This window comes from Pinus tabuliformis, chromosome X (genome assembly GCF_031772625.1).
Source record: "Pinus tabuliformis cultivar Carrire ecotype Pingquan chromosome X, CPIR1, whole genome shotgun sequence".
Classification (NCBI taxonomy): Eukaryota; Viridiplantae; Streptophyta; class Pinopsida; order Pinales; family Pinaceae; genus Pinus; species Pinus tabuliformis.
The window spans coordinates 1,107,039,839-1,107,111,927 of record NC_142308.1 but is presented as its reverse complement, the minus strand read 5'-3'; the positions used below and the strand labels follow the sequence as shown (position 1 = coordinate 1,107,111,927).

The 72,089-nt window shown below is 39.4% G+C and overlaps 1 long non-coding RNA gene across 1 annotated transcript; it reads right to left on the bottom strand.

The window, feature by feature from the left end:
- Nucleotides 1-49,876: 49,876 nt before the first annotated feature.
- LOC149143689 (uncharacterized) lies at nt 49,877-50,664 on the bottom strand. Its single transcript, XR_016264625.1, has 2 exons — nt 50,393-50,664; nt 49,877-50,249 (listed from the first exon to the last, which is right to left on the bottom strand). It is a non-coding gene; the product is annotated as an uncharacterized LOC149143689 (long non-coding RNA).
- Nucleotides 50,665-72,089: the final 21,425 nt, after the last annotated feature.

The following is a 72,089-nucleotide window of genomic DNA, read 5'->3' as shown; positions in this document are numbered from 1 at the left end:
CCCAATGCGAGAAAATTGGTGCAGCTATTCAGAGAGTTTTATTATTATGCAATTTTCATAATACAACCTGGGTGCCAAAAATGGCTCACCCAATAGAGAATGCCCTCGGTAGTAGTACCTCTCAGTCGGAGACAGATATTCCGGCTAAATCACCAGATGAACAATCCCATAGCAACAACGCAGCTTGCTCTGTGTCACTCTGATAGGGACTGTGTCACCCTATCCAGCTCTCCAGCTCCAATCTGTCCCATGAAAATCTCCCAGCGCTGCCTCTAGGGTCTGCGTCAGCCTCTCTGGCCCAGCGTCAGCCTATTTGGCCTAGCGTCAGCTTTTGGAGCCTCTGTGTCTCACACGCTAGCCCTCTCTAGCTCTGTGTAGCTCCTAGCTGCCTCTGCGTGGCCTCTGGCTGGCTTTGCGTCAACCTCTCCCGGCTTTTGCGTTGATCCTCCCGGTACTAACTCTGCCTCTCTGCTATGTATTCACTGCCCCTCAGCTACAACTCAGATCACTTCACTCAATTTCCTCAGCAAACCCTGCCCCAGAAAATCGAGTTCTTGATCTCTCTTGGTGTGTTCTCCAACTGACCCTCAAGCCTCCTTTTATACTTTTCCTATTGGTCCATCAACGACCGACATTAAATCTCTAATCAACAGCTAAGATTAGATTTGTCTTGATCCATGACTATTGGACCCTTCTAAACCAGTTTTATATTAATACCCATTAATATTTTATTTTTCCTAAATTTAGACTTAGGAACTCCATTAAAAATATTAATTATTTTAATATCTCCCAAACCGATTAGAATCTGCCCAAACCATTTATGGGTCTTGGAGATCTCATGTGCTTTAGCCTCTCCACCAATTTTAGTGGCTAGAGCACATCCGATGCTACCCCAAATCAACAATTAGCCCCGACTCCCTAGATAATAGCATTCCCCACACATCAGGAATATCAATGACAACAACATCCATGAGAAGGGATATGTCGGGGTTCCTAGCCAAAGAAACCTTAAGGTCCTTTATGAGACCTTCCACCTCCACAGGCTTGGAGTTAAAACCACATACCTTTTTATATGGCTGAGTGATGTTGAGACCCAATTGCTTCATAACTTTTAAGGGCATGATATTTGCAGAAGCCCCTGAGTCTAACATACAATTGTGTAAGAGGAGGTCATTGATAGCCAAAGTGAGCATAAATGGTTCACACCTAGGGTTCGGTCAGGAATATGAATGTTTTGTAATTCTTCAGGTAATTCTTCTTCCTGGATTCCTAAGGACTTCTTCATTTGTTGTTGTTGCTCAGGAAGTTATGCAATCTCTTTCAAAGGAACGGGTATAGTTATTCTTCCTACGACAGCCCCTATGTCAATGTCAAGTTTAGCCTCCTTTCCCTTCTCTTTCTTCTTGATGTTTTCTTTCCTTGGAGGACTCTTTTTTGAATTGGCTTTGGGTGGGGGATCCTTCTTGGGAGGAATTTCAGGGAGAGACTCCTTGGAAGGGGCTTGCTTGGACAATAAGTCTTCTTTAGATGGTTCCTTAGAGGTTGTTGGGTCTTTTTTATTTTCCTTTTGTGAATATTGGACCCCTTTGAACCTTCCCTTGCTATTAGATTTAAGGATAGATTCTTCCTTTTCTTCTTTAAGGGTGACCTCTCTAATGGGAGGGTGTGTGTATGAGCCTCCTAGCAAAATGTTGAAGATGTCAGATTCGACAACGTTAGCTTGCTCATCAATTTCTTCACCCTCACTCTCTCCCTCTTCACTTCCCTCATCCTCAAAAGATGAGTCTGGCTCAACAGCATTTGTTGGAGCCAAAGTGTTTGGGATTTGAGACGAGCTCGGCCTCTCTTCTTCACTTTGCTTTTTGGGAAAGGGTTTTCTTTTTGGAATATAACTAGATTTTTGGGCCCTTTCCAAGGCAGCAATTTTATTCATGATAACCCTGTCACGTGCATTGGCTCCTTCAGTGAATTTCTCCATTTTCTTGAGGATGGCAAGGAGGGTTTCTTCATGTTGATCTTTGTATTTTTCCTTCTTGACCTCGTCTTTAGCTATAAGGTGGTCAGTGACATCTACATTTGAGATTTCGTAGGTTTTCCTCAACTTCCATTGCTATCTCTTTGGCTTCAGCCAATGTAGAAGGTTTCTTGTCCCTTAACACATAGGTTAAGTGGCCACCCACAGCTTTTACAATTTTATCAAGGATATTAGCTTTAGATGGTTTCAAATGATCAGCTATATCCTTGACTACCTTCAGATGGTTTCAAATGATCAGGTATATCCTTGACTACCCTATCAAATTTTTGAATGAATTCCCGTGCATCTTCCCTTCCCTTGGTTATTTGAAAGAATTTTTCAATGTTAAAGGCTCCTTAGGCATTGCATGTCCATCTCTTCGCGAATAGGTATTCAAAGTCATCAGACTCTTCTATCCATGTTGGGGGAAGGCTAAGGTACCGTTCTCTTGCTTGTCCCTCAGGAGATAGAGCAAAAAGCATCATGAGCCTATCTTTATCAAAGATCATCCTAGGGGACATTTGCCAATAGAATTCCTCAATAAAGCCATGGGCAATCCAAGTAGCATCCCCCTTGAACTTGGGTAACCATCGGCTATATTTTCAGGCAATGGTTTGAGATCATCACTCAATTTCAAAGGGGCAAAGACACTAACCAAGTGTCTTTCACTTTTGGTCATTTTGGGTTGGTCTTGTTTTGGGTCAGTGTTAGAACTAGATGGCATCTTTGGGGATGAATCACTAACTTTCTCAAATTCAGGGAGAAGGGCGGTTCCAACAGGTGATGGAGTTCGTTCTCCCCTTTTTGCAGCAACCCTAGTTAAAGGAGGAATGTTGTCGCCTTCAAGTAAACTAGGGGTTTGGACAATGAGTGGAGTCGCCAGAGGAATGCTTATAGATGTCGTTAATGAATCAATTCCTCAATGATTCACTAGGGAGGTAGACCTTCTTCCTTCCGGCAATGGCACCAAAATGTTACCGCTCAAACTAGTAGGGGGCCTAAAAGGGACTCCTAAAGGGACAACTGCTAGGTCAAGGGCAACAATGGAGACTTAGCCCGCTGTCACCTTTACGAACTTTCACCAATGGGAGGAGACTTAGTATATGGAAAGTCACTTATGAAGGATGAGGCAACAAATGGATGTGAAGTGACCTTAATGATCCTTTTCCTAGAAGGAGGTTAATAATGGAGCTTGCTTGCTCGACAAGCAAGGTACAAAGCGTTCTAAGATAAGGAGGTGAGGATTTAAGGGCTAGGTTAGAGTAATACGCCTTCTAAAGGATTTTCCCAATCCCTAAAATCCTTATTGAACTTGATTTCCCAAGCAGTTCTTGAAGAATTAACTTTTCAAAGGTGTGGGATCACATGGGACCAAGTGGACCCAGCCTAGGTTAAGGGAAGGGAGTCTAGAAACCAATGATGATCTTAACCCAGACAAGGAAGGGGAAAGGATCAAAACAACAATTTCCACTTAAAGGTGTTAAATTGATCCTATGAGGTACTAGCCAATGTTGCATTAATCGTTATCGGGATAATATCGGCGCGAGGAAAAAATCGGAATTATAGGGAAATTATCGGAAATTATCGGGAAATAATCGTTTGGTACAAAAAAATTCATTTTTTTCAATTTTTTTAATATCTAAACCATCTACAACATAAAATAAATATATTGACACATAAATATGATAAAAGAACTAATATATAAGATGTTTAATATCATTTCTAGTGCTAAAATCACGCATAACATTGAAACATGTCTTGAATAGTAAGTCTTGACTCTTGAGTCCCAACTTAGCCTCAAAATATCAACAAAAAATATGATAATGTATCTCATCATGTCATAATGTCATATACAATAAAATGAAGAAAATAACTAAAGTCTAATCCTATTGATTTCCTCTGCCCCTCTTGCGGGAAAATGCCACAGCTTTCCCTTTCCCTTTAGATGTAGCTGTTGGTGCCCGTGCTGGTGGAGATGGTAGTGGAGTCTGATGTGCTCTAGAAGATGAAGAACTAGAAATAGGAGCTATAGGAGGTAGACCACGTCCTCTACTGGTGGCAGTGGTAGTCTGGGCAGGTGGTGTCGCCTCCTCCTCCTGCTCCACTACATCCTACAATAACCAATCATCAGCAGACTCCATAAGAGGCCTCTCGACCTCAACCCTCCATGCAGCAGTGGTGTCAATCCCATCCAATGAGATGGCATCCACATCAGGTGTCCTCTCAGTTGCCTCACCCACAATCGAAGATTGTAGTAGATGTAGACCATGTCATTAAGTCGTTGGGACTCCAACTTGTACAAAGATCATGAAATAATAATTAATAATTATAAAAAAAATATTGTTTAATGAATTCAAAAATTTATTTGGAAATTTGCAATATTTTAAATATTAAAGTGTTAACCTGTTGCGCTTCTTGTTGTGTATTTTTTCAAATACATTCCAGTTGCACTCACATCCTGAGGAGCTACATGTTTGGCTGAGGATGCGAATGGCAAGCTTTTGCAGAAGGGGTACCCTGCCACCATACATTTTCCACCATGCATCTACAACAAAATTACAAATAAAATTTTAAATAAACATAAGAAAAAAATGGAATTTGAAGAGACAATGAAATTTGAAACAAAGTTACAAACTAAAAAATACCTGGCATTTTAATCGTCCTATCAGTGACGGCCTTCTCAAAGCCAAATATGCCACCTGCCATCCTATATGTCTCAATTTGTTTAGAGATCTCTATACGTTGTTCTGGAGATCACACCATCTTCTGGACACAGGATAAGAATCCATCCATGATCTCAGCATCAAAATCAAACCCACATGCGTAAGAAAATGCAGGGTTCAGGAAAAGCCCAACAGCATGAATGGGACGATGGAGTGTGTTGTTCCATCGCTCATCAATCACTCCCCATAGGAGGAGTTGTCTCTGAAACCCATCATCTCCCTTACCATCATAGTAGGCCCGAATGGCTTCTTTGGCCCTGTCCATGGCCTCATACAAATAGCCCATTGCGGGCTTCTCACCATCAACCAACCGAAGAACCTTTACCAAAGGTTCAGTAACAGCGCACACCTCCTGCACTCCCGCCCAGAAGTCTTCCTGGTATGAAACTAGTCTGCATACGGCCTCTCCTTCTGGTTTGCGGCTCATTGGCAAAGCACGCCACTCCTCTGAAAGAAACATTCTCTTCACATCCCACATAGAATTCAAGAGGGATTGAAGAGATATGAAACTGGTGGCAAACCGTGTAATGGCGGGGCGCACCAACTCTTTGTTGTTGGTGAATTTTCTCATCAAGCTAAGCACAGATGTATGATTATATATAAATTTTGTAATGCTTTTTGATGAGTCTACAATATCTTTGACAAAGGGAATTTTCCCTATGTCCTCTAACATCAAATCAATACAATGGGCAGCACAAGGTGTCCAAAATAAAGTAGGATGCCTGTCCATAAGCATCCTACCAGCAGCAACATAATTTGCAGCGTTGTCCGTTATGACTTGGACAACATGTTGTTCACCCACCTCCAAAATAAACACATCCAGCAAATCACATAAAGTTCTTGCATCTTTGATTTGTGCAGGCATCAACAAATTTGATAAACATAGTCCCCTTGGGACAACTGACCAAGAAGTTTATAAGGGTTTTCCCCTTTTGGTGAGTCCAACCATCTGACATAACAGTGCATCCTGTTTGTGCCCATGATGCCCTAAATTCCTCCAATCTTTGGGTGCAGTCACGCTTTTCATTTTGAAGAATTCGGCCTCTGAAATCATGATAAGAAGGGATTTTGTACCCTGGGCCAACACTGGCAATAGCGTCAACAGTAGGTTAGAAAAATGAATTATTCCTTACAACGCTAAAAGGAATATCACTCCAGAGGAGAAATTTTGCCAGCAACTTGTCAGCTTGTTCTTTCTCAGTTCTTTTTAGCATTGAACCGATAGATGGCTGTGAACCAAGTGTGGTTCGAGGAACAAAAAATGATGTGGCAGCTACCGGATTGGTTGTTGCTGCAGTAGAACCAGTGCGACTTGGCCCACTTCCTTCAGCTGACCTTTTTAGTTGCCTTTTGAGTTCTTCTTTGGCCTCTCTAGTCTGTTCTAATTCTTCCAATGCTCTCATGGCTCTTTGGATAAGTTCAGGATTTGTATTTGTACAAGGCCCCACATCTTTTCCAGGGATTTTTGCAAGGTGAAACTTCAACCTGTACACCCCCCTAGACATAGGGTGGCCACACAACTTGCAACTCAAGTTTAGTCTATCATTCGGAGAATCAGGTACACCATATTCCCAGAAAGGATCCAATTTCCTTGGCATGTTTGTTTTTGAACTTTGAAGTTGCAAACTTGAAGTCTTGACTCTTGAATGGTGTTTTGGTGCAGTTGTGAACCTACGAGAAAATAAGGATTACAATTTAGCATTTACAAAATTACAAGTTACAAATTTACAATTTAGTATTTTAATTTTTAATTTTTAACATTGTACATTGAAAATCCAAGTTACCCAACCTAAAACAACCATTCCAAAGTTCAAAGTTTCAAACACAAGTTACCCAACCATTCCAAACCCAAGTTACCCAACCAAATGGCAAAAACAATGAAAAATACATAAACAATATTTAAAAACAATGAAAACAAAAAAAAAAATTGGTTCCCATAGTCATACCAAGTTACCCAACCAAAAACAATGAAGAAATACAAAAAAATCTTTAAAAACAATGAAAACAAAAGAAAAATGGTGCCCATACCAAGTTACCCAACCAAAAACAATGAAAAACATACAAAAACAATGTTTTTAAACAATGAAAACAAAAAAAAATTAATCCACATACCGTTTCTATGGAGAAATCAGTGGTCTCCTCTTGATTTTCTCCTCTAAGCACTTAGATTCAGCTAAAAACCCTCTCCAGCTTGGTCTCCAGCTCTTCTCTGCCCTCCACGCGCAACTGTCCAAATGAATTCATAACAAAAACACGTTATAAAACCTCGCTGCCGCGAAGCCCCGCGATTTTTTCCATTTTTATCGCGATAAAATCGAAATTATCGCGATAATTTCAATAAAAATCGGCAAAAAAAACCGGCGATAATTTCGTATAGTTATCGCGATATTATCGAAACAACGAAAAAATCGCGATTATTTCATTTTATTGCGATATTATCGCGATTTTCACAACACTGGTACTAGCCTAGGGAACACCAGGGCAAAGTTTGATATTAGAGCTAGGGCTTGGGATATCTCTCAATCCCACCGTCGGAATTTCTTCAAATTTGGAGGAGACCTTGAGGACACACCAACGCAGTAGAGGCTAGAACATCAAACGTTTTCTATGGCTACTTTGTTGGGAAAGTGATGCCCAAGGTGACCCAACTTGGCTAGACCTAGAAAAGAAGGGGAAAGGTGAAGAAAAATGTTCCTTTGAGTGACCACCTTTTGGTAAATCAGTGCCTAATCCCTTGGGGAGAATGGATTCTAGGAGAATGATGAGAAATAACTTCATTTCTCGGTCAAGGAAGCCTCAAGGACTACTTCACTTGCCCTTTAAGACAAGAAGTGACCTCAAAGCTTTATACTTCGTTTTGCAAAAAGAAATGACTTATCAAGATAAATTCAATGGTCAAATTATCCCTAGGACATTTCATTAAACATACATGGCCCATACATTGAGAGATGATATAGAAACAATAATTTCGCAATTTCGCAATTATGCAATGAAGCAATTAGCCCTAGCATAGCAAAAATCCCATTCCAATGCATATGACAAAGTAAAACAAGAATAGCATTAAATGTGTGTACTTACATGTAAGAAAACATATCGGACCATCAACAATTTGACATTAAAGAAGATCCAAGATATGAAAATCCAATCCAAACATCAAAACTCATCCATGCTCCAATTCATCCTCCACGAAAGAAATGCGAAATTATCAAGAGAGAAGAATGATCCAATCCAAAGTGATGATACAAATGAATTCATGTCTCTCCTATTTATACAATCATTAGGAGTTCGAATTACCTAATTTGAGCCTACATTAGCCCATCAACTAAAATAATGTGCAAATAACTATCTATTGGTGACAAGCCCACCAAACTAGCTCATAAATAAAATAATAAGCCTCCCAAGAGGTTGAATGATCAATAATGCATGTCGTTGGGCTCTCTAAGAGGCCTGATGAAGTCCATAAGTGCCAAAATGATGAGTTGGACTTCCAAAAGTAATGGACAAAGGGTTGGCCCCTTGTTCTCCACATAATAAACCTGTGGTGCTCCCAATGGCTGTGAGGGCACACAAGTGACCTCATGGGTCTCCAAGTAAGTCAAAGATGCTTGTAGACCATCTGTAAGGGCTCAAATAATGGTGTCAGTGATGCCACATCAACATACAAGTCCTAGATCATCTGCCAAGTGCATGGTACAACTATGGGGTAGGCTAGGAAAAGGTGAACCAGGTGCATCTTCCTCGTCCAATAAGTGAATCTCAAGCAATCTTTGAACATCTTTAGGGATCCATGGAGTGTTGTCTACTGTTGTGGAGGCCCATGGCTCTCCAAACACGCCCTACATGTGCCAATGTAGCTCTGAAAGGTTAGGACCCGTAAGGGAGACCAAACCCAAGATGGAGACCACCTGCAATCTTGCATAAGATCCAATGCGTCCCCTAGCCTTCCAGTACAGTAAGTCATCAAGGAAATCGAGTAAAAGAGCTTACAAACCATGGACCAAAAGCGAGGACTTCATAATGGCCTGCCCTTCTATAATGGGCTTTGGCAAGTGCTAATGTCTCCAAGTTCGAAATCGGGTTAACCAAGTATCCCATTAAGTGGTTTCTATTTCTAAAGGGGATAATATGTCCAAGGTACATCCTTTAAAAGGTGGTGGCATGTGATAAAGAGATGAATGGAGTAGGGAATGAAAAGGGGCAACCCTAGGCCACATGCTGGGGTACAAGGGTAGCTAGTAAAAGGGAAGCCCACACTTGGGTATATAATGTATAGGAGGGAGCAATCGTGGTACATGAAGTGCCCCGACCTTGATTTTTCCGCCCTTTTTTATATGTATTTTGCATTTTATGATTTTTCTTTAATTAACTGCTCGAGGCTCAAGGGGTAAGAGCACGATGTGTGAGATATAGCAATGGATAGCCCCTTTTAAGGTAGGGCGTTTCATCGCCCACCAGGGGTTGGGACAAGCATAAGTTCCTATATGATGAAGGAGGCTCATAGAGCTTGTAGGAACCAGGGTGATGGCCATGATGATGTGGTAGAGCTCATGTATCGACTTTTTCCCATGTGCTAAATGTGTTTGTCCCGACCATCTTTTGCATTTTGTGGTACATCTCCCTGTTGAATGAGGCAAAATATGCTTTCATTGTTTTTTTCAGCTGCATCAACCTCCAAGGCATCATCCTAGGATAGACCCAAGGTGAGGACAAGGGGAAGGGGAGAGTTAGCCCTATGTGGACCCAGTGGAGGAATGTGGACCCAGGTGGGAGAAATGATGAATAGGGTTATAATGAGTGGAAAGGGGTCAATATTTGTGGATGAGGGAGTGGGACCACGCAACCAAAATTAGGGTTTCCCATGAAATACCATCCCTGAAGCCAAATGGTCACTAAAAGAGATCCCATGGGACTAAAATCCAAGGTTAATATCCAAAAGGGGTCTAGGGGACAAGAGCACAGACCTAGTCCATTCTTTCCGCAGAATCCCCCCATTAATCCATGCCCAGAAGTGTCCATGATAAGCAAACTACAATAGTGAATTACCAAATGACAAGGCATACCTTTAGGTTCGGGAGGCCCACCTTCAAACATACGATCATGACAAATGGGTGAGGGACCACATGGCTGGCTCAGGTGGCGGAGAAGTGGCACAATGAGCTAGGTGGTCGCTGCAAGGGGTTGTTGGTTGCCGGCTAAGAACCATCTTAGAGAAAAACAATCTCGTAGGGATATCACCCACAAAATGGTTTCTGAATCTCGAGCATACAAGTCCTAGGTCATCTACCAAGTGCATGGTACAACTGTGGGGCAAGCTGAGCAAAGGTGAACCAGGTGCATCTTCCTCGTCTAATAGGTGAATCTCGAGCAATCTCTGAACATCTTTGGGGATCCATTAAGTGTTGTCTATTGCAGTGAAGGCCCATGGTTCTCAACACACCCTAGATGTGCCAATGTAGCTCTCTAGAGAATTAGGACCATGTATAGGGAGACCAAACCCAATATGGGGACTATATGCAATCCTGCATAAGATCCAATGTGTCCCTTAGCCTTCCAGTCCAACAAGTCATTAGAGAATTCAAATAAATGAGCTTACCAACCATGGACCACAGGTGGGGACTTCATAAAGGCCTACCCTTCCGTAATGGGCTTCGAGATCTGCCAATGACTCCCAAACTCCTAATGGGTTTAACCAAATTTCCTATTAGGTGGTTTCTACTTCTAAAGGGGATAATATGTTCAAAGTACATCCTTTAAAAGGGTTTGGTATGTGATAGAGAGGTGATGAATTAGGGGATGAGAAGGGGAAGCCATGGACCACATGTTGGGGTGCAAGGTAGCTAATAAAAGGGAAGCCCACACTTGGATTTATAATGTATAGGAGGGAGAAATCGTGGTACATGAGGTGACCCAGCTTTGATTTTTCCACCTTTCTTTATATGCTTTTTTCCTTTTAATGATTTTTCTTTGATTAATTGCTCAGGGCTCAAGGGATAAGAGCATGATGTATGAGATGTAGCAGTGGAAACCCCCTTTTAAGGTCAGGTGGTTGATTTCCCACCAAGGGTTGGGACAATCATGGGTTCCTATTTGTTTGAGGCTCATAGAACCTGTAGGAACCAGGGTGATGGCCATGATGATGGGGTAGAGCTCATGTATTGCCTTTTGTCCAAGTGCTAAATGTGTTTGTCCCAACCATATTTTGCATTTTGTGGAACATTTTCCTGTTAAAAGTGGCCAAATATGCTTTTACTTTTCTTTTTAGTTGCATCAACCTTTAGGGCATCCTTCTAGGCCTGTCCCAAGGTGTGGGCAAGGGGAAGGGGAGAGCTAGCCCTATGTGGATCCAGTGAAGGAATGTGGACCCAGGTGGGAGAAATGATGAATGGAGAAGTAATGAGTGGAAAGGGGGTAATATATGCGGATAAGGGAGCAGGACCACGCAACCAAAATTAGGGTTTCCCGTGAAATACCATCCCTAAAGCCAAATGGTCAATAAAAGAGATCCCACGGGACTGGAATCCAAGGTTAATATCGCAAAGGGGTCTAGGAGACAAGAGCACAAACCTAGCCCCTTTTTTCCGCTGAATTCCCTCATTAATCCATGCCCATAAGTGTCCTTGATAAGAAAACTATAATACTCAATTACCAAATGACAAGGCATACCTTTAGGTTCGGGAGACCCACCTTCAAACATACGATCATGGCAGATGGGTGAGGGACAACATGGATGGCACAGGTAGTGGAGAAATGGCACAATGAGCTAGTTGGTGGCTGCAAGGGGTTGTTCACTGCCAGCGGAGGACCATCTTGGAGAAAAAATTATCCTAGGGATATCACCCACAAAATAGTGGGTAACATCTAGCTCCAACTGGGACATGATCTCTCAAAGAAGTGAACGAAGCTACAAGAACGGGAGGTCACGAAAACTCTAGCAATCTCTTGGTCACAGTAGACCTGTTACTTGCACATATAATAGATGAAGAACATGGGGAAGCATGTTTTTGCAACGTCTCATGATCGCCCATGCTTAATGTTAGGCCATAAAATCAGCAGAAAATAAAATATGCAAAGATGCATCTATCTACCATGAAAAATATCATATGACGTTAGTTCTAATGCAAAAATCAACATGCAATACATCCTATCCTAACATGCATGTAGTAAGGCTAATACTAAGTGTAATCATAAAGCCAGTGCAACCAAGATATCATCACATCAATGTACATATGTCTTCCAATATGATTACTCATGAAACAAGACCCAAAGCGTTGTGGACATAATCATATGGAGGATGAAGCGGGTGGGAGGTGGGAAAACATGATCTCCATTTAATGCAAAAGGAAGCCCTGAGATAAGGAGAATAGGTTGATCTAGAAGTGGAGGGCTTTCCTTCCAAGTACACAATGATGGAATGAAATATCACTCTTAAGAATATCCTATCACAATCATTGCCCATAATATTATGCTTTGTAGATGCCACAAGGTTGTGATGAGAAGGGAACGAAGGGTGAGGTACAAGAGGAGTGCAACAAATAGGTCTCCCATGGTGGTGGTCACATTGGGGAGGAGAGGTCACGGAGTGATTATGGTTCTGAGGATGAGTCAAAGGGGATAAAGTATATTCAATGAAGGGCTTTTCCTTGACACCATGTTCAGAAAGGCGAAAAGCGGCAAGGTCACTCAAGGTCATACCAAAAGGGACGAGGGGATCTCTTAAGGAAGACTCAAGATGGTTAACAAGAGGGAAAGGCAAAGGGAGGGTGAAGTGTCATACTCAACGGGTTTTCCTTCTGCATAATCTAAAGGCTCAAGCAATTTGAATATATAATCATAAGGTGGGTAGGTATGAGCCTCATTGTTTTCCTCATTAGAAGCATCAAAGATTGGGTTTTCATTAAAAGGAGAATCAATCACTTCCAACTATCCTTCTTAATGCAAGGGAAAATAATAATTCTCCTTCCCGAGGGTATCAATGGATATGTCATTGCAAGTAATGCCTAGGATAAAGGGAAAACCAATCTCAACTTCATCTTCATTGTCAGTATCATAAATGGGAGCACAATCAAATTGAGGCCCAACAATTTCCCATTTCTCCTTTTCAATGCGGAAATAATCTCCTATGTCATCTTCCAATGAGCTCGTGAGATCACCTTCCTCAAGGTTCTGAAAAGGAGAGTCATCAGGAGTGGTACCCTTGAGAAAGGTAAGGTTAGTCTCGGCCTTACTTTCCATAGCCTCATTCTCCTCAACACATGTGCTCTCAAAATCATCTTGTCTATCTTTTGGGCCCAACTGCTCATCACTGAGATCCTAAAGGTCATCTTTATCTTGGTTGGTTGACAAGCGGGACCTCTCTTCTTCTCTCTTCTCTTGAAGAACAATGGCTAAGGTATTTGTTACATAATTTTGGTAATATGCTTCTAGGAGGAGAGCAATAGTGGGGTTCTCCTTATATTCACATTTCATCTTATGAAGCTTCACCTCTTCATCATATAAACAGGAGAATACTTCATTAGGATTACATTCCCTTACTAACCCTCTGCATTACCTACTATATTCATCCATTCTTTCTTGCGTGACTTGGAGACTCACAGGATCCAACTCTTCGTCATCCTCAAAGGAGGTATTCCCTTTCTCATTGTTATTGATCAGGTTATCCAGAATATTCACAGCACAGGTTATGTGAGCAATGTCAAGGAGATGTCTAGGATCTTTTTCATAAGCACACCTTACTATGTCGAGTTGTGCTTCTTGCAACCTATAAAACCTGAGCATGAATTCCATATCCCTACCTTCCAATATATTTTGATAAGATTCTGCATATTCCACCGCTTTCTTTTGTAGTTCTTGAATCTCTTGGTTATTGAGTTTTGTAAATATAGGACCAAGAGAAATCTCCATTTTCTATAATTTTGCATATTAGGATTATAATGGAGTCGTCGAGTGGAATTAAAGTGCCTTGATAAATGCCGCCTTCACCCTCCAAGCATTAACTTTGAAGTTCAATGAAGAACTAGGGCTTTGTTCTTCCAATGGAGTCGCCAATAATGATATGTCAATATGTCGTATAGGGAACAAAACACACGTTTCGTGTCCCTGGCAATGGCGCCAAAATGTTACCGCTCAAACTAGCAGGGGACCTAAAAGGGATTCCTAAGGGTCAGATGCTAGACAAAGGGAAACAAATGGAGACTTATCCCACTGTTACCTCAGCTAAGGCTCCCTACTATTTACGAACTTTCACCAATGGGAGGAGACCCGGTATATATGGAGTCACAAGTGAAGGATAAATCAACCAATGGATATAATTCGACCCAAACAATTCCTTTCCAAAAGAGAGTCAAGAATGGAGTTTGCTTGCTTTCTAAGCAAGGTAAAATGTCTTCTATGAGAACGATGTGGGGATTTAAGGGTTAGGTTCAGGGAATATGATAAATAGTACATGTCATAGGGCCTTCAAAGTGGCCTAATGAGGTCCATCGGTGATCTGAAACTGGAATGTACTTGAATAAAAGGTGCAAAGTATCCATTTCCAATAATTTTAAATGTGCAAACAGCTCCAAGGTTAACTCTAAAAATGTGAGAACTTCTTATTTCGAATACAGAGATAGACTATAGGGGCATTTACCGGATATGTCACCTCTAAAGAGAGGATGAGTTCCAGAGGCTACCTGGCCCTCTACAGGCTTTGCCTAAAGAAATAATAGAAGTAAACACTCAAATGTCATTAAAATACTCATGCTTGAAGCTTGATGTCTTGCGGAATAAAACAAAAAAGTTTGAGCAGCTGTTTAGGTGTTTATGTGTGAAGGCAAGTTATTTAAATTTGTTGTTTAACACATTATATCAGAGTTGTTTAGCATGATATCTTCAGCAAATAATGACACAAAGATGATGAAGCAGTTCACCCCTCCTGGGCTACATCTGCTAGACCAATAATGATCAGACACCAAATACCAACTGATTAATTGCTTACATCAAGCACAGCATCCCCAAAAATGGCTCTCCTCCACGGTTTGCCCAGGGCTGCCCACGACTTCACATCAACTTCTCGAGTTGTAGAAGTACTCAAAATGATCTGAAACCACTTCCATTGGTTCCAAAATGACTGAAATAGTCAAGATAGAGTTTTGTTTCATCAGAAACGGCCTCCGGCTGCTCCGGTTTCGCCTACACACACTGTTGGCACCCCTTAGCACTAGGGTCAAGGAAAACTTCTCTGCTGAGTTTTCGACCTCTAAAAGTCTTTAATACTTGTTGAAACCTTTGTAAATGGATTTAGAATGATGTTTTCAGTCAAGAATGACCACTGGTTCGCTGCAAATGTCCTCTAGCTCCCCTGGCTAGGCCCTGCACTGCTGCTGGCCAAATCGGCAAAAATGGCCTCTAGAACTTAAATGAAGCTTTTCGGCTTTCTAATGTTCTTAACAAGCTCTGCAAACCATCTAAACAGATTCAAAAGGTATGAAATAGCTAAGAATGCTTGTTCATTTACCTTAAACAGAGAAACACAGTCCAATACACAACCTTCTCCTTCAAGGCCCTGATGGCTCCTTCATCTTCTTCGTAGCTTAAACCTCTGAAGATGACCTCTGTTAGACTTCAGACCTACTCCATTGAGTCCAGAAGGTCGAAGAGACCCAAAATCAAAAAAAAAATCGCATCAAAAGGCCTCTCCTAGCCAAAGTTATGGCACATTTACTCCAACTGCCAGTTTGCCCTAAATTAACTCCAGCTAAGTTTATTTAAGGGCCAGTTAAGCCCACCAAAGTTGGTGGGACCACTAAAATTGGTGCCACCGCCAAACCGACCGCCAATCACGCCTTAACTGCCGGATTTAACTGCAGTTACGTGGTCACATGGGCAGTTGGTCTGCCTTGGATTGCGCGCCTGAGTCCCTGACTGTTAACCTGGCGGTCTTCCCCGACCGTTGGCGGTTCCCTGTCTATAAAATTGACTTTTTGCCGCAATCATTCAAGTTTCGCCGGTCTAGCCTAATGGTAAGGCTCTGCTATTGTTGCGGGTAGGTTGTGGGTTCGACCCACCAAACTGCCAAATTTTTATATGCCGATTCGTTATCCACCTTGGGGCCACATGGCGGCCTCTGGGTTTGCCACATGGCATCCTCTTATTGGATGCCCAATATGGAATATTCCAAGAATATTTGGGAATATTTTGAAGAATATTCTCTAGAATATTCTATTTCAAATTTTTTTAAAATTCAAAATTAAAGGTTATTGGGCGATTTTCAAATTGGCATAACTTCTGCATATGGAGACCATTTTTCGAACCGTTCGCGACACCGAAATCAGGAGGACGAAACCTATCCGGTCATTCAAGTTCGAACCAGTTCTGAGCATTTTCATTTTGGAGCATTTTTCGACACTTGATCTTGAGTTCCTAATCAATAGGTGCCATAACGAAGAATAGGACCCTCACTTGGGAAGTCCACACTTCGGTTTATAATGTATAGGAGGGAGCAATTGTGGTAGATGCGGTGACCCAGCTTTGATTTTTCCACCCTTCTTTATATCTTTTTTTCCTTTTTATGATTTTTCTTTGATTAACTACACAAGGCTCAAGGGGTAAGAGCATGATGTATGAGATGTAGAAATGGAAACCCCCTTTTAACATAGGGCGGTTCATTGCCCACCAGGGGTCAGGACAATCATGGGTTCCTATTTGATGGAGACTCATAAAACCTATAGGAACCAGGGTGATGGCCATGATGATGGGGTAGAGCTCATGTATTGGATTTTGCCCACATGCTAAATGTGTTTGTCTCGGCCATCTTTTGCATTTTGTGGTACATTTTCTTGTTAAATGTGGCCAAATATGCTTTTACTTTTCTTTTTCGTTGCATCAACCTCCGGGCATCCTTCTAGACTTGACCCAAGGTGTGGGCAAGGGGAAGGGGAGAGTTATCCCTATGTGGATCTAGTGAAGGAATGTGTACCCGAGTGGGAGAAAGGATGAATGTGGAAGTAATGAGTGGAAAGGGGGTAATATATGCGGATAAGGGATCGGGACCACGCAACCAAAATCAGGGTTTCACATGAGAGACCATATCTAAAGTCAAATAGTCAGTGAAAGAGATCCCACAGGACTGGAATCCAAGGTTAATATCCCAATGGGTTCTAGGGGACAAGAGCACAAACCTAGTCCATTCTTTTCGTTGAATCCCCCCATTAATCCATGCCCATAAGTGTCCTTGATAAGAAAACTACAATACTCAATTACCAAATGACAAGGCATACCTTTAGGTACCGGAGGCCCACCTTCAACATACGATCATGGTAGATGGGTGAGGGACCACATGGCTAACTGAGGTGGGGAAGAAATGGCATATCAAGCTAGTTGCTGGCTGCAAAGGGCTATTCGCTGTCGGCTAAGAACCATCTTCGGGAAAAAATTCTCCTAGGGATATCACCCACAAAATGGTGGGTAACATCTGGCTCCAACTGGGACGTGATCTTTCAGAGAAGTGGACGAAGCTACTAGAACAGGAGGTCACGAGAACTCCAACAATCTCTTGGTCACTGTAGACCTATTACCTACACATATAATAGATGAAGAACACAGGGCAGCATGTTCTCATGGTGTCTCATGATCGCACATGCTTAATGTTAGGCCATAAAATCAGCAGAAAATAAAATCTGCAAAGATGCATCTATCTACCATGAGAAATATCATATGACATTAGTTCTAATGCAAAAATCAGCATGCAATACATCCTATCCTAACATGCATGTAGTAAGGCTAATACTAAGTTTAATCATAAAGTCAGTGCAACCAAGATATCATCACATCAGTGTACATATGCCTGCCAGTATGATTACTCACGAAACAAGATCCAAAGCATTTGTGGACATAATCATATGGAGGGCGAAGCGGATGGGGGGTGGGAAAACATGATCTCCATTTGATGCAAAAGGAAGCCTTGAGAGAAGGAAAATAGGTTGATATAGAAGTGCAGGGCTTTCCTTCCAAGTACACAATGATGGAATGAAAGATCACTCTTAAGAATTCCCTATCACAATCATTGCTTATAATATTTGCTTTGTAGATGCCACAAAGTTTTGATGAGAAGGGAACAAAGGGTGAGGTACAAGAGGAGTGCAAAAACTAGGTCTCACATGTTGATGGTAACATTAGGGAGGGGAGGTCACAGAGTGATCATAGTCCTAAGGATGAGGTCATAGAGTGATCATAGTCCCCAGTTTTGTATCTTGCATTAGTGGATGTATGAGGGCTATCATCCCTGGTACAAGAGGCTTAGACTATTGTATTTAACAAAGTTGGGTTGAAAATTGTAAAAAGTTGTCCATGCTTTGTGCACTAGTAGATTTACTGTTGTTTATATTCTGCTATGCAAAGTAGTATCGTTGTGATTCTTGGTTTGGTAGCGTCAAAGATTCTAAGATTTTATCCTAGAACCAAGATCGTGGAAAAACATGGTATCGGAGGATATCTGAGCTACTTTGAGGGACAGTGAATCAGAGTGTGCACAGCGAAGCAACTTAGAGAGATTTGTGGGTGTCTAGATCATGGAGCAGAGGGTTCAACTGAAGACATGGAGATGTGGTCTTGACTGGCTTGGCAACAAGATTGGCTAGGAGTTCTGGTGGATTGGTGGTGAACCTAGTGAACAATAGTTTGTTGTAGGGCAAGTTATTGATCATGGAATTCCTTCGACTTGCCATGGATGATTGGGACAATTCGAGGATTTCTTTGGTTTGGTCGAGATCAGGTTGATCAAGATTGCTTCAGGTGATGGACTACAAGTTGGCAAGCTAGAGTCTTCATCAGATCGTTATGTTGTATATCCGAGATTGGAGGGATTTGCACGAGTTGTATTTGATCCAGGAGGATGAGTGCTTGCAAGACTGAGCCAGTGGAGATCGTGTAGGATCAGAGGGAATCTACCCTTAGAGGGAGCAGCCCTATGGAGGTTTGGGATCTTCAGGTTCAGATGTGATGAGGCAGAGGAACTACCGAGGTTGCAGGGTTCATTCTACAGAGTATGTTGCAGTGATGGATGCCAGATGGGCTAGTGTCGCTGGATGATGATGGTTACTTCCTACCCTTGGAAGTACCTCCCTCGCTAAGAGGGAGTGTTGATTTTTGTCGCTTTGGAGATACTCCAAGCCTTGAGGATCGAGGGTTTGGAGGAAGGAGCTCCACAAGTAGCCTTGTGATCTTGAAACCCAAGCCTGGGGTTTTGCACCCATCGATGTTTGGGCCAAAACCATAATGAGATTTTGACATGTGATGGATGATGATGATAGTGCTCGTCAAGACGAATCCGACACATCGAAAATCATCCGATTCCAAGTTGTGGTTGAAGAGAAATGAATTTTTGAATGATAAGTGTGGGTGAAGATGAGGGCTTGTACAAGTCAACCTAATGTTAGTAGGTTGTTTGACAGGTTGGCAGCCCTTTTAGGGTTGTTCGTTGGAGCCCCATGGAAACCTATAAAAGAAGGCCTTGTGTGAGGCATTAGAGCACATCCTTGGGCAGAAGTGATATCTCGCTTTAGGTGAGGGAGATCTCTGAATTAGCCGCAGGCCTAGGCAGACTCCAAGTGAAGGGAAAGGAGGCTATGTTAGCGTCCTTCGTGACTGTTTTGAAGGCTGAGAGAATTGAAGGTCAGGTCGAGTAGGAAAGGGTGGTATCTGGACTTGTTTGGGCTGTGTTTGAGGTGCCTTGGTGGTTGATTAGGGAGCCGCAGATCTGGGTTGAAGGTTGCAGCCGTAGTTCACTGTTGTGAGGGGTAGTGGTTCTGTTCAGAGGGTTGGAAATAAGCCCAGACTCCAGCGTATTGAAGAAGCTCCCAAGGAAAGGCAGGCCGCAGCAAAGCAAGGTGAGTTTAGAGTGTTTTATTGTGCATATTTGTGATGGGACCTCTGCTACAGGTGGGCCACAGACTGTTGTAGCTTACAGCAGGTGATTGATGGAGTGTTGAGGGTCATGACACCTTGTGGAGAAGGCTCTCTGTAGGTCGCAGCCTCTATAGGAACAGCACAACTTGTATAGGGGTAAAGGAGGCTTCAAAAGTGTCTAGAAGATCAAGGAAGGGACAGCAAAATAGGTGGAAGTTTGGACAAGAGAAGAGAAAATTTGAAGTTGAGGTTTAGGGTTGTTTTATGCCCTAACCAGTCTTATGCATGCACATAAATCAAGGGCAAGAGATCAGTAGCAGTATGCAGCAGATGGTCTTTTGGTGATGAGGATGCTAGGTGGATGGCAGTCCTAGTTTAGGACAGTTGGAGGACATTCTATGAGCAAATTATATCAGTAGTTGTTTGGGTGTCATGTCAAGAGGAGCAGCAGAAGGTTGCAGGTATGTATGTCCTCTTGAGTTGATGTAATTTGCAGGTGGATGGGTGTCCTAGGAGAAGTTTGTTGGCAGTCAAGAGGAAGGGTTTCCTAAGTGTTGGATGCCCTGACTAGGAGCAAATGCTATAGCTAGTATTGGTCACTCGTGGACTGTTGGAGGGCAGCATGAGAGTGGACCAAGTGTGGACGTGGATTGGGCATTTATGGTCTGCTGGAGGACAGCGTGATAGTGTCCAAGTTGGAGCCCGGTGTGCACCATCTTCATGGACTTAGGTGGTTGCTAGAGTGGCAGAAGTTGAGCTCAAGGTTTGATCAGCCAGAGGAGCAGTTGAGCAGCCCTAGACTTGTGTGTGGAGAAGGAATTCTACAGCAGATGATGGGCAATCCTCCTAGCCCGTGTTCATTGTGGGAGATGGACATCTTGCAGTGATAGGTGGCAGCCCTCTGTGCCCTATGTTGGTCTTCATTGGAGCAACGCAGAAAGTTCATAGTGGGCTAAAGTCCCTAAGTAGCTAAGGAGCAGCAGCGGGCAAATTGAGAGTTGTTCACAAGTGGAGATGTGAACAACTCGACAGGAATCTAGATGTGTTGTGCCCTTGATGGACTAAGGCACAACTAGTGAGCAGATTGATAGTCGAGGTTCAGTGGAAAAATAGACTTGGATCGTTGATAGAGGCAGTGCTGCAGATCGAGAGCCAAAGGATCGGGCAAGTACAAGGTACGACCAAGAGGGGCTGAGAGAGCGTGCTACAGCCAAATGGTCAGAGTATCTTGTTGAGGGTAGATTGGTTGTTGATGGACTGACACCAAGCCCCAGTTTTGTATCTTGTATCAGTGGATGTATGAGGGCCATTATCCCTTGTACGGGAGCCCTAGACTGTTGTATTATATGTTGATTAATATAACAAATTTGGGTTGAAAATTGTAAAAAGTTGTCCATATCTTGTGCACTAGTAGATTTACTGTTGTTTATATTCCGTTGTGCAAAGTAGTATCGTTGTGATTCTTGTTTTGGTAGCGTCAAAGATTCTAAGATTCTATCCTAGACCGAAGATCATGGAAAAACAACACTTATCTTTATCAATATGTAAAAGACCCTTCTTGGGCTTCATCTATTAAAGAAAAAGAAAAAAATTATGTAAAATAGGTCATTTAGGCCTCTTCCACCAAGTCGACCTCAACTTGAACAAGTCGGCCTAATTAGTGAAGCAAAAACCACTATAAAAGGGCAACAAATCGACTCATTTGGAGCAAATCCACAACAAGTTGGATTTCCAGTAGTTGGAAGCAAAAAAAGTGTGCAAAGTTCAAGAAAGAGCAAGAAAACCCTAACTAAGGAGAAGGAAGTCTTTAGTCTTTGACAAGCAAAAATAAGTCGAATTCTCTCTCTCTACTCTCACACAAGTGAAATTCTAAAGTTGTTGGGCTATAGTAAGGCCAAAATTCTTAAGCTGGGGACCGAAATTCTAGATTGTTGCTAGGCCGAAGCTGTTGGACAAGAACAAACTACTGAAGTTTGCTAAATAATCTTGGAAGTGGAGGAGGAAGGTCTTTTGGTCAGGGCTAAGGTCTTCTTCTATCTCAATTTGATTAGTGGAAGAGCTTGACTGGGTTTTCCCCTAGAGAGGGGTTTTAGCCCTGGCTGAGTGCCTACACGGTGTCGCTGATCTTCATGTTTTGATTTGATGATTGCTTGATGAAAAGATATTAATTTTAGGTATGTTCTATGCTAGAGCAATTTATTTCAATTTTCACAGTTAGCTGAATATCTTTTCCAGATTAGAAATCACATCAGTATTAAAGTAAACTGCAGATAGAACATAAATATAAATCGCAGAGGACAAGCAAAGACAAGAGGACACAAGATGTGGCGCTAGCCAGGGACAAACCCCAATGTGGGGAAACCCTTGATCAATTCTTCTTTTATGTTCTTCAAAGTTCAGCAGAGAAAGAGAGAGAGATAGTACATTTACAATAGAAGTCAACATTTTGACTTTTGATATCTGCATGAGATCAGTTGAAGACATATTGCTTCAACTGATTCTCCAAGGTGACTGCTTCACCTATCGTAGTGTTGCATTTCGTCATGGTGCTGCACCTAGTCACGGAGTTGTTCCCATCACTGAGCTGCTTCCATTACCATGCTACAATTCATCATCATTCTGCACTATGTTGTACTTCATCGTCTCAGTGGTGCACTCAAACATCACTGAGCTCAACGTCATGGATTTGTATTTAATGTTGTACACATTGCTGATCTGCAATGCCTGCTATGCTACACTCATCATCAGTTGCACCTGTCACTGTGATCATCATAACTGCACCTTACAGTACTGTATGATTATGATCCTTGTCTCTTTACCTTTGATAAGACTGACGCTTTTCACTAAGCTGATCACTGTTTCTTTCATTACTGCATATAGGAACATAATCTGGTACTCCATGTTACTACTGTACAAGATGTTTGTATTTCCATAAGGATTTCACCAAGATCTATATATATATAGACTGTTCTGTGAGATATCAACACAATCCCTTCGTCCGAGATCTTCATCCAACTGAGATCCTTACAAGTATGCCAAGGCCATTGGTTATTCTATTGTGATATGCCTATACAGATTTGAATGTTGTTATATACCATACTTGAATCATTACTAAACCTTGGCTGGAGATATCATCATGTGGGCTACATCCTTTGTCATGGAACAGGTTCAACGAGGATGTAATATACATATATAGCAGTATGCCGAGATCAAACATGAAGTCGAGACTGCAATAGATACACAGTCCTCTTCGTCCATCCGAGATCTATACGTGTGAGATCACTGCATCATCAAATATATATTCTCCTTTAGGTATGCCGAGATATTTAGCCCAGAACGAATGACAATGTTGCGTTCTCTGAGATTAGGTCATGAGTTTCTCTTTCAGCCATTCGAGATCTAGTCTATCTGCTCTTAAACCCATCCGAGGTGCAGACCTATGATCTCTTGACTGTGGCTCCTTCATGCGTGACCGCAGCTATCTCACTTGACTGTGATTATGACTTTGCCTCTTCCATGCTTGACTGCGGCCCTTCCTTTATCACTGCGACTACCATCTACTGTGGCTCCTCTTCTATGCCTGCGGCTCCATCTCACTACGGCTGCCTCTCACTACGGCTTCATCTCACTGCGGCTGCCTCTCACTGCGGCTTTATCTCAAAACCATTTGAATCTTTCATAGTGTCTCTCCTTCACCAAAAACCCAAAGGCATGGAGAGGAGGAGATCACATGAAGAGTGTGTGTCACAAATGACTTCAAGTCCTCTCCTATTTATACTAAGACGTAGATGATGAATAGACATGACTATTGGATTCTGAGCCTACATAAGACGTTGGCCGACTTGACAATTTGTCTTATAACACAAATATATTCATAACTCCATGAATACTTGTCGGAATCCGATGATCTTTAGATCAATCCTACACCTCTCAATGAGAGGGATCCAAGAAAAATATCAGCTTCCATTAATAAGATGGCCCACATGGAGTTTGGCCCTAGTTGCCAATTTTAACACTCCCTCTCAACTAGGGAGAACTCCATCCGTTGATCCATATGTCCAACTGTACTATCTCTGCCATCAGTGTCCTGCACTGCTCTGCTCTGCTCAGCTCAGCTCTGCTCTGCCCAACTTTTCTCTGCTCAGCTCTACTCAGATCTGCTCTGCTCTGCTGAACCATGAAGAAGAAGAATTGATCGAGAATGTCTCATACCATTCTCCACTGACCCGAAGTCAGTCTCAGAGTGTGTACCACTGGTCCCAGACCAGTCCTCTACTAACCCGAAGTCAGTGTCATAATATGTACCACTCTCACTGATCCCAGACCAGTCCTCTACTAACCCGAAGTCAGTGTCATAATATGTACCACTCTCACTGATCCCAGACCAGTATCATTGATCCTAGATCAATGGAGGTCATCCTAGCATATGGAGTACGGTAGATAGCATATGGAGTACGGTAGATACGACGATGCGTCCATCGATAGATCTACTATGGTCCCTATCCTCATTTCCCTGCTCATTGATCAAATGAGAGGTACTTCCCATGAGTCCCGAACTGCATGGGTAGGATGCCTCGACAGGAGAACTAATCATCATGTCCACAGGAGAATGAATCATCTTGTCCAGTGGATGCCACGGAGAACTAATCATCCTGGCCTACAGGAGAACGAATCATCCTGATCCACAATCGCCATGGAGAACGAATCATCCAGGCCCACAGGAGAAGTAATCATCCTGTTCCATAGTCACCACGGAGAACAAATCATCCTAGCCCACAGGAGAACTAATCATCCTATTCCATAGTCGCCACGGGGTGTCACAGGGAAGGTTGAACCTGTCATCCTGTACATAGCACACCACCAGGGGAGAGTGAGTCGCCCTGTCGTCATATGTTGCTCCAGTAAGTACCCCAAGCCCCCCAGAGCTCCCAGAGCTCAATGCATGCAACATGCAGGACCCTTATAAGAAGGTCTCTCAACAACTTCAAGTCATTCGGGAAAGTCACAGATTTGACCTTTCCCCGGGGCTTTGACAAAATGTCTGCGACTTGCACATCACTCTCAATGCAATGGAGCCTCCTTGCTCATCGACTTACCATATCCCAGATAAGGTAGTATATGATATCTATCTGCTAGAGCAATTATCGAATATGGGATTCCTCAATAATTGAATCCCACCTCTGGTTGTCATAGAGAATCACAGTGGTATTCATCATGTGTACAAACAGCTCACTTAAGAGCTTCTGCAACCATGCAGCTTCACACGAGATCATACTCGTACCTATGTACTCGGTCTCAGCGGTGCTTATAGCAACCGACTTTTGCTTCCTGCTCATCCATGATATCGAAGCAGAATCCAAAGAGAACCGGCATTAAGAAGTGCTCTAGTGATCCTCCACACTGCCTGCCCACTCAGCATTCGAATAATCACGCAGTTTCATATTTCCGACAATGTATCTCAATCCATGAGAAATTGTGCCCTGAAGATATCTCAGAAGATTCTTGGCACCAATACAGTGAGGCTCAACCAAATATGAGCTCACCATGCTAACTACAAAACATATGTCCGGACCGAAGTTCACCAAGAACATCAACGCGAACGAGTTTATGAAACTCAGAGGCATTTCCCAAATCTGGTCCGACATTACTACCATATAAATTCTGAAAGTTAAGATCCTCGAGGTAGTCACAGGCTTGCAGTTTATCATTCCACATTCGAAATCTAACTCCCTCTTACTTCTACAAATGAGAGGGTCAGCACCTGTCAGAAATAGGTCGTCCTCATAAGGTGTCGGTATGAGAGGTATATCATCCACAACCTTCGGGTAATGGTTTGGATCAGTTTCACTCCTAGTGAATCTCAGCTTCATCTAACAGCTATCAATCCTCTCATACTACGCTCGGGGAGTTTTGCTTCAAGCCATAGAGGGATTTCTTCCACCTGCATATGTGAGATTCTTGATCATCAATCTCAAACCCCTCTGGTTGTTCCAAACCTGAGGACCTGCTACATGAGGGGAATAGTCCCCTTGTAAGATTTTCCTTCGGTACATCTCAGACATGTACTTTCATGCTCTTTTTGAATTTAGGCATCCCAGTGACCATCTGACTCACAGACCTTCGGTGCTACATGTCAATGGACATGGTCCCCAGTGGACTTCCAGCAACTTGATACAACCCTGAATTCAAAAACATCTTTGAAAATTCTATTTTTAAACATGTACCTTTCCATCGATAAGTGCCACCCTGAAACCTTTCACTTCCATTGCACCGGGTTCTTCTTGCGATCAAGTACATAAAAGAGATTCTATAAATGAATTGAGTTACCCTCATTCAATTGAGGGATAACATTCCCTACACCCTTTCTGGGATAGGTGGCATCGGCTCCAAGTATAATCCCACGATTGTTTCCATCTCTACCAAATTAGAGAGTGCACCCATCTATCTGATGAAGTGCCTTGAAGCACTACAATCTATAAGCCAGATTCCCAAAGAATCTGAAGGAGAGGGCCAATACAAGATAACGCTTCTTTATCTTATCAGAAACAACATTTGATTCTTCATACCTAGGGTTCCTTGCTTTCTTTGAAGAGTCGACCATTTCCTTGATGACCTACATTACCAATCATTCCTTTGATCATTGAAGATGTCCCTGGAATGATTGTTATCTTCATCAAGAGATGTGTCTCTGCCATTCAGACACTCCTTTGCACAATGGCCAAACTTATTGCAACCAAGGCATCCATCTTTCCTTCCACCCTTAGATCCGAACTTCCTAATGAAGTGATCTTTAGGCAGGCCATCAAAAACTTCCACTGCGCCATTCTGATAATATTCTCTACTTCCACTTCACTCTCGGTGAATTTGAAGAGGGATCAGGAACCCATTGATCCTTTTGTCCTTCCCAACTGTCTTCGGTGATTGCTCTTTCACTCTTGCTTGGGCATTGTCTTCACCTCAGCTCTGATTCCATGTTAATTTTAGGTATGTTCTATGCTAGAGCAATTTATTTCAATTTTCACAGTTAGCTGAATATCTTTTCCAGATTAGCAATCACATCAACATTAAAGTAAACTACGGATAGAACATAAATATAAATCGTAGAAGACAAGCCAAGACAAGAGGACACAAGATGTGGCGCTAGCCAGGGACAAACCCCAATGTGGGGAAACCCTTGATCAATTCTTCTTTTATGTTCTTCAAAGTTCAGCAGAGAAAGAGAGAGAGATAGTACATTTACAATAGAAGTCAACATTTTGACTTTTGATATCTGCATGAGATCGGTTGAAGACATATTGCTTCAACTGATTCTCCAAGGTGACTGCTTCACCTATTGTAGTGTTGCATTTCGTCATGGTGCTGCACCTAGTCACGGAGTTGTTCCCATAACTGAGTTGCTTCCATTACCATGCTGCAATTCATCATCATTCTGCACTATGTTGTACTTCATTGTCTCAGTGGTGCACTCAAACATCACTGAGCTCAACGTCATGGATATGTATTTAATGTTGTACACATTGTTGATCTGCAATGCCTGTTATGCTACACTCATCATCAATTGCACCTGTCACTGTGATCATCATAACTGCACCTTACAGTACTGTATGATTATGATCCTTGTCTCTTTACCTTTGATGAGACTGACGCTTTTCACTGAGGTGATCATTGTTTCTTTCATTACTGCATATAGGAACATAATCTGGTACTCCATGTTACTGTTGTACAAGATGTTTGTATTGCCATAAGGATTTCACCAAGATCTATATATATATAGACTGTTGTGCGAGATATCAACACAGTCCCTTCGTCCGAGATCTTCATCCAACCGAGATCCTTACAAGTATGCCAAGGCCATTGGTTATTCTATTGTGATATGCCTATACAGATCCGAATGTTGTTATACCATACTTGAATCATTACTGAACCTTGGCTGGAGATATCATCATGTGGGCTACATCCTTTGTCATGGAATAGGTTCAACAAGGATGTAATATACATATATAGTAGTATGCCAAGATCAAACATGAAGTCGAGACTGCAATAGATACACAGTCCTTTTCGTCCATCCAAGATCTATACTTGTGAGATCACTGCATCATCAAATATATATTCTCCTTCAGGTATGTCGAGATATTTAGCCCAAACAAATGACAATGCTACGTTCTCTGAGATTAGGTCATGAGTTTCTCTTTCAGCCATTCGAGATCTAGCATGTCTGCTCTTAAACCCATCCGAGGTGTATGTCTCTTGACTGTGGCTCCTTCATGCGTGACTACAACTATCTCACTTGACTACGATTATGACTGCGCCTCTTCCATGCTTGACTGCGGCCCTTCCTTTATCACTGCGGCTACCATCTACTGTGGCTCCTCTCCTATGCCTGTGGCTCCATCTCACTGCGGCTGCCTCTCACTGTAGCTTCATCTTACTGCGGCTACCTCTCACTGCGGCTTTATCTCAAAACCATCTGAATCTTTCATAGTGTCTCTCCTTCACCAAAAACCCAAAGATGTGGAGAGGAGGAGATCACATGAAGAGTGTGTGTCACAAATGACTTCAAGTCCTCTCCTATTTATACTAAAACGTAGATGATGAATAGACATGACTATTGGGCTTCTGAGCCTACATAAGATGCTGGTCGACTTGACAATTTGTCTTATAACACAAATAAATTCATAACTCCATGAATACTTGTCGGAATCGGATGATCTTTAAATCAATCCTACACCTCTCGATGAGAGGGATCCAAGAAAAATATCAGCTTCCATTAATAAGATGGCCCACATGGAGTTTGGCCCTAGTTGCCAATTTTAACAAAAGAAGATAATAAGAAGAACATAAAGAAGATAATAAGAATACAAGAATAACACAAGTAATTATTGTTGAGAGATCCAAAGCGTGGCAAGTTAATCGATTTCTCTTATTATGACATTATCTTGTGATGTTTCATTCTATTATTCTTTCTTTTGAATTATCTTTTGTTATCATCAAGACTAATGTCAAACAACAAATAATAGAGGACACGAGATGTAGGCACGCAGCTAGGGGAAAACCCAGTCAAAATTATTCCTTCAGTAGATTCAAAACAAGATGAGATGACCAAGACCTTCACAACCTATACTAGAGACTTCCTCCATCAAGTCAACCTTGCATTTTCTTCTTCAGTTGTTTGATACCTCAAATCATTGGTAGATCTCCACAGGCAGTTGTACCGAGTTCCTTTTCTTCAACGAGTTGTAGACCAAATGTACTTCTTTATTGAACTTGTATTACTTCAGTCCATAGACATGTCACTACTTCGACCTTATCACTGTTTCAGCCCTTATACATGTCACTGCTTCTTATCAATGCTCCAGCCCATGTACATATCACTGCTCTGACTATATCAATGCTTCAGCCTATGTACATATCATTGCTCCGACCATACACATGTCATTGAGCCCGAATTCTTCTATAGCGAAGTTATGACTGTGACTGTAACTTCACCGAAAATCTATGAACCTAATCTCTGAAATTGATCCGATTTGATTTTCCTGTAGTATATAGAAACCCATCACTGTGACATTTGAATCTCCTTTTGAGATTTTCCATCGAACCTTCAATTCACATTTACTTCTATGATTTCGCTCTGAAACTAATCCGAAATTCTTCACTGTGTTTGATGCGAAGACCTCATGCTTATATATATAGTTGTTTGTCGATCAGAAATGAGTCGACCTGAGTTCATTGAGGGAAGTTGACTTGATGATGATTCTTTTTGAGGCCGACAACAAGGAGACTTTGATGGAGGAGTCTTTGACCAAACAAAAATTGATTTTGACAACAACCTAAAGCCTACAATGGAGGCTTGACCTAAGACAATTGACCCAAGCATGAAACCCATGCTTTAACAAGTCAATTCAATTAATAATAAAATTCTTTTTGCTTTCTTTTGACAAATATATTACATTTTGACTCAAGTACAATTATGAAGACCGAACCTAGTTACATTCTTCAACAATCATCAACATAAGGAAATCTTTCTGCCTTTCTGATTTTCTAACATGGTATCAGAGCTAAGGTGAAGAAGGAAGAAAAAGACAGCTTGAAGATCTATTGAAAGAACCAAAGGATAAGGATCATATAAGAGGAAGGTCTACTATCTTTATCAAGAAAAGAAGACATGACAATGAAGTTTAAAAACAAGCTAGAAGAAGCCTCCAACTACTGGGCATGGAAGAAGAGGATAGATCTTATTCTCTAAGCATAATGTTTTGGATCTTGTTCAAGGAAAAGTTAAGAAACTTACAGATGATGCAAGAAATGAGAAATTCAAGGAAACCGACATCTTGGCCATGAATCTAATAGTAGATGGAGTGAAGGGCAATCTAATCCCATACATATCCAATATAGATTCCACTCAAGAAATGTATGAATCCCTCTCCAAGTTATTTACCATCAAGAACATTGGTCAAATAGCTAGTCTCAAGAATGAACTAAGAACAATAAAGATGACAAAAGATGATATCGTTTCATCATATTTTGTAAGGATCTACAGAATAAGAGATGAACTCCAAGCTATGGATGAAGTTGTACCAGAAAAAGAACTTGTGATTGTTGCACTACTAAGTCTACCAAAACATTGGAGCCCTTTTGCATCAGGAATTAGCAGTTGGAAAGATACTCCAACTTTTGAACAAATGTGGAATGCATGCAGTCAAGAAGAAACCTGCATCTCATTAGTAAGTGACAAAAAGGAGGATGAAGAAAACAACACTTCTAATGCCTACTCTGCTCATTACAAAAAGAAGGGTACATACAAGAAGTTCAAAGGACCAAAGAAGAAGGTTGATCTATCAAAGAGTGAGTGCTACAATTGTCATAAGATGGGACACTACAAAAGTAAATGTCCTAAGAATCCAAGAAATAAGAAGAGAGAAAGAGAACATGCAAATGTTGCCAATGAAACTCAACCTAAGAAGAACAAGACTGAAGAATCTGAAGTAAATACTTATACTATTAAGTCTCCTCTTACATATCCTTCTTAACCTACTATTTTTAAGTTTTGTAACATGTTTTAATTTCTAGAGTTTGTATATCTAATATATTTTGTTAGAACATTTTTGGATTGTCTAAGTTGTAGGTATCCCTCAAAAAGACCAGATTAAGAGGGAGCTTTCACCATTTTACCAAAAGATAAGTATCTTGTTCTTGTTGATTTTTAATGTACCTTGGACAAGTGGTTTCCCATGGGTTAGTCTCTACCTAGGGAAAAGTGTCCAAAATAATTATTTTCCTAAGTGTGACTTTATAAAGTGAAAGTGGCTTTATAAGTGGTAAAGTCAATGTTAAATTAAAAGTGAAAAGTGACTTTAGAGATAAAGTACAATGTGGGTACTTTATTTAATGGGTGAGTTAAAAAATAGAAAGTGAGAATTAAATGCACATTTATTCTCATCCCTTGATCTAAATGAATATGAGCCATTAGATCTTAGGGTTGCCCAAAAGTCATTTAGGGAAACAAAAGGGGGAAAAGAAAAGAGAGACTGCAATTCATTCTTCATGAGTAGATTGGAGAAAGGAGGTTGAGAGCTGAAGAAAAGTGATGAAGGAGAAATTTGTTGCAGCAAGCTGAAGGAGTGATTTCTGGGCAAAGCTGAGCACGAAAATCGAGGCATAGAAGACAACAAAAAGTACAGTACGAACAATATTTAATGTTGTGAGCTTCATGCCATTCAAGAGAAGTTTTTGAAAAAAAAATTGAAAAAAAAATCTATGCAGTTCGTACAGCGGTACAAAAATCCGTATGGAATCCGTACAATCGTATCCATACAGTACATATTTAGCTTCAAGTGGGCACGGAAATCGAGGCAAAGTGGACAGTTTTCAAGGAGTTTTGGGCTGAAGAGATAAGTTGTATTTTGTTGTTTTGTTTTGTCTGCAAATGTATTTTTCTTAAACTTCAGAGATAAATAAATTTGAAGAGCTCTCTAACAGGTTTTCCTTGGAGAAGATTAAAGGGGTTTTGCCTGGGTCTGAGTTAACCAAAAATCTGTGTATTTTTATGTGCGTTTCTGGTCTGTTTATGTCCATATTTATTTTCAACATGTGTTGACAGTCCCATGTGTTTTAATCTGAAAATTTCATTTCCAAAATTCTATATGTTGAATGTATGTTTATGGGAAAGGGCATTTAACTGAATGGGAGTGATAAGGTGAAATTAAAACTGGGTTGGGATTGCAGGAAATTTTTTAGTCATCAAATTTCAACATGGTATCATAAGTACAAGCTGAAAATTGCAGTTTGAACATAAGACAGTAGTTTGGGACAACAAACAGTGGTTTGGACAACAAACTGGTATTTTGGGACAGCAAGTTGTGCTGGAAAGTTCATTTCTCCATTTTCTTGGTTTTGTAAATTTTGGACAGCAGTCATGGTCATGTTCTTAAGGATAGAGGACAAATTGGATGGGATATCCAACTATGCCATTTGAAAGGACAAAATTCAGAGAGTGTTTGAGGAGGCAACAGTTTGGGACATAGTGCGACAAGTGGTTGTACCTCCTACTGTTGCAGATGATCTTGCTGAATTCACAAAAAATAATGCAAAGGCAAAAAGGATTTTGATGGACAGTCTGAAGCATCATGTGGTTCCTCTGGTGAGAGGAAACACATATGCATATCAGATGCGGACAGCTCTAACCACTCTCTATCAAAGTACCAATGAGAGCACGAAGATGGTACTCAAAGAACAATTGAAGAACATTACGATGACAAAGGTTGAAAGTGTAGTTCATTATCTTGGCAGTGTCAAACAGGTAAGTGATGATTTGGTTGTTATTGGTGAGGCAATTGCACCCACAAAGTTAGTCAAGATAGTTGTAGCGGGACTTCCTAAGTCTTGGGAGGTCTTTGGAGATGATGTTACCTTTAGGGAGAATCTTCCCAATTGGGACAAATTCCAGGATGATTGTGTGCAGTGGTGGAGTGAAGATAGCAGATGAGGAGGATGTAGCCTTGACAGCCAGGAGAAGAACGAAGGGAAAGCCAAGAAAGGGGCCTCATCAGATGGGGCTAAGGGAAAGGAGAAGAAGAAGAAGAAAGATACATATATGTCCAAAGTCAAATGTTGGGCATAACAGAAGATGGAACACTATGGTGCTATGTGTCCTGAGAGGAAGAACAAGGGGAAGAAGGGTATTGCAGCTTCAACAGAGGTGGAGCAGTTTGCTTCATAGTTTGACCAGGACTTTGCACTTATTACTTCTACATCTAGTAGGAGTACATCATCCGATGTGTGGTACATAGACAGCGGGGCTTCCCGCCATATGACAGGTGCATGGGAGTTATTTTCAAAGCTTGCAAAGAGGGCACTTGATATTGAGATTGTACTAGGAGATGACCGCACTGTGAGAGTTGTTGGTGTGGGGACTGTGACCTTTGAGAGGGAGTCTTTACCTCCTTTGAAGGTCATGGATGTTTTGTATGTTCGGGATGAAGAAGAACTTGATTTCAATGTCTACTATGGAGGAGAAGGGGTTTGACGTCACCTTCTCAAGAGAGCAGGTATTGATGCATTCCAAGGGAGCTTCCATCACTTCGGCCAAAGTGATTGGAGTCCGCTCTGGGAAACTATACAGGTTCAATTTTCAGTCGGCAAGAGCATTGGTGAGTAGCACATCTGGTAGCACTCACACTAGTACCACCAGCAGTAGAGACTTGTGCGAGTTATGGCACCAGAGGATGGCGCATATGCATCATGGAGCTTTGAGAGTACTAAGGGAGATCACTACTGGAGTTCCTAATTTCAGTGTCGAGCATTATGAGGTCTGTAGAGGGTGTGCTTTGGGAAAGTACACCAAGTTACCATTCCCAGCGAGCGACAACAGATCTACAAGTATACTAGACTTGATTCATACTGATGTTAGTGGTCGTATGTCTCATGTGTCTTTGGGTGGTTATGAGTATTATGTTATATTCATTGATGACTACTCTAGGAGGACTTGGATATATTTCCTGAAGACCAAGGGTGAGGTCTTCAGTCGCTTTAAAGAGTTCAAAGCTCTTGTGGAAAAGCAAACAGGTAGGAAGATTCGGGTCTTGAGGTCAGACAATGGTGTTGAGTACACCGATGGTGGGTTTTCTGACTTTTGTGCACAGGAGGGCATTAAGAGAGAGTTCACGGCTCCTTACAACCCCCAGCAGAATGGGGTGTCTGAAAGAAATAACAGAGCTATTGTTGGGGCTGCTAGAGCGATTATTCATAATCAGGGGTTGCCTTTATTTTTGTGGGTTGAGGCGTGCAATACTGTTGTTTATCTTCAGAACAGGAGTCCTCATAGAGTATTGAGGAATATGACTCCGGAGGAGGCTCTCACTGGAGAGAAGCCTCATGTGGGGCATCTTCGTTTCTTTGGATGTCTCACATATTCTTATATCCCCAAGGAGCAGAGGACGAAGCTAGAACCCATGGCAGAGAAGGGTATCTTTATGGGTTACAGCAAGACTTCGAAGGCCTATCAAATCTTTATTCCTTCTAAACAGAGAGTGGTGATTAGGAGGGATGTGAAGTTCGAGGAGGAGAGGGTCTATCGGAGATCACGGGAGTATGATGAGAGAGGGTCATAGACTTCTCCTCAACAGGGAGGTCAGGGGCAGGGAGCAAGACCTCAAGGTTCTAGATCGACTGGTACAGGAGGTAATTCAGTGTCAGTGACATTTGGGGCACCAGTGGCGAGTTCACCAAGCACTTCTTTAGGGAGTCCACTAGTACAGAGTTCACATGGCACTTCAACTAGCACAGGCATAGGTGTCAATACAGGTTCTTCGAGGACAGGTGTTGGTACAGGCACACCAGGAATTGGCAGACCTTCAGGTTCACCAAACTCGGGGGCAGAGGATGAGGTTCCCTATGGGGAAGCTTCTTCAGGGAAGAGGAGGCCCAAGTGGCTTCAAGACACCTTGAAGGAAGCGGAGTCTATTGGTCCTCCGAAGAGGGTGAACAAGGAGAGTGTGCCACCTGAGCAGTTTTGTAGCTATGTAGCCAAGGCTACCAACATTTTTGTGCCACCTAAGCGGTTTTGCAGCTATGTAGCCAAGGCTGCCAACATTGTTGAATATGAGCCTACTAGCTATGAGGAGGCTGCCAGCCAAGAGGTATGGAGAGAGGCTATGGTGGAGGAGTATGCCTCTATCATTAAGAACAATGTCTAGGAAGTGGTGCCTAGGCCTGAGGGCAAGTCAGTTGTGACTTCCAGGTGGCTCTACAAGATCAAGCATGTTGCGGATGGCAGCATTGAGAAGTTCAAGGCGAGGTTTGTGGCTAGAGGGTTCTCACAGATAGAGGGAGTTGACTATGATGAGACCTTCGCTCCCGTAGCTTGATACACTTCTATCCAGTCCCTTATTTCTATTGCTGCAGAAATGGGTTGGCAAATCCATCAGATGGATGTGAAGACCGCATTTCTGAACGGAGTTATAGAGGAGGAGGTGTATGTTGAGCAGCCACAAGGCTTTGAGGTACTTGGGCGGGAGACCCATGTATGCCGGTTGAGGCGAGCACTCTATGGACTTAAGCAAGCTCCGAGAGCTTGGTATTCGAGGATTGATACTTACTTGCAGCAAATGGGTTTCACGAAGAGTGATGCAAATCCGACCCTATACTACATTCTTGTAGGGGATGAATCGCTCATTCTTGTGTTGTATGTTGATGACTTGTTCATTACTGGTGCAAAGAGACTGATTAGTGGTTGCAAGGAGGATCTTGCTATGGAGTTCGAGATGAAGGACATTGGGCCGATGCATTACTTTTTGGGGCTTGAGGTATGGCAAGAGGAGGGGCATATCTTTCTGGGGCAGGGGCAGTATGATGTGGATGTGTTGAGCAGATTTCACATGGCAAACTGTAGACCCATGTCTACACTTATGATCACCAACTGGAAGAAGCTTCATGCTTCAGATTCTAGTTTGGTGGATCCAACATTGTATAGGCAGCTTATGGGGTCCTTGATGTATCTGGTCAACACTAGGCCAGATATATGCTTTGCAGTGAACACACTTAGCCAGTTCATGGTTAAGCCCAAGAGGGTGCACTGGGTCACTGCAAAGCACATTCTTCGCTACATGCAAGGGACGGTTGATTATGGTCTGGACTATAGGCGGGGAGATGGAGTGAGGTTGGAAGGTTACACAGATTCAAATTGGGCAGGTTGTGCTTCTGACAGGAAAAGCACTTCAAGGTGTTGCTTCGGATTGGGTTCGGCAGTTGTGTAGTGGTTCAGTCGAAAGCAAAAGTCAGATGCTTTGAGCTCTTCTGAGGCTGAGTATATAGCTGCTAGCCAGACTAGTTGTGAGGCCATTTGGCTTCGCAAGTTGTTGTACGGCCTATTTGATCAGGAGTTGAGATCAACGATTATTCACTATGATAATCAGAGTTGCATTAAACTCACGGAGAATCCAGTGTTTCATGACAGGTCAAAACACATTGACATCAGATATCATTTCATAAGGGACTATGTTTAGAAGGGGGCAGTGAAGCTGGAGTATATATCAACAGATGAGCAGGTGACCGATGTTCTCACAAAGTCCTTGCCAAGAAGCAAGGATGTCCATTTCAGGGACAAGATGGGTGTGGTGAGAAACACTTTCTTCGATAAGAGGGAGTGTTGATTTTTAATGTACCTTGGACAAGTGGTTTCCCTTGGGTTAGTCTCTACCTAGGGAAAAGTGTCCAAAATAATTATTTTCCTAAGTGTGACTTTATAAAGTGAAAGTGACTTTATAAGTGGTAAATTCAATGTTAAATTATAAAGTGAAAAGTGAATTTAGACATAAAGTACAATGTGGGTACTTTATTTAATGGGTGAGTTAAAAAATAGAAAGTGAGAATTAAATGCACATTTATTCTCATCCCTTGATCTAAATGAATCTGAGAAATTAGATCTTAGGATTGACCAAAAGTCATTTAGGGAAACAAAAGGGGGAAAAGAAAAGAGAGACTGCAATTCATTCTTCATGAGCATATTGGAGAAAGGAGGCTGAGAGCTGGAAAAAAGTTCTAAAGGATAAATTTGTTGTAGCCAGCTGAAGGAGTGATTTCTAGGCAAAACTAGGCACGGAAATCGATAAAAGACAGTACAAGGTACAGTACGAACATCATTTAATGTTGTGAGCTACACGCCGTTCGAGAGATGTTTTTGAAAAAAATCGTACAGCGGTATGAAATCTGTAAAGTACAGTCTGTATAATCATATCCGTACAGTACATATTTTTAGCTTCAAGTGGGCATGGAAATCGAGGCAAAGTGGGCACGGTTTTCAAGGAGTTTTAGGCTGAAGAGATAAATTGTATTTTGTTGTTTTGTTTTGTCTACAAATGTATTTTTCCTAAACTTGAAAGATAAATAAATTTGAAGAGCTCTCTAATAGGTTTTCCCCGGAGAAGATTGAAGGGGTTTTGCCTGGGTCTAAGTTGACCAAAAATCTATGTGTATTTTTATGTGTTGCTGGTTTGTTTATGTCCATATTTATTTTCAGCATGTGTTGACAGTCCCGTGTGTTTAAATCTGAAAATTTCATTTCCAGAGTTTTATATGTTGAATGTATGTTTATGGGAAAGGGCATTTAACTGAATGGGAGTGATAAGGTGAAATTAAAACCGAGTTGGGATTGCAAGAAACTTTTTAGTCATCAAATTTCAACATTTCTTTGTTTCGTCTTTTATGCTTGGTTTCCTCCACACATCAAGATTTGTCTGTATTGTATGCTAATAACCTTTTCCTTATATTTTCCTTGGTTAGGAAAGCTTGCAGAATGCACAGAGGTTATGGAGGACACTTCAAAGGAAAGACTTGAATCATGAAAGAAGTTTTGTTGCAAAGGAAGCCCTTCAAGAATTGAAGTCCTACAAGGTTTGTTAAAGAACAATTTAAGGTATGTCTTAGACTACAAGTTTTATTACAAGGTTCTCTTCATACATAAGGTATGATCATTCTTCTTTTGAAATTTGCTTTACATTACTAACATCTTTATGTCTAGGGTTTTGAATCATAAAGATTCTTGTTAGGGTGATTAATCATTAGATTAAATCTACCCTCGTTATACTATCTCTTGTCATTTAACTATTCTTGTGAAACCCTAACCCTTAGGGTTCACTGTAAAACCCTAGCCTCTTGTTGCTAAGGGTATGTCAATGTTGATTATGAAACCCTAGTCTTCTTAGGGTTTGTTGATAAAGTCTAGAACATATGATGAAATCCTATTCTTTTGAAGTTTAGGGTTTTGATAATGTCATAGTAAAAACCCTAGCCTTTTAGGGTTTGTTGTTAATGTCTAAATGAAACCCTATATTTTTTAGGGATTTAGTGAATTAGGGTTTATGAACTAAGTTACTGGAAACGTCCCTCCAAAACCCCAGAAACGTCGTTCGGCGTTTCGGAACCGAAAACGAGTACGGCACGGAACCTTTCAGCTTTTTGGAAATGCAAGATCCTTTTTTTTCTCGTGGAAAAAGTCGTAATTTTATTCATAAGATAAAAATACATTTTGTAGATGCAAAAAAGCATATGCAGAGGTACTGTTCCGGTTTTCACAAAAACCAAAAGAATAAAAATTAAAATGAAGCTATTCTTTTCTCCCTTTCTTTTTCTCCACCTTTCGCCATCCCCCAGAGTTGGGGGTAGTGGTTACTATGGAGAGCTGATTTTCTGTTATGGTTGTGGCAGAGTCCTTGTCCGACTCAGATCCTTCTGATCCATGAGTTCTTTTGTTGCCAGATATTTCCTTTCCTGTTATTTGGGGGTCTTGTTTTTGCAGTGGGTTGTTGGGGGCTTCCTCTTGCTTTTGCATGTTGGGTTGGACCTTTTGTTCATCCTTCTCTGCGTTGAAACCTGTAGTGTCTGCTACGGCGTCTTCCTCCTCCAATGGCTCTGTATTTTGCCATCCTTTAGGCTTCCTCTGTTGTTGCTTGTTCCGATTGGGGATGTTTCTTGCCTGTGGACAAGCACTGAGAAGGTGGCCTGTTTGTAAACATCCTCGGCATCGAAATGCTGTGTTTTCGTAATCCAAGGATTGTGTCCACTGAGTGTTGTTGAAATTCAGTATTATGCTTTCTGGTAGTCCCTGGCTGAGATCTACTTCGACACATATTCTGGCGAAGGTAAATATACCCTTTGTAAGTCTGTCATCATCAATCTTTAGAAATTTCCCCAAGGTATTCCCTATAGCTATTAAAACCTTGTGGTGCCAAAAGTGTAATGGGAGGTTGTGCAGCCTAACCCAGACTGGCATCTTTGATACCACCATTGTGTTGGCGTCGAAATCTAGAAACCATGGAGTGATGTAGAGCCCTGCGCTGCCCCAGAACCATGGCCCCTTATTAAGGATGTATTCCTTTTCCTGTTCTGTGTTGAATCTTACTATGAAAAAACCCTTAGGGCATAAGTAGATTTCGCAGTTTGGTGTCCAGGTGGTATGGATCCAGTGGTGCAGATCACCTAATTTGGGCCAGTACCCATTGAATCTACAGATAACTGAGTGGGAATATAGATCTGAGTACAGATCATTCACCTCAGGCATTGCAATGGTGAGAGCAGGATTCTCAGTTTTTTGTTCAACTATGTAGGGTCCGGGAAGTACAGGGGCTATTGCCGGATTGGCTTGTGTTTTCCCTTTACCCTTTACAGCGTCCTTGAAGGAGCCTGTGTTCTTGGAGCTTGTATTCTTTGAGCTGGTTCTAGAGCATCCACCTCGCAGACGGAGGTTGATGATGATGGTCGAGTCTGTGGTTATGCTGTAATCCTGAAGGGTGTAGTTGTCCTGTAAGCTGCGCCCCATGTAGATCAGATTTTTCCCTTGTTCTGGTATGCCAAGAAGGTTCTGTATTCTATTCCGTAGTTCCTGGATGCTGCTGCCCCTCCATAACCTCAAGCAGTAAAGCCTGCCTTCCGGTGCTTTTATGAAGAGCTGTGTGAGATCCGCCTCTCTAGGGTTTAAGTCCGACTGAGTTTGCCCCCGATCTGTTGCCTGGATCATTCCGTTCCCAAATCCAAGATCAACGCCATTCAGACGGCGTTCCTCTGCGTTTATGGCCCAAGAATCAGGCCATAGGGGTATCCTAACGGTTGTATGCCCACAGATCTGGATTTTTTTAAGGCTTCTTGTTCTTCTATGTGTCCGATCTGGTGGTTCAATGGCGGATCTGAGCAACTGACCGCCTTCCATGGTCAGGATGCCCGATCCAGATCTGTGCATTGGCCCTGCAAACGCATCTTGGACAAGTTTGGGTATATAGGGAGGATATAGAAAAAATGAAATTGCCCTTACCGCAAAATCGGTGCCTTGTGGTCTATTTGCTCCAGCCCCGTCAACGATCAGGTTTCCCTCCTACCACACGGTCGCCCCAGAGGTCTAGAACCTCGGATTTGGGTTGTGTTCTTGGGCGAGCTCTTTAACGACTATCATTCAATGCATGCTAATGTACTCGCAAATGGCAAGACGATTTGTCGAAGATCGATAGGGTGCGCAACATTGCGGATGGCCCTGATAAGGCTGATAGCAAGATAGATCTCGCATTTCCAGTGGCCGAATCGGGCATAATAGCCGTCAGATGAGAGATCCATGCCCTGGACAAATTGTGTGCAGTCAGTAAGGTAGCGCCGAGGGTTTTCTTGGTTCCCAGGGTCCTCAGTTAGGGCTCTTTGGAGGATCGATTTGTTTCTGGTTGCCGAGATCGTGCCCAGGAAGTCAATCAAGAATGCGTTGACAGTTCCTGCAGTTGTATGTTCCTTCCTTGTGCCGCGTCGAAACAGTGTTTCCGCCATTGCAAGCTCCTACTTGTCCCTGTTTTTTACTTGTTCAAAAACCGGAAATGCAGGATCCTATTTCTGAAACGTTTCCATTTTTTTGAAAATGCAAAATCCTATTTCTGAAACGTTTCGAGCATTTTTAAGGGTTTTGGATCCGTTTCCAGAGTTTCCTGACTTGGATATGACGTTGAATGCCATGTCTCATATGACTTTGTTTGATGAGGAGGCACCAATAATTGCATCTTCAAGTGGACATGGCAGCAATGCTCCCACTCATGGAGAGGATCCAAATGATGATGTGGATCTTAATTACATGGATGAAGACATATTTGATGATATGTAAATGTAATTTATGATGATGTTTTAAACTTTTGAACAATGAACATTGAATACCATAATATGTCAGATGATAGTAGACTGTCAGTCATAGTTCATTTTGTAATTTGTACTATGTAGTGTGCATATAGCATTATTAATTTTGGTGATGATGTTGATGATTGAAATTGGAAACAGAAACTTGATGATATGTTGAATGTTATGATAATCACTAATGATGATGACAATGTTTATGCTGAATTGATGATGATGATTATGTACTTTTAAACATAGAATCTAGATTCTAAAAGATGAATGGTAATATGAAAGTTTTATTTTGTCATATATATATATATATGTGTGTGTGTGTGTGTGTGTGTGTGTGTGTGTCATTTCCGTATCATATCCATATTTTTTGAAAATTTGTCATATCCGTTTCAAAGCTTGTTTCCATATTCGTTCTCGTATCTGTTTCAGTGCAACTTAGTTTATGAACAAAACCCTTGTAATAACTAAAGTAAGATCCTAGGAGTGAAACCCTAGGTGTATATTCGTTTGTATGATAGAAACCCTACCCTGGTCAAAATTGTTCAATAGATATTGATGTGAGATGCTAGTGCATGATAATGAAACCCTAGATATGTATATGCAAGTATGTTATCTTGATTAATAATGAAATCTAGGGTAGAGATTGATATTCTATGGCATGATGATATTGTTTTCATTTATTGATATGATTTAATGATAAAATCTCGGGTTTGCAACAAACCCTAGTAGAGTGACATCTAATTCTAAAAGCATATTATGAAATATTAGATGTATAGTACTATGATTGGATCTAAGGCTTTGTGTCTCGAAGATGAATTCTAGGGTTTATGACAAAATCCTAGCAAGAAGTTGAAGTCTAGTATGTAAATGGATGTAACCTTTGTTGATTATGAACCTAACTAAGTTTAGGCATCTGATGTCTAAAGTTTGAATGTTTTGATGCTTCCATTGTAATGATATGATTTTGATATAGTTAACTTCACGCTTCTATATATTTGTATTTGGTTGTACTTTCCATTAAAAAAATTGCAGGTACATAATCTTCAAGATGTTGAAGATGTTCATAATTGAAGATGATAATAATGATGAGCATGATCGAGGAAGCAATAAGAATGATGATGATCAAGATGAACTTGATGCCATGAGAAAGAATGAAGCCTTGAAAGGTTGAAGTTTCTCCGATGTTATAAAATAAGGAAGTTGTTGGTCTCCCTAAGTTGAGAGGGAGGGCATATTATGACAGTCATAATGAATACCTTGAAGAAAGAATGAAACCAAAAAATGAATGAAATAACTACAAATGGATTTGCAAGATTTGAGAAGTACTAAGGTTGTAAGCTTCTGACAAGTTGTATATGGATAACTTGATGATGATATAAGTAGCATAAGGATGATTGAGGACCCTGAAGGTTTGTGTTTACTTGTACATATACTTGAAAGTTTATTACTAATTGGGGTTGTGATTCTGCAAGATATGGGAGGACATCTGGCCAGCATATGTATTGATGTCTAGATCCTGATGTAGGGAGGGTGGTGTTGTTCATGGAGCTCCGACCTTGGATACGCACCTAGATCCTTGGGTTGGTGTTAGAGCTTAAAAGCGTGATGGTACCTAAAGTGGCTAAAGCTTGAGCACACCCTAGTCCCACCCTATTGAAGTACCCTAGTCAGGCTTCTAATCTGTAGCACTGCATGTGTTGTGAACTCTTCATAGAGTGTGTCACTTTGAGATCTTCCATCTACCTCTGTATATATGTATGTAATTATGAATACCTCCCTAGTTAGGAGGGAGTGTTGAAAAATGTAACTAGTGTCTGTTTTCATAATTGTATTTAAGTCATGATGTAATGTATTTGTTAAAAGAAAGAAAAAGGAATTTATTATTAAAAGAAATTGACTTATTAAAGCATGGGTTTCATGATTGGGTCAATGCTTTTAGGTCAAAACCTCCATTGTAGGCTTCTAGGGTTAATGTCAAGAGTCCTTGTCTTTGTCAATATGTAAAAGACCCTTCTTGGGCTTCATCTATTAAAGAAGAAATTTATTTTTATGTAAAATAGGTTATTTAGGCCTCTTCCACCAAGTCGGCCTAATTAGGGAGGCAGAAACCACTATAAAAGGGCAACAACTCGACTCATTTGGAGCACATACACAACAAGTTCAATTTCCAGTGGTTGGAAGCAGAAAAAGTGTGTGAAGTTCAGGAAAAAGGAAGAAAACCATAACGAAGGAGAAGGAAGTATTTGTCAAGCAAAAAGAAGTCAAATTCTCTCTCTTTACTCTCACTCGTGCGAAATTGAGAAGTTGTTGGGTTGTAGTAGGGCCGAAATTCTAGATTGTTGTTCGGCAAGAAGAAACTACTGAAGTTTGCTAAATAATCTTGGAAGGCTGACTTGGTGGAGGAGGAAGGTCTTTTGGTCAGGTCTAAGGTCTTAGTCTATCTCAATTTGATTCGTGGAAGAGTTTGGCTAGGTTTTCCCCTAGAGATGGGTTGTAGCCCTGGTTGAGTGCCTACATCTAGTGTCATTGATCTTCATGTTTTGATTTGATGATTGCTTGATGAAAAGAAGATAAAAGAATAGCGTAAAGAAGATAATAAGAATACAAAAATAACACAAGTAATTATCAACATAAGGAAATATTTTTGCCTTTTTTATTTTCTAACAGGTAATTGTTGAGGTTTGGTAGCTAGGGCATCAATTCTTGACCTCCTTAAGGATGATTTTAGCCAATCTAAAGCATGTAGGACTCCATATGCCCAGAGGACAAGGCATTGGTCTAAGCCATTTGGTGATCAAATCTCTTTCTTTCCATAATTTTCTCCTTCTAATTTTCGGCCCCCTAAAAGTAGGGCGGGGCTTGCAGCGAAATTTTAGGGAGGTGATTTTTTGGGAATTTGAGAGCCTAAACATCAAGCTTAGGGCCCAGGCTACCTATGCTCCAAGTTTGGTGGGCATCCGCTCGAGTTTCATCCATAAAATTTCGTGGCCTAGGTGTTGCTCCAAGAGGGAAACCCTAGGTTCTTTTCCCTCAACTTGAGGACTTCTTTGAGGGTTGTATGAGCTTAGTACTCGGTAGAGTAAATCATAAGAAGCCCTTTCTTCTCTCAGGCCTTAACCTTGTGAATACCTATTACCATCGAAAAACCTCAAACCCTAAGTCTTGTGCCTTCATTTCTAGGGCTTTTCTCAGAGATCCATTTGCTTCTTTCAAGCCTCCTGCCTTTATTGAGCCTCTCTTTTGAATGAGCTCTAGCTCCATCACCTCATACTTTCAAACTTAGAATATCTATCATATGTGATCATAATCATACCAGGACTCATCCCATCGATGAAAGTCCGTAAAGAGCAAGGGACTTTGGATGCGGTGACAGTGGGCCACTATCCCATTGTTAGCACTTAAGTCTAGCTTTTCGTCCTATAGGTTTTCCCTCCTTAGGACCCACTAGATTTTTTGGTAACATATCACTCACACAGTCCCTTTGCACACTTCAAGGTGACTGATCATAGAGCATAATACATGTTGTCCAAACACATCACATTGGACAAACCTTTAACACTTCACCTTTAACACTCTTCTCCAACAAATCTGCCCATCTACGTTCACTTCATGACAACCCTACTCTCTGTCCCAATTCACACTCTTCATTTTGCAATATGAGCAGGGTTTCGGCCTCTTTTATCCACTAAAACTCCTACGCAATACTCCTGAGAAATGTGGCCCTATCACAGAGACAAATTGAAACAAATCGGCCTCTTTTTTAGGGTCTCGACCCTCTTCTTGATGCACAGGAACTAGGCCGCATTATCAATCTTTTGGGTCAGATCTTAGGGTGGTTGTACATGCGTAGAAGTAGCCCTAACTAGGGCATGAACCAGCATAGAAAAGCATCCTCAACTTGCACAACAGACCTCCTTAAGGGGCACAAAAATCACAGAGAAATACGTCCTCTTGCCTGAGCAACTTGGCTTGCAACAACAATAGAAAATCCACAATTGCACCAGCTCAATCCTTCATGAGATGTGCGGCTCTCCTCCTGAGGTAACTCGCTCTCCTTCTTGGACAGAAATCACATGAGAAGATACTTGCTTGGATGCTCCAACGAAGTCATCTTTCACTCCTTATAATGTTCATGGTGGTGTCACTTCTCACCAAAGGTTGTGTCATTTAACTCAAGCCGACCTAAGCCAACATGCTTAAACACCATTTTCTTAAGGAATAAAATTATTTTGTATGACTTTAGCCCACACCATTGAAGCCCTAGGTGCCCCTTAGCCCATCAAGGGTGCCCCTCATGCATCCAATGAATAAACAACCAATTTCTCCTTAGGTCTTTCGCCCACGACTTTGGGTACAAAGCCCACCACTTGGTTACATTGCCCACAACCCACATTTTGTGGGTCAACTCCTCACAAACCTAGTACCCCAGGGGTTGTGGGAGTACCTCCCAAGCTACGCATTTCAACATCTAGGGCTTGTTTGTTGATGTTTTCTCGTTTTAGAGATGGATTTCACTCAATGCTATTTTTGTTATGTGCACACTTACATGCTATAGAAATGAAAACTTTTGCTTATTTGTGTATAAATGGTTGGATCCACATGTATATAGATGTTTCTTTAAAAATTGAATATTTTATGTGTTTATGGTTGACTAGGTTATTTGTCCTAATTTTTTACCAATTTCGGTCTGGTTCTGACTGGTTCCCGGTTCGAGGGGTCTTCCAGTTCAGTGAATAGTTCAGTTCTGATAAGATTGGTGCGATTCACTGTGACAATCAAAGTTGAATTAAGCTCTCTAAGAATCCATTGTTTCATGATAGGTACAAGCATATAGAGATCAAATACCACTTCATTAGAGACAGGGTCCAAAGAGATGCTTTGAGTTTGTAGTACATATCCACAGAGGTGCAGGTAGCAGATATTCTCACCAAGCCTCTAGTGAAGGGGAAGTTTTTGCTTTTAGAGAAGAGCTAAGGGTGGTGGAATATCCCTTCCTTGCTACGAGGGAATGTTGAAGTTTTTGTAGCTTCAGAAGGTCTTCTACATAGTCTTGGTGTCCTAGCTTGTAGAAGATATTTGATTGCCTCTTTAGGCGCTTTCTTGGTGGAGTAAGTGACGTTATGATTTCTTTCCTAACTTAGGAAAAGTACAATAATTAATCTAATTAATTAATGTGGACTATTAGGCCAAAGTTCTAAGGATAAATAATAAAATTATTTAATCGACTTAGATATAATCTCAATCGTTGATCTCAAGTGAGGCTTAGGATTTATTCCTAGCCATTGATCACTTCGGAAATTAGGGTTAGAGAATTTAGCTTAATCAAATTATAAAATAAACCTAAGGGAGGGGTGAAGACACACAATTGTGGAGGAAGCTATCTTCTCTAGAGCAAGAGGCTCAACTAGACTGAAGAGAAGTGAGGAGAAGCGCAGCAGAATTTCAGGAGAAATTCAAGGAGGCAGAGTTCAGGAAATAGGGAAGCCAAGTTGCTGAAGAAGAGGCTGAATTTTAGAGGAGGCCGAATTATCCAAGGATGTTGATTTATCTAGTGTGAAGGGTTGTATGAGACAAGGAGAAAGGGAGGTCAATCTGCTGGTGAGAGAGGTTAATTCTCCATGGTTGATTTGCTTTAGGTGATTCGATTTCCAGAGGTTGAATTCTTTGAGGCTGATTTTCCTAGTGGGACTGAGTTTCTAGGTGCCCAACAACAGTATTTTTTCTATGTATTCTTTGTGGGTCTAACCCAGAATTTTCCCAAGAAATTTAATATAGGAAGATTGTGTTGGGTGTAAATTTGTTGTTGTGGTGTGATTGATCTCTTCATTTTAATTCTACTACATTTTAAGTTAATATACCAGTGTATATTTTTTGGCTAATTTAGTAATATTTGAGATAAATATTTTCTGGGGTTTTAACTAATTGTTGAAATAAAATAGATCAAATCTGGTATTAGAAAAATTAACAGTGGGTTGTCCAAAGTAGGAGAAAAGTTTTCTCCTGCGGGGTTACTCACTTTTGGTGGGTAACAATGCTCTAATTGCCTACTCTGGTCATGTGGATCCAAATATATAGATCCATCCATGTCTAAAACATGGCCCACATAACACACTATTACCAGCGAGTAAGCAAGCTAAAAACTCGTAGTCATGACAAGCTCCTAACTTCCTTCCATGTTCTTTACATAGGTGGAGTGGAGCCATCAAAATGAAGATGAAAGTAGTTATTATCCCAAAAATAACAACTATCTGTGTACCAATCAGTCTCTACCAGGCATATCTTTCTAGCTAATACTCTTGTAAGTCATACCAGGCATATCTTTCTAGCTAATACCCTTACATGATGCAAGAGTATGTGTGGTCGTAATAATACCAGTCTCCTGAGTTTTAAAATTTATTTCTTTTAGATCTTTGATTCCTTGAGATCAATCTTGGAGAGCTATTTTCAATAACATTATCAAATTGCCATTCTTTACATCCATTAGAGTAAAGGGGAGAATTTGGAACGGTTGTAGCACACTAGAAGCTGATTGGAAGTGCAACATATAATATACCAAATCAAACCTCCAAAGTCCTCTATCCAATGGCACGAGTTGAGGGCGGAAATTTGTAATGTTTATACTTTGTAGTGCACTAGAAATGGATTGGAAGTACAACATGTAATATGCCAAATCAAACCCCCCAAAATCCTCTATCCAATGGCATTGGTCTGGCGGCAATTGAAAGCCCTTGTCAAAAGATATGAGCTCTACAATCCATGTGGCCATCATGAAAAAAGCCCTAAAACAACTGATTTTAAAAACAGCAATATCTTCACTTCTCGAACTCTAATTTAGATGATTTTTCTTTTTTGAACTGGGCATTTTTCCATTAGACAATTCAGATCCCAACAGTACCTGCCTACAGACCTTATCCTTGCCGAGAGCTGGAGACTTGACCATGGCCAAACACCATAGCCCTAAGCTACCTACACATCTGTTTAGTGTTGTGATCCTGTCTCTAATGGAGCCAAACTTAAAAACCCCTAAACCTATTGTTGGCACTTTAGTATTTCCATACCTAAAACATAAGCATGAGAAGAAACGAATTGGTTGTACTTGTTATTAGGTTATGAATGCCTACTCAAATTCTAAAGGCATATTATATATCATGCCATGCATTCTCTACCCAATATAAAATGCCACACTATTAGTGAGGTGTGGCCAGCTTACAAACTGAGGAATGAAAACCCTCACCCAAAGGTTAAACACAATAGGAACATAAACTACAGTCTACCACTGTAATACAATCCTATATTTATATTTAGGCTAGATTCATAAAAAGCTGAGGGTGTATTTGGTCTTTAGTCTACAATTTTTCCACAATTTGAACTATATATCTATGTTGTAAAGGATGGGGAAAATGTAGCATGGAAACCCTTCATGGTGTGTGTTCTTCCTTAAATCTACTGTTGCTTTAAAATTCAACAGAGAAAGTTGTTCTCAAAAAAAGAGAAGAGACTTGAATATTAAAAAGCAATTCAAAAACTAGGATAGAATAGATTAGAGAAAGGCTAAAAAGCAATTTTGTAAGAAAAATCTCTGATGTGAGGTTTCTGAGTTTCGGGCAAAGGATCAATATCATAGAATCCTTTTTTTCTAGCAAAAATAATTGTGACTGGATATCTTTTATCAATCAAGCACTACTTGATATATCATTGTAAAGTCCAAATAGGGTGTGACAGATGCAAACATGCTCAACCCTTAATTGTAATCTATTTAATGTGACCATCTATCCATCAATTTTATCTTGGTGTTGACTTTAGTTTAGCATGGGTGTAGTTATTTATAAAATTGCAAAGATACTATTTCCTAATAAGTCTAGAGGTGGCTGTCTTGCAACGGTATCAAATACTTATCCCTGAAGTAATTTTTGACATTGGTTTTGGTGTCTTTGTTTTCTTGGGCTAAATTAGAACTGCAATAACGTAATTACTACTACTGAGAATAATGCATCTAGGTGAGAGATGCACGATCAGTGAAAGATTTGTATTCATCAAGCTTGTGTCGGAGGGCTACAATTGCAGCGAGGGAGACCCCTTGGATGCTTAGTGAAAGGAATGTTATTTAATAGTGTGCCCAGAGGATCTGTATCTCATAAGATGAGTACACTGAAACGGAATTTCTGAATCTTGGTTATCTAGTGTTGTTCTGCTTACTTTTAAAGGCCCTAGCATTAAAACGAAGTGTTTATGACTCTCTGAATGTGTATGCTCTCTGTGACACCCCTGTATTTAAAAAAGGCACAGCCTAAGAAGGACAAACAACACCTAGAAGTCCTAGAAGACAGGATGTTGCATAAGATCAACAGAAATTCCTGGAAACGATAAAAATGGACCTAATTCAGAAGCCTCATTCAAAACAAGCACAGCGCATAGAAAACAATGTTACAAAATACCCTTTGAGCCTCTAAATACACTAGTGTCCATAAGATGCCTATATTCTTCCCACTTCAATGTTCCAAGTTAATTATCCCTTTGTTCCCTATATTCATAATTCTACCCATTCCAATATTCCAAGCTCATTAGCCCCTTTTCCCTATGATATTTCCAGTACAATGTTCCAAGATCATTAACACCTTTTCCCTATTATATTTCTCGTTCAATGTTCCAAGATCATTAGCCCCTTTTCCCTACATTCTTCCCAGTGCAATGTTTCAATCTCATTAACTCCATTTCCATGACAGTGGATAAGTAAGAAGTGGATCTTATTACGGCAGGCATTACACAACTCCTGACAATTAACAGACAGAATCCTACAAACAGTGTTCTAATCGAGATATTGAATGTGTGCATTGCTTCAGACCATATAACAATTATAATTTATAGTCGTTTGTCGTTTTGTACTAGAACAACTTCATCTATGCTTTGGGGAACTTTTCATCTGGTCAATTAATGAATGAATTTTATAGTTGGCAAACAAAAGCAGTTTGCAAGAATAAGCATGAGTTTATGCCAAATTTTACCTTCATAAGGCCAATGACAGTGCCTCTGTCGGTGGGGAAGTTCATGACATTCGTGACCACCACAGCTGTGTTGAAAAAAGTCTGAGCATGGGCAGCAAGAAACATGTATAGGCACATCTGCCACAGCGCCGGGTGGGCAATTCTTCCAGTAATGGACAGCCACATCATGGCATACCCCACGCAATTCTGCAAGGCCCCAGCTAAGAGCACCACCCATGGCGATGTAATTCCGTACAGGAGACCTGATATAACCCCAATGTTTGCACCTATGTCTTTGAATGAACTGATGGTGTCCAGAGTTGACTGATCATAACCGAGGTTTGACTTTATGGTCTCCGAGTATATCCCAAATGTGTAAGATGATCCACTGGTGCATTGAATCCAGATTCCCGCTACTATCACAAGCCATCTGCTGGTTGCCACTTTCTTCACTTTCTCCTTCCACCCCTGAATATGGATCGCCTTTCTCCTTCCATGCGCCATCTATTTGATAAAAATAAGATCAATTACATTGCTAGTTTTTAGTCAAGACTCATAGCAAAAGATGGGATATCCAAACGAATATGTAAACCAGTTAAAGTTGTTATTCTCTAAATCCTTTAAGCGGCTCATTATTCTCTGGATACCTTAAACTGATCAGCCTCGTGAAAGTAATTAAAATCGGAGTTGTCTTTAGAAACTGCTCAGCCTCGTGAAAGTAATTAAAATCAGAGTTGTCTTTTAGTGCTATTTTTTTGGAGATTTCGGTGACGGAATCCGGTCGAAAAAATTGAGGTAAAATTTTTATTTGTATTATTTAAAATGGTTTTTTAACTGCATATTTGGATTCAGCACCTGAAAAACCACTGGGAAGCTTTAATTGTGCAGAAAGTAACTATCAAACTTGTCATTTCAATAAATTGCTACCGGATTTTGACCAGAAAAACCCACCAAAAAAACTTCCAAAAAATTTTCTTTAAAAACAACTCCATTAAAATCAATCATTCACTCATTCCCCACCGTCAATCGCAGTGGCTCTGAGTGCCCACATATTAGACCATCATAGCAACGAAACTGGAATAAACAAGCCTAGCCAGGTCGTCATCGGTATCATTCAGATTCGTTGTCGTTAGTTTGTTTTATATCTTATACATATATTTTCAAAATTTTACGCAGAACGATCCGCAGGACTGGCCATTTTCTTCTTCAATATGCACAATCATTAGTTAATCATTACCTTTACATTTATATGCATCCCAGTCTACTTCTATAATTTTAGAGCACTTTTGTAGGTTGTGTCCATTAGTGAGTGCGTAGGAGTGTTTTTATTCAGATTTTAATTTCAATTTCCTTTAAAAATTTTGGCTTTTGAAGTTGTCAAAGGCATTCAAATGTAGTGTTTGAATTTGTGAAGCATGTGTTATCCATGTTTTCTAGTGGTTCATAATGGTTATATATCTTACTAGTTCTATCATACCTTTATATATCTTGAATTTCCAATACATTTTTTTGGGCATTTTTTATGCATTTCAAACATCCAAAGTATAGTATAAGTTTGATAACTATGAAATATATGTTCCAAATAGGATTTATATACAAAAGTCCTTGGAAGTTGATATATCAATTAGGGTCTTCAAAGCTTATATTTATTTTGTTGTTTATCTCTTTAAGTTAGGGTTTCAAACTCATAATGTTTTATATTTTATGTGAAAAAGTAGTTTTGACCTCGTGTAATAGTCTTTTTATGAATAAGCATACTTGACACATTTCTTTTCAAAGATAAGCTATCGTCATTCTAGTCAATGTATATTGCTCTTCATATTGTTTTTTCTATTTTTTAATAGAATTTGGGTTTCACTACACTATTGTTCTCTTCACAATAACTATGTGTGATTCTCTCTATATTTTTATCTTCATTTCAATCTCCACATAAACTAGAGTAGTGGTATCAAAGCAATTTGGCCTTTATTGTTTTCTCGCGCATGTCCTCAACAAGGTCAAGGTACAAGGAGTTGGATCTTGAAGTAACCAAACTTGGTGAACTCCCCTCTCACCCACCCAAGCAAGCTCCCCATGTGGGTGAAAGGAATGACAATGGAATAGAATATCCTTTTGACTTGTTGCTTGGGGAAGCCCTCACATGGCATAGGAACGAGATGATGAATAATTTATCCATCATCTTCAACTACTACAAAGGCACCTTCAACAAGTAGACATTTTTTATGTACAACACCCTTCAAGGTACAAGTTAACTTTTACACATATTTATTCGAAGACCAGATAGATGTAGATGCTTTTAAAAAATGGTTAAGTCTACTAGAGGTTTATTACTCTATTCAAAAAAATGTGACAATGAGAATATTGCCTTCATGGTTCTTAAGTCTAGACAAACACTTACTAGGCACAGCATGTTGAAGATGAGTCTACATGTTATGCAACCAACTCACAAAAAGAAGAAAAGATAGATCAATGACTTGAGAAATAGCCTCTTCGAAGGGGGCACCTCCTTTACAACACATAAATCAACAATTCTTGGATAAATGACAAGGCCTCCTTAGTATATATAGGAGTCGAAGGGGTCACAATATAATCAGAGCCTACATAACAATAATAATGTAAGGGCACAACAATAACAATATGGGGGCTACATGGGAACATATATAACAATAGGGGGCTACACTAACAATAACAATAAAGGGACTATACTAGTATTATAGGGACCCAACATGCCCCTCTCCTTCAAAAAAAGTGTTGCCCTCAACGCTTGAGTAGTTTTGGATGTTTCTATATAAAATTATCACCCTCCCATGTGTAATCTTCAGTGGGTAAGTTCTTACACTTAATTAGATACTTTGAAATTGATTTATTTTGTAAATGTTGAGTTCTTGTTTCTCTGACTGCTTCAGGATCCAATATGATTTTTCCTTCTTCGTTAAGTTCTAGAAATATTGTTTGAACTGGGAGCTTGTCACCGATAACCTTCTTTAAGCACGAAACATGGAAAACTGGGTGTACTCAGTAAACATGTGAGCAACTCCAATTTGTATGCCACAATAGCGATCTTTTGCAACACCTTGTAAGGACCACAGTACTTAGGTGATAATTTATTATCCTTCTTAGCTTGTTTGAGGGACATTTGTTTGTATGGTTGTAGCAGTAAAAATACCTAGTCGCCTACATCAAAACTTCTTTCATTGTGATGTTGATATGCTTATTGTTTCATTCGATTTTCGCCAAACTGAGGTTATCCTTTAAGAGTTGCAGAACTTGTTGATGACACTCGATGTGATCTTCCACTGCTTGAACCTTAGAATTTTCTCTTAAATATGTTGTGATGGATGGTGGATGATATCCATAAAGCACCATAAATCGGGTCATTTTTGTTGTAGTATGGAAGGAAGTGTTATTGTTGGGTCCCTATAATACTAGTGATTACCCCATTACTATTGTAGTTATACCCCTTATTTATATTGTTGTGCTCCTATTACCCCCATGTTGTTATTTCTGTGCCCCATAGAATCCTTCTATTGTTATTTTTGTGGCTTTATATTATTATTGTTAGGTCGGCTGGATTATATTGTGACTCCTTAGACTCTTATATATAGAAAGGAGGTTTTGTCATTTGTATCATCCAAGAATTGTTCATTTATGTAATGTAAAGGAGGTTGCCCCCTCGAAGAGGCTGAATTCTAAGGCGTTGATCTATCTTTTCTATCTTTTCTTGAGCTGGTTTCATAACATTTGGTATCAGAGCTTTGGATTCTAGGGTTTCGCTGCTCCAAACAGGTCATCGTGGCATTTTCGCTATAACTTTTTTCTGTGACGTTTCAGAAGTCGCAAAAAAAACCCATTTGAGAAGAAATCGCGTTGAACCTTGGGTCCGAATTTCAGAGCTTTTCGCGCGATATTTGCGGAGATATGATCTGAGGAAGTTGGTCTTTTTGCAAACTCCTGAATTACATTCAAAACAGGTGACCTGGGCAAAATCGTCATAACTTTCTCTCTGGGGATCGGATTGAAAATTCGTAAGAAGGTACAGAAAGAGGACGGACTGTAGTTTCTTGTTTGTGTGTTTCAGATTCAAAGGTTGAAACAGTGACTCGTGGCACGTCGTACAAGTTCGCTCTACTGAACTAGTCTAAAAGCAAGTCACTGTGGGAGATTTCACATAACTCTTCCTTGGAGAATCTAATTTGGGTCAGACTTGTGGCATTGGAAAGAGGACACAGAAGGCTACTACAGGTCGCAATTTCAGAACTGGATGATCCAAAATTACAGAGATACATTAGATTCAATATCAGGCTTCTATAAAGTGAAAAAAGGTGTGTAGTTTTTTTTAAATTTTTGTGTAAGCTTGGTTTAACGGAATTCAAAGGGCATAGTAAAGCATTATTATCGGTAACTGATGCTCCGAGGAAAGAAAATGCAAACACCTAGTAAGGAACCTGAAAGCTCTAGCATGACTCATGAAGAAGAGGAAGAAATGCTACATGATATATCAAAATTACAACAAGTGCAACAAATGTCACGCTCACAAAAGCTAACAGAAGCTAAGATAAATGGCGTGGAATCTAAGATAAATTGCGTGGAATCTAAGATAAAGGGCATGGAAGCTAAGATGGATGATTCGAAGACAGGTTTGAAGAGAGACATGGCAGATTTGAAGACAGATTTGAAGACAGACATGACAGATTTGACAAATTTTCTACAAGAAATACTTACTAATGGTGAAAAGGTTGTAAAGGAAACTCATGATGTGAAAAAAGTAATGTTAATCATGATTCCATAGATGCTAATGTTGGATCGAAGACCCACCATATTCCAAAAATCGATATGAGGAAGTTTGATGGCAAGGATCCCGCCACATGGATATTACAGATGGAGCAGTTCTTCGATCTCAATAATGTGCAAAACACACAAAAGGTACGTATGGAAACTGTATATTTGGAACCAAATCAGTTTGTATGGTATCAATGGCTTTGCTCTCGTAAACAATTTATCACTTGGGCAATTTTTACGGAAGAATTGATAGCACATTATGAAGATATAAAAAGCAACACTTTTTTTAGCCAATTGATAAGTCTCAAACAAAAGGGTTCAGTAATGGAGCACATTGAGGAGTTCCAAAAATTGAACATAAGGGTAAAAGATATTCCAGAGGAGCATAGGATTGATGTGTTCATAGGGTCTTTAAAGGATAATATCCAACATGATGTTCGCCTTTGGGAACCTGATTCATTAGAGAAGGCATTCAGGTTAGCAAGAAAAATGGAAAGCAAAATTATGGCAACCAGGAAGCATACCACTCACAACTATAAAGACGGAAGTGTTGTTGCCCCTAGTCTTCCACAACCTATAAGGTTGACACCACAACAATTGGAAGAAAAAAGAGCAAAAGGGCTTTGTTACAGTTGTGATAACAAATACACTAAAGGTCATAAGTGTGCTGAGAAGAAATTATTCTACATAGATTGTGAAGAGGAAGAAGAAAAGGAGCAAGAAAGGTCAAAAGAAGAAGATATACTCCAGGAACAAAGCCTAGATGAAGAACAAATAAATCCGACCATATCTTGTAATGCATTGGCGGGAATTACCATTCCTCAAACCATCAAGATAGAAGGACAAATCAAGAAGAAAAAGGTAATAGTGTTGATTGATTCAGGAAGCACCCACAATTTTATTCATTGTAGGGTAGCAAAAGAATTGAATTGCTTCCTATATCCAGCACCAGAGTGTCAAGTGATGATTGCAAATGGAGGAACAATAAATTGCTTTGGAAAGTGCCATAATATCAAGCTATCCATGGGATAATATGTATTGACTAGCCCAATGCTTTCCATTCCAATGGGAGGTGCTGATGTTGTACTAGGAGTCCAATACAATAGCTTTTAATTTTCAAGAACTTTTCATCAAATTTTCTATGGAAGGAAAGGAAGTTGAATTAAGGGGTATTGCAGGGAAACCAGGAAAGATAATCAGCTCTAATGGTATGACAAAGCTTCTAAAAAAGGAGCAAAGAGGTGTAATTGCACAATTATGTTCGCTAGATGTTTCCACATCGGAATCATCTATTTCTCCAGATCTCCAAAAAGTCCTGGACAATCATTCCAAGGTATTTGAGACTCCCAAAGGTCTCCCACCTATGCGTGATCATGATCATGCTATTCATCTGATTCCAGGAAGTGTTCCTCCAAACATCAGGCCGTACAGATATCCCTATGTCCAAAAAAGTGAAATTGAACGTATGGTTGCAGAAATGCTAGAGGCTGGTATAATTCAACCAAGTCAAAGTTCTTTCTCTGCTCCAGTATTATTGGTGCACAAGAAGGATGGATCATGGCGCATGTGTCCGGATTATAGGGAGCTCAACAAGCTCACTATTAAAGATAAGTTCCCCATTCCTGTCATTGATGAATTACTGGATGAATTGCATGGATCAATTTACTTCACCAAGTTGGATCTTCGTTCGGGATATCATCAAATCAGAATGAAGATTGAAGACATTCCGAAAACAACATTTAGAACTCATGAGGGTCATTATGAATTTTTGGTCATGCCTTTTGGCCTTACTAATGCACCTTCAACATTTCAAGGTTTGATGAATTCAATTTTCAAACCATTCCTTAGAAAATTTGTGTTAGTATTTTTTGATGATATACTAATCTACAGCAAGTCTTGGAAGGATCATGTTGAACATGTTGACAGGGTGCTACAACTATTGGAGGAGAAACAATTATATGCAAAAAGATCCAAATGTTTCTTTGGAGTCCAGGAGGTGGAATATTTGGGTCATATTGTATCTCATGAAGGAGTTAAGGTAGACCCTAGCAAAATTAAAGCCATTAAGGAATGGAAAATCCCCACACCCATAAAGCATCTGCGAGGATTTCTTGGGTTGACAGGGTATTATCGCAAGTTTGTTAAGAATTATGGGAGAATAGCAGCACCTCTAACAACATTATTGAAGAAAGATGCATTTTCATGGACTCCGGAAGCAACAAAGGCCTTTGAACATCTTAAAGAGGCAATGTGCCAAGCACCGGTCTTAGCTACACCGGACTTCACAAAAACCTTTATTGTGGAATGTGATGCTTCAGGAAATGGAATTGGTGCTGTTCTAATGCAAGATGAAAGACCCATTGCTTTTGAAAGTCGTCCAATCAAGGGAAAGTTTTTAAGCAAAGCTATTTATGAGAAGGAAATGTTGGCAATACTCCATGCACTTAAGAAATGGCGACCCTACCTAATGGGAAGACACTTCAAGGTAAAAAAGGATCATGATAGCCTTAAATACTTTTTAGAACAAAGATTATCCTCTGAAGAGCAACAAAAGTGGGTCACAAAGATGTTGGGTTATGACTTTGAAATCATCTACAAAAAAGGGAAGCAAAATGTGGTGGCAGATGCACTCTCAAGAAAGGATGAGGATGTGGAAGCATTGTTGTGCGCCATTTCTATTATCCAACCAGATTGGATAAACGAAGCAAGGGAGGAATGGAAGAATGATGAAGAAGTGTGGGCACTTATTCGAAAGCTACAACAAGATTCCAGTACGTCTGATACATTTAGCTGGAAAAATGATTCATTATGGTACAAAGATCGCTTATACCTCTGTAAGAATTCCCAGCTAAAACAAAAGATTCTTATGGAATTGCACACTTCTCCCTTAGGAGGGCACTCAGGATTTTTAAAAACTTACCACAGGGTTAAGAAGGAATTTTTTTGGGATGGCCTTAAATCAGATATTCAAAAGTTTGTGGCGGAATGTTTGGTTTGCCAACAAAATAAAGTTGAAACAATTAAGACACCGGGTCTATTACAACCTTTATCCATTCCAAACCAATGTTGGGAGGAGGTTTCAATGGATTTTATCACAGGTTTACCCAAGTCTGAGGGAAAGAGTGTCATCATGGTGGTAATTGACAGACTTACCAAGTATGCACATTTTTGTGCATTATCACATCCATTTAAAGCTAGTACAGTTTCTACTGCATTTATGGAAACAATTCAAAAGCTACATGGAAACCCAAAGATTATTGTAAGTGACAGAGATCCCATTTTCACTGGAAATTTTTGGACAGAATTATTTTCTTGTCTTGGTACTCAGTTAGCTCATAGCTCATCTTATCATCCTCAATCTGATGGGCAAACTGAGATAGTAAACAAATGTTTGGAAGGATATCTTCGTTGCTTTGTATCTGATAAACAGACACAATGGGTCAAATGGTTGCCTCTGGCTGAATGGTGGTATAACACTTCCTTCCATACAGCAACAAAAATGACCCCATTTATGGCACTTTATGGGTATCAACCACCATCCATCACATCATATTTAAGAGAAAATTCTAAGGTTCAGGCAGTGGAACATCACATCGAACATCAACAACAAGTCCTCCAACTCTTAAAGGATAACCTCGTGTTGGCACAAAATAGAATGAAACAACAGGCAGATCAACATCGCAGTGAAAGAAGTTTTGATGTAGGTGATTGGGTATTCCTACGGCTACAACCATATAAGCAAATGTCCCTAAAGCAAGCTAAGAAGGATAATAAATTATCACCAAAGTATTATGGTCCGTACAAGGTGTTGCAAAAGATTGGTACTATGGCATACAAATTGGAGCTTCCTGCAGCTTCTCGATTGCACCCAGTTTTCCATGTTTCATGTTTAAAGAAGGTTATAGGCGACAAGCTCCCAGTTCAAACAATATTGCCAGAACTTGACGAGGAAGGAAAAATTATATTGGAACCGGAAGCAGTCACAGAAACAAGAACTCGACAGCTACGAAATCGATCAATTTCAGAGTATCTTATCAAGTGGAAGAACTTATCCGCTGAAGATTCCACATGGGAGGATGAGAATTTTATGCAGAAGTATCCAGAACTACTCAAGTGTTGAGGACAACACTTTTTTGAAGGAGAGGGGCATGTTGGGTCCCTATAATACTAGTGATTACCCCATTACTATTGTAGTTATACCCCTTATTTATATTGTTGTGCCCCTATTACTCCCATGTTGTTATTTCTATGCCCTATAGAATCCCTCTATTGTTATTTTTGTGGCTTTATATTATTATTGTTAGGTCGGCTGGATTATATTGTGACTCCTTAGACTCATATATATAGAAAGGAGGTTTTGTCATTTGTATCATCCAAGAATTGTTCATTTATGTAATGTAAAGGAGGTTGCCCCCTCGAAGAGGCTGAATTCTAAGGCGTTGATCTATCTTTTCTATCTTTTCTTGAGTTGGTTTCATAACAGTTATACCACCATTCAGCCAGAGGTAACCAGTTGACCCATTATGTTTGCTTATTAGATACAAAGCAACGAAGAAATCCTTACAAACATTTGTTCATTGTCTCAGTTTTCCTGTCAGATTGAGGATGATAAGATGAGCTATGAGCTAATTGAGTACCAAGGCAAGAAAATAATGTCGTCCAAAAATTTCTAGTGAAAATGGGATCTTTGTTTATAATAAGCTTTGGGTTTCCATGTAGCTTTTGATTTGTTTCCAAAAATGCAGTAGCAATTGTATTGGCTTTAAAAGGATGAGATATTGCACAAAAGTGTGCAAACTTGGTAAGTCTATCAACTACCACCATGATAACACTCTTTCCTTCAAACTTAGGTAAACCTGTGACAAAATCCATTGAGACCTCCTCCCAACGCTGACTTGGAATGGCTAAAGGTTGTAACAGACCCAGGGTCTTAATTGTCTCAACTTTATTTTGCTGGCAAACCAAACATTATGTGACAAACTTCTGAATATCAGATTTAAGGTCATCCCAAAAGAATCCTTCTTTACCATGTGGTAAGTTTCTAAAAATCCTGAGTGCCCTCCTAAAGGGGAGGTGTGCAATTCCAAAAGAATATTTTGTTTGTGTTGGGAATTCTTACAAAGATATAAGTGATCTTTGTACCACAAAAATATAAGTGATCTTTGTACCATAATGAATTATTTTTCCAGATAAATGTATCAAATGTATTGGGATCTTGTTGCAACTTTTGAATGGGTGTCCACACTTCTTCATCATTCTTCCATTTATCTCTTGCTTCAGTTATCCAATTAGGTTGGATAATAGAAATGGCATAGAGAAATGCTTCCACATCCTCATACTTCCTGAGAGTGCATATGCAACAACATTTTGCTTCCTTTCTTTGTAGATGTTTTCAAAGTCATAACCCAACATCTTTGTGACCCATTTTTGCTACTCTTTTGAAGATAATCTTTGTTCCAAAAAGTATTTAAGACTATCGTGATATGGTTTTACCTTGAAGTGTCTTCTCATTAGGTAAGGTCGCCATTACTTTAGTGCGTGTAGTATTGCCAACATTTTCTTCTCATAAATAGGTTTGTGTAAATACTTTCCCTTGATTGGACTACTTTCAAATGCAATGGGTCTTCCTTCTTGCATTAAAACAACATCAATTCCATTTCCTGAGGCATCGCATTCTAGAATAAAGGTTTTTATCAAGTTTGGTGTAGCTAAGATCGGTGTTTGGCACATTGCCTCTTTAAGATGTTCAAAGGTCGTAGTTGCTTCTAGAGTCTAATAAAATGCATCTTTATTCAGTAATGTTGTTACAGGTGTTGTTATTCTGCCATAATTCTTAACAAGCTTACGATAATACCTTGTCAACTTGAGAAATCCTTAAAGATGCTTTAGGGTTGTGGGGATTTTCCATTCCTTAATGGCTTTAATTTTGTTAGGGTCCACCTTAACACCCTCATGAGATACAATATGACCCAAATATTACACCTCTCGTAATCCAAAGAAATATTTGGAGGTTTTTGCATATAATTGTTTCTCCTTTAATAGTTTGAGCACCCTATCAACATGTTGAATACAACCCTTCCAAGACTTGTTGTAGATTAGTATATCCTCAAAAAATACTAACACATTTTTTGTAAGGAAGGGTTTGAAAATGGAATTCATCAAACCTTGAAACGTGGAAGGTGCATTAGTAAGGCCAAAAGGCATGACCAAAAATTCATAATGGTCTTCATGAGTTATGAATGTTGTTTTCATAATTTTTTCAGTCTTCATTCTAATTTGATGATATCCTGAATGAAGATCCATCTCAATGAAGTAAATTGCTCCATGTAATTCATCCAACAATTCATAAATGACAGGAATGGGAAATTTATCTTTAATAGTGAACTTGTTGAGCTTCCTATAATCCGGACATATATGCCAAGACCCATCCTTCCTTTGCACCAACACTATTGGAGCAGAGAAAGAACTTTGACTAGGTTGAGTTACACTTGCCTCTGGCATTTCTACAACCATATGTTCAATTTCACTCTTTTGGGTATAAGAATATCTGTAAGGCCTGATGTTTGGAGGAACACTTCTTGTAATCAAATGAATATCATAATCATAATCACAAATAGGTGGGAGGCTTTTGGTAGTCTCAAATACCTTGGAATGATTTTACAAGACTTTTTGGAGATCTGGAGAAATAGATAATTTCGATGTTTGAACCTCTAGTGAGCATAATTGTGTAATTACACCCCGTTGTTCTTTATTAAGTTTTGTCATGCCATTAGAGTTGATTACCTTCCATGGTTTCCCAGTGATACCCCTTAATTCAATTTCCTTTCCTTCCCAAAAGAATTTCAAGAAAAGTTCTTGAAAATTAAAAGCTATAGTCCCTAAAGATTGTAGCCATTGAACTCCTAATACAACATCAGCACCACCCATTGGAATGGAAAGCATTGGACTATTCAATATATATTCCCCCATGGTTAGCTTAATATTATGGAACTTTCTAGAGCAATTTATAGTTCCTCCATTTTCAACCATCACTTGACACTCTGATGTTGGATATATAAATCAATTCAATTCCTTGGCTATCTTACAATGAATAAAGTTATGGGTACTACCTGAATCAATCAACATTATTACCTTTTTCTTCTTGATATATCCTTCTATCTTAAGAGTTTGAGGAGTGGTAATTCCCGCTAATGCATTACAAAAATATGGTCAGATTCATTTCTTTTTTCTTTGTGGTTGGTTCCTGGCGTATATCCTCTTCTTTCGATGTTTCTTATTCCTTTTCTTTCTCCTCTTCACAATCTATGTAAAATAATTTATTCTCGGCACACTTATGACCTTTAGTGTATTTGTTATCACAACTGTAGTAAAGCCCTTTTGCTCTTTTTTCCTACAATTGTTGTGGTGTCAACCTTGTAGGTTGTGGAAGTCTAGGAGAAAAAACACTTCCATCTTTATAGTTGTGAGTGGTAGACTTCCTTGTTGCTTTCAACATTTCTAGCTACCCTTAATGCCTTCTCCAATGAATCAGGTTCCCAAAGGCAGACCTCATGTTGGATGTTATCCTTTAAATTCCCTATGAAGACATCAATCTTATGCTCCTCTCAAATATCAGTTACCCTGATATTTAATTTTGGAAGTCCTCAATGTGCTCTGCCATTGAACCCTTTTGTTTAAGATTTATCAATTGGCTAAAGAATTTGTTGCTCTTTGTATCCTCACAATGTGCTATCATTTGTAAAAATTAACCAAGTGACAAGTGGTTTAAAAGAACAAATCCATTGATACCATATAAACTAATTGTCTTCTAAATATAAAGATGCAATACGTACCTTTTGTGTGTGTTGCACATAATGTAGATGTAAATATTGCACCATCTATAGTATCCATGTTACCAAGTCCTTGCCATCAAACTTCCTCATATCTATCTTTGGAATGTGGTGGGTCTTAACCCAACATTGGAGTCTCTAGAATCATAATTCATATTCCTTTTTTCCTCATCATGATTTTCATGGATTACCTTGTCACCACTAGGAAGTCTTTCTTCTATAAACTTTGCCAAACATTCTTTCAATCCATCTATCTTAACATTCATCATTTCTTCGATGTCTTCTTTTAAACCATCATTCAAAACTCCCATGTCACCTTTTATACCACATATCTTAACATTCATCATGGAGTCCAATTCATTTTTTGTTACTTTTGTCGAGAGTTAAATTTGTTGCACTTCTCTCATAATTTTGATATATCATGTTGCATTTGTTCCTCTTATTCATGCATCATAGTAGATCTTTCTGGTTTTTTACTAGGTGTATCCATTTTTTTTTAGGCATTATAGAATCAAACAATGATATCAATGCTTCATTATGCCCTTTGAATCACTTTGTTGAAAAAATGTAGCAAGAAAGGCTCAATTTGACTTTTTCCTTAGTCAAATTGAGTAAATCGAATTTCCACATCAGCATGACAACTTGGAGACAGTTGTTGGGTCTTGAAAATGTCATTCATTTCCATTACGCTTTCACTATTATGTCCATTATATCACCTCCATTTCACTACTATGTCACTACATTCATCCCACTTTCATTATCATTGGACCACATTTATGTTTTTCCAAACTTTATTAATTCTTAGCCTTTTTAAGTGAATTTGTGGTTAAAAATTAGGAAATAATGTGCATATGCTTATACCTAACAAGTGGATTGAGATTGTTGACATGTGTAGGTCAAAAGGAGGCTTCTAGAAAACCTTTCTGTGGCACTCTAAGGCCAAATTCGAATTTGAGTGGAAAGAATCATGGGATCATGAGGATATGTATCACATCTCCTAATTGTATTGAAACTCTAAGAAGACATGTGTCTTATCAGTTCCTATTTTGATTAGGATTTTAGAGGTAGAGGGAGAGATTCATGGACTCTCATTAATGAGATGGCTTCTCATCTTTCTGTATAAATAGGAGATCTCTCTCCTTCATTTGTTAGCTTGTTAGTCTTAGCTTAGCTTGGAGTTTATAGTTCTTCCTTGATGGCTTTTGAAAGCTTTGGAAAGCTTTGTTTTATTTTGTAATTTTGAAGAATTTGAATAAAGCTTTGATGTTCTTAACATGGAAGGAGATGTGAAGTAGATGTCATGGAGCATATTAGAATGTAAGGTAGAGTAGATTTTATTTTGTAATTTTGCTTTGATTTCATTCATGCATGTCATTTTATTGCTTTCAAGTTTGATAGTTTAGATTTTCCATTCATGCAAGTGTGTTCAACCGGTTGATTGTAGATTAGTTTTTCTTTATATGTTTTTGCATCAAATAGTGACATAAGATTTGCCTCTCTGCTGAACTTTTTCTTAAGCTTTTCAATTTCAGTTAAGCTTTGATTTCAGTCTTATTTATTTGCTATTGTTAGTTAGTTTAGATATCAAATTCTTCATGTCATTTGACATTATCTCCAGAGCCATGGCTTAACCTTGAAAAGCTACTTAGCGAGCTATCAGATTATGAGTGAAGTGATTTGATTTTACTTTCATCTCTGCAATTAGATATCAGGTTCTTCATGTCATTGACGTTATCTCTAGAGCCATGGCTTAACCCCGAAAAGCTACTTGGTAAGCTATCAGATTATGAGTGAAGTAATTTGATTTTTCTTTCATTTAGATATCAATTCTTCATGCTATTTTACGTTATCTCTAGAGCCATGGCTTAACCCGGAAAAGCTACTTGGCGAGCTATCAGATTATAAGTGAAGTAAATTGATCTTGCTTTCATTAGTCTGCAATTTTTGGTTTGTTTGAGTGCAATAGTTTAGATTTTATTTATGTAATTAGATGGGCAGCAGAGACAGTGATTTCATGATCAGTGTTTCATCTTTTGTTTGATTTAAGTAGCTGCATATTTACATTCTTGTTCAAGTATTAATTTTATCAATAGCATGTTTTGAGATCTTTTGAAGTGCTAAGTTTTGGAAGTTACCATAAGGGACATAAACCTTGTCTTGAAATATCCATCCATACTTGACCTTTAAAAGTATTCTTAAGACCTTAGAATAGGATTTCCATTTGCATTAGACACTTTAGGAGATCAACAAGAACAAAACCCCAAAACAAGATAAAAACTATAAAACAACAAAGTAAGAAAAAGGTTAACTAAGCACATATGGTGCACCACACTTCATTAGTTTATGATACCCGGATTGATAATTTATGTAGAGAAATTTAAGACGTTAAATTGACTAGACATTTTTGCGCCGTTGCCAGGGAAGTGTAATTAGGAGACCTTATTTCTTACATCTATTTTTTTTTTTAAGAATTCTTGAGTATGCTCTCCTCCTACACTTTGTGTGATCTGGAGGATCAAAAAATGTTATGTAAAAAAAAAAAAATCTTGAGTATGCTCTCCTCCTGCACTTTGTGTGATCTGGAGGATCAGAAAAAAGATTGTTATGAAAAAAAAGAAAAAAAGGAAGACAAAATAAACTTCATCATTTCAATTGATTCAATAAAAAAATTAAAAAAAATGAAACCCAACTGCTTTGATAGGTTCAACTGTCCAAGATTGACTGGTTATGGTTTATAGTGGTCCTCAAAACACTATGTCCTGTTTTAATGAGATTTTGCAAATTAGCTGCGGAATGCAGTCTGATTCCACAACTAATGGTGAATTCCGCAACTAATTTCAAGGTTTAATAGCTTACAGGCATCCAATGAAGAAACTGACCACATGGGCATCTCTAGAATTGTCCCAACATGGATCCTATCCTAGTCACCCAGCCCAGATTGATAAAAAAACCAGCTCAAGGTCTCAGTCAAAGTCCTGTTTTTAGCATGCCTACCTTGAAGTTTTTGCCTGCCTGAAATTGAAAATCATTAATCATTTTTATAAAATTTCACAATTTCAGAGAAGAAAAAAAGAGGAAACAAGCAATGGCTATCCCCAATTCCAGTTTCCACTGTGGCTTTAATAGAAATCTGCATCCTTGTTTGAAGCTTTGGCCTTAAAACAAACCTGCAAGAACATTTAAAAAAAAATCAAAAGTGCAAATTCAACAGATAGAATTGCTTGGACTGTTGTAAAGAAAAATAAGAAGAGAAAAAAAAAACTCTTGTATGGCTTTCAAAATAGTGTTTGCAATTTCTTTGAGTTGGTGTTATGAATCGCTCTCAGGCAGATATCAACAAAAGTGTTGAAATGGCTGTTGCAAAACGAAGAGAGCTGGAATATTTTTCAAATAATCCAGACCATAAACGTATAGCACACAGAATGGGATTAGAACATCTTGCAAAGATGCTTTCAAAGCATCTTGAAACTGTAATTAAGTTACCAACAAAACTATCGCTGATATTGAATAAAGTTGAGTCGACTTGGTAAACTGATTGCTTATGATGCCGTAGGACAATTGTATGCCATTTTGGAGATTTGTTTCACTCATTCATATGCTGAGAATACATCTGAAAACAATTTTTCTCTCAGAAATTCATTTTACAGCCGAATGCAGTAATTCACACAAAAAAACACAGAATAGTTAATCCACAAATGCGTAATAGCTGAAAAAGTCAAAATTTGAATGCATGATATGGCCAAACGGAGGCGAATTTGGAAAAAATAAAACATGGGTTTTTTCGGAAATAGGGTCAATTAGATAACCCAGAAACCGTTTTAAGGAATTTGAAGCGGTTTGGGAGATCTCCTCGGTTCTTTGGAGTTCATTTTTGCATACCGCGGGAGAGAAAAAGGAAAAATAAATTGATGAACAGATCGTTGTTATGCCACGCCTCAATCTTGTGTGCTGACATTTCATTTTTGTTTTAGCCACGCCTCAGTCTTGTCTGCTGGCATTCAATATTGACTTTAATGACCAACGGTTTCTCCCCGTGACCTGTACATTAGTTACGGTTGATTACATTACGTATCCAAAAATCACACGACTCTTTTCACTGAATCATTTCCACATTGCAGAGATTGAATCAGGTCTGGCTGTGTTGTTCCATTATTAACTTAGACTTCATTATGTCACTCCACCACATCTCCCACCATGCCTCACGACTTAAATACCTGTTGTATGTAACTCATACTTCATTTATGCCAAGGTGGATGCCGTGATCTATTGATGAATCGGCGGATAAATAAAGATTTGCAGATGCCTTAATTATTTTGTTTTAACCTTTTAATCATAGACAGGGACCGGTTGCCTGGTTTCTATTCAACCAAACGCTGTGGCTACCTCCAGTGCTTAAGGAAGGTCGGGTCACACCATTGTCGATCTGAGGGGATAACTTCGATTCAAAAGAATCAGGCATTCAAAGGAGATATATGATGCAATCTCTATTATCTGGTAGTTTATAAAGTTGCAGGAAAGGATGATAAATTGTGTTGCAGTAGTTGGCCTGCTTCATGAGGGATACTCTGCCTCCACACAGTCTGTCTGTACACCAAGTTTTACAACCTTCATCTATTTTCTGTTCATACAAGTCTTCTTGCTTCAAAAATATTTCTTCATTTCATACTCAACATTTTTCTAGTTCCACACCCATCAGTTTTCTCCACGGTATTCTTCATTTCCTATTCATACAACTGTTTTGCTTCCACATAACCACTCCGTTTTCATATATCCGTCTTCTACATTGGTGTTTACACAGTAAAAAAAGGCAGAATGGGTTTCATTGTGAGGACAGAACCTGAAGGAGTCATCAAAGCTATTGAAAAGATCATACATTTCCATTACTCTGATATATTTTCATCACTAAAACTGTTTTGCTTCATATACCATTTACAAAGTTTTTATTTTTTAGGCAGACAGTGAAGAAAATTAAAAAATATATATATTAGATCATGAATAATTGGTCTTGTGCACCAGCTGTGATCTTAGGCTCTCTCTCTCTCTCCCTGGTACTTGGTTGCATAAAATCTCTTTTCCAATAAATTAAATCAGAAAACTGTTGGTTGACTGTCTTTTAGCTATGGAATGCAGTCTGATTCCGCAGCTAACTCACAATTCCGCAGCCATTTTCATACTTCTATAGGTTATAGGTGTCAAGAGACGAAACAAACCACATGGGTAGCAGGGAAAATGTCAGTACATGGATGGTGTCCTATTCATTTGATCCAAGTCGATGAAAAAGACCCCAGTCAAAGGGAAGTCAAGGTGTGTGTTATCACTAAGTCGCCGCATGTCAAGAAAAAAATATAATTTTGAATCAATGAAATGAATAAGTTATTTACTCACTTTTCTGAAGGAATTGATTAATTTTGGACTGATGATGAAAGATGAATGGCTAACTTTTTATTCAATATTTTTAGCTACAGAAACTGTGCACATTCCACAGCTAAACATCAATTTGCAGCTGAAAAACCTCATTGTTCAAATCAGCTTATCTTTCTCATACAAAATTAGATTTTGATGATTCAAGTACCATTGGAAAGATATCAACAAGATCTACACAATGAAAAATCCATCATTAGAGTTTGAAATGGTAAATAATGAAATAAATTGCTGAAAAGAAGCAACATTCAACTTGGGGCACCAATTCCAAAGCAGGTATAAATTCTTTTGATTTTTCCTTTGAGAACTTATTTCGTTAATACAAATTCTTAGTTTTGTGTGTAAATATCATAACTAGAGAGATTGATCACCTCTCTCCTTTGATAATCTTACGTTCCATTGCAGAAGAAATATTAGTTTTTTTTGCAGGTTCCAGGAGGAAGGACAAATAACTACAAGAGAATGGTGTCTCTCTAAGAGACCAATTTGTTTCATAAGAGGATGATCAGCAACAAAGAGGAAATATGCTGATGCAAAATTAGATCCAAACACTTGAAAAACTTTCAGATACTATTGTCTCCATCACATCCATACCTCATAATAAACCATTCACCTCATTTCACTTCATATTTTCCATTCACATTCACATACATTTTCCATCTCTTTTTGTCCATTCATAACCCACAACTTAAAAGCAAGAGGCTCATTCACATGCTTATTGCCCATTTCCATTTCTACTCTCCATTGCCATCTTTCATTTTCATCTTCCATTTCTTGTCATTTTCATTTCGCAAATAAGCCCTGCTTCAATGCAAATTATTGAGTCCATAGTCCTTTGAGTCTAAGTTCCTTGTAAAGACACCTTGAGGCTTGCATGCCTTAATGGCAAGTTCTCATGCTGACAAACAATGGGAATACATTAATGTCTCTTGTTCATCAGATCTTCTAGGTGACTCGACATCAGCAAAACTATTTGTACCTAGCAAGATGTGTTTGGGCATCTTGACTCTCATTGTCATCAATGGTGAGAGTTCTCGTGTTGACTAGTGGCATCCATTAATGACCACTAAGTCAACAATTTCCTACTATGTTCGACATCAGAACATCTTTTCACATAGTAGGAATTGTGCCAATGAGTTTTGAAGACACGAAGACTATTATTTTCCACATTTTGGAGCAGATTCAACAAGTTTTAGTAGAAGTAACAAAAAGTCATCTTACCTCTTTATCCATGACTCTTCTTGTTCAGCCACTTGAAGAAGAATATGATCAGAATTTTGCAGCCACCACACATACAACTCATCCATTCCAAAGGGTAAGTTAAGGTACGTCATTTTCTAACTTTTGACCATAGAATTCCATAAAAAGCTAGAATGATAATTGTTGGAAAAACATTTCTCTTCCTCATTTCATAAAATTGCCAATACTATCAGTTGGGAGGGGAATACATTCATATTCATATCTTGCCATGTCCATATCATATTCAGAAGCCCACATACTTCCAACATATATTAACTATTACATTGTTATTATGAGCATACAATGGATTTTCAGAAAGTGCTTAAAGGATAAATTGGATACAAACAAAATCATGGTTGTCCCACAAGAACCAACCATCATGCAATCCAATAAAGATATACTTTGGAACAGTAATCAAAATATCATTATGCAAAGTTCAAAGATCAAAATGCAACAACAAAAAATTGGTTGTAACACAAGAACCAACCATGTTGCAATTCAAGTAAAACACTTAGCAAAAATATGAAGTTATCAAATGATATCATGCAAAGTTAAGCCAAAGCTCAAGGATCAAAAGAGTTAATGTAATATATATTGCATGAGGACATGCAATAACTTCAGTTGGGGGGTATGTTGGGTCTTGAAAATGTCATTCATTTCGATTAGACTTTCACTATTATGTCCATTATATCACCTCCATTTCACCTTCATTTCACTACTATGTCACTATATTCATCCCACTTTCATTATCATTGGGCCACATTTATGTTTTTCCAAACTTTATTAATTCTTAGCATTTTTAAGTGAATTTGTGGTTAAAAATTAGGAAATAATGTACATATGCTTATACCTAACAAGTGGGTTGAGATTGTTGACATGTGTAGGTCAAAAGGAGGCTTCTAGAAGACCTTTATGTGGCACTCTAAAGCCAAATTCGAATTTGAGTGGAAAGAATCACGAGATCATGAGGATGTGTCACATCTCCTAATTGTATTGAAACTCTAAGAAGACATGTGTCTTATCAGTTCCTATTTTGATTAGGACTCTAGAGGTAGAGGGAGAGATTCATGGACTCTCATTAATGAGATGGCTTCTCATCTTTTTGTATAAATAGGAGATCTTTCTCCTTAATTTGTTAGCTTGTTAGTCTTAGCTTAGCTTGGAGTTTATAGTTTTTCCTTGATGGCTTTTGAAAGCTTTGGAAAGCTTTGTTGTACTTTGTAATTTTGAAGAATTTGAATAAAGCTTTGATGTTCTCAACATGGAAGGAGATGTGAAGTAGATGTCATGGAGCATATTAGAATGTAAGGTAGAGTAGATTTTATTTTGTAATTTTGCTTTGATTTCATTCATGTATGTCATTTTATTGCTTTCAAGTTTGATAGTTTAGATTTTCCATTCATGCAAGTGTGTTCAACCGGTTGATTGTAGATTAGTTTTTCTTTACATGTTTTTGCATCAAATAGTGACATGAGATTTGCCTCTCTGCTGAACTTTTTCTTAAGCTTTTCAATTTCAATTATGCTTTGATTTCAGTCTTATTTATTTGTTATTGTTAGTTAGTTTAGATATCAAATTCTTCATGTCATTTGACGTTATCTCCAGAGCCATGGTTTAACCCCGAAAAGCTACTTGGCGAGCTATCGGATTATAAGTGAAGTAAATTGATCTTGCTTTCGTTAGTCTGCAATTTTTGGTTTGTTTGAGTGCAATAGTTTAGATTTTATTTCTATAATTAGATGAGCAACAGAGACAATGATTTTATGATCAGTATTTCATCTTTTGTTTGATTTAAGTAGCTGCATATTTACATCTGTTCAAGTATTAATTTTATCAATAGCATGTTTTGAGATCTTTTGAAGTGCTAAGTTTTGGAAATTACCATAAGGGACATAAACCTTGTCTTGAAATCTCCATCCATACTTGACCTTTAAAAGTATTCTTAAGACCTTAGAATAGGATTTCCATTTGCACTAGACACTTTAGGAGATAAACAAGAACAAAACCCCAAAACAAGATAAAAACTATAAAACAACGAAGTAAGAAAATGGTTAACTAAGCACATATGGTGCACCACAATTCATCAGTTTACGATACCCGGATTGATAATTTATGTAGAGCAATTTAAGACGTTAAATTGACTAAACAACAGTTAACTAGGGTGACATGGATCTTGTAACTTAGCTCAATAAATTTGAGTTGTAGGTCTTGGAGTTCAATTATGAATATGCGATTGCTAAATTTTAGTAATCTAGTTCAATTACTTTCAGTTAACTGACCTCTAACTATTGTTAGAGTCAATTGAAGGTTAGTTGTGCAGTGGGACAATAGTCTAACTCAGAGATCTATATATTAATTGGTCAATCAACCTAAAATAGCTAGAGCATGCAAAGAATTTGAGTTCCTCGGCTGTAGTGGAGATGACAAGGCAATGTAACAAGCAATTGTAAATTAGTTTGAGTGTACACGTGTTGCATGCAATGAGTGATCAATCCTTGGGAATTTCACAATCAATTTGGATGAAATTCATAAATAATAGGGGCTAATTTCCTCAGGATTTGTGCAAGGAAATAAGAGGCTAGGTGAGCTAATATTTGGCTAAGTGTTGGACAAAGTTATTCATTGAGCAGAGAGAACAATTATTCTTTAGCAAGTTGAGCTCAAAGCTGGAGCTAGCAATTGTAATATATTCTCTATTCATCTTATTAATGAAAAGAGATTTGAGGGGTTTTTTCCTAGTTGGGATCCCCTAGAAATCATTGTGTATTTGTGGTTTTTCTTCTTGCATGTCTATGCATGTTGTTCTAAATAATGAATTACATTCCACATAGCAGTCGAGTAGAATTATGTCTCTTGATTTTAGATTAAATTTCTTGAGCATTTGCAATTATATCAAATTTCTACATGGTACCAAAGCCTCAGAATTCACATTAGAACCAATATTTCAAACTTGTCTCTCAAGAATTTCAAATTTGTAGCTTTCTTGCAGCAGTTTTCCTTCAGGATCGGGAGGATTTCTTTCAATGGACTGAGATTGTAGTATGCCTTAGAGGGTAGCTCGAGTTTCATAGCCTAG